The following is a 72,089-nucleotide window of genomic DNA, read 5'->3' as shown; positions in this document are numbered from 1 at the left end:
AGGGCTTTTTTCCCCCAACTATTTCATAAATTTCTTTACTACTACTTAGTTTTCAATACCCTCAGTGCAGACAGTATAGTATATGTACAACAAGACAGTTTCAGAGAAATTGCTTTAAGTTCTTTAAACTCTAGGAAAGAGCCAAGGTTGTGCTACTGCTTTTGCATCTTCCCAAAAGGGGATTTCTGTGTTGTATATGAAAATAAAAAGTTACTGAAAAATGTTGCTGTGCTGCAATATCCGATGTAATATCAAAAGAGAATAAGCAATGCTTATTCTTGATCACTAATGTAACAACTTACTAGCCATTGTACAATGCTGCTATCAAGTATTTACAGAGTTAATTGCTGGAGTAACTTTTTAGAAATAATGTAATGGGGATTTTGGAAGTCAAATGAAAATAAATGAAAGATCAAGCATATATTATTTCAATCAAGTGTACTGCCCAAAGAATGCTCCATATCAGATATGTCAATTTAAGCCCTGCAAACAACAGTGAAATAATGTCCTCTTGTAAAAAGCTGAAGTCAGTGAAATACGTTGCTTTTGCATTAATCTGAAATTGTAATGCAAAAGAACCCTGTTTTAGTTGTCTTGGTTTTTGTGGGTTTTTTTTCTATTTTCTTTGCTTTTATTTATTATTTTTTTTTAAACCAGAAATATGGGAAACAATAAACTAAAGCCATCTGGGGTTTCTTTGTGCGTATGCTTAAAAGTTAGGGGATGAAGTAGTTATTAGTTGAAATTGTATACATTCAGATTAATCACTAAAAATAAAATGAGAAAGAAATAATAGCATTTCATATACAGAAAATGAAGACTCTGAGACTTAGAAGTCTCTGTAATGAATCAATCAAAACTGAGTTATTACATAGAAGGATTAAAGGACTGTAATAAAACCATGCACAGCTGACCATATAAGGAAAGACTGGGGAAAGAAGAAATACTATATAATAGATAAGAAAACTATGTATGGATAATAACACTGTGATGATGGCTGATAAAACCTCCATAATATTAATTTGAAAACCTTTGAGACACTGTGGAAATAATAGCTGTTGCAAGTTACTGCTTCCTCAGTTGTATCAGGAGCAGCTTAAGCACAAATCTGGCTGTAGCAAAGCTAATGTAAATACCAACCTGAGTAAATAAGAATTAGTTGGTACACAAACATGTCCCTAATCTGGGAATTGAACCAATTACTACCAAAAAGATATATATGCTTTCAACATCTTTTGTTCTAAGAAGAAACTGATTGACATGGGGAAATGGATTGGATCAACCTTAGCACAGAGGATAAAACATTAAGGTAAAGGATGCTCATAAAATTACCCAAGGATACTGATCTTTTTATATCCACTTATACAGTTCCACAAACTGGGATGGGGTGGAGTCATTATGTTATAAATGGCTTTGTAGCACAATTGTTCTACAGTCAACTGTGATAAATTAAGTACAGTATTTGTTTGGGCTGTACTTCAGTGAAGACTTTCTGCTTGCTGATTCCCTTGACCATAGCTGCTCAGTAGCTTCTGCTGGCATCTCCTACTTTCACAAATAACGGTGTAAACTTCAGAGCACAGCTAATAAAGTCTATCTTAAAACTGGTGCGTGATTTTATGGATTTGGATGAGAATCTGAAGTGTGGCAAAGGGGTTCATAAGCTGGAGAAAAAATTGCTAACATTTCAGAAAAACAGAGATAGAAAGATTCCTGCCCATATGAAATGGAGGAAAATTGGAAGGAAAATGAGAAATAAATGAAAAGGTAGCAGAAGCAGGCAGCCTGGTCACAGGCTAGAAGACAGAAGACTTTGTCCTTATACTTTATTACAAAGCATTTCTAATGGAACCATTGCAGAGTAGAGGAGTCCTTGCTGGGTCCCTTGGATTTTGTTACTGGAGGAATTTGTGATTTTTTTTGGTGAAAAAAATTGAAGAAAAACAAGATAAACCATCTGATCAGAAGGCCAGAACACTTTTCCTAGTGTAAACAAACAGTACAGATCATATTTTCTAGTACTCTTCCCAAGACATCTGTTATTGAACACTGCTGGAGACAGAATATGAGATCTGGCCTGTTACAACAGGCTTATTATCTTATTGAAAAGCTTGCCATAAAATGTGTTGTCAGGAGACGGGACACGTCACGTTAACCCTGAATCTTAGGGCACAACAGGAAAACATTAAAACAGTAGCGATGAGTTTACAGAAAAATACTCGAAGCACTGTGTACCCAAGAATGTCATTAATATAAAACATTGTCAGCATCTCCCTAATACATTTTATTGTACAATTTTTTTGGTTATTTCTTTTTACTGCAGTAATTTACAGGTAGGCAGGTGGGTTTCTAGCAGCAATCTTTCTTCTTACTAGTCACAAAATAAGTAGTTTTGGGGGTTTTTTTTACCAAGTATGTTGGCTTTATTTCAGCTTTCTTTAAGAAGTACTTTACAAAAGCAAGTAGCCATTTTTCAGCTAGGAAAAAGTGAGTCATGAATTAATTCAGTGAACCACAGAATATTCCTTGCAGTAAGGTATGGATAAAATCAGGGACAGAACAGAGACCTCCTCAAGCTCAGCTCCCCTTCCTCTTGCCTACTTTGTATGATTACTTCACAGCTGACTCTGAACACAGCTTGTAACATTTTATTCCTATCTGGAATATAATGGAGACTTATTTGGGGTATTTAATGATGTGACATGACATGGAAGGGATGCTCTTTAAAAAAGATTCATGCCAGTGGCTTGCACCGTGCGAGTGCAGATGTTCAGCAGAGTGGCAGTGAGATGTTCACCATAGTTCTGAGTTCTGTCTAGCAGATCCCCTCCAAATGTGTAATCTCCTGCAGCTTGTCCATTATGTTCTTGTTTGGCAGAAAGGTGATTGCTGCTGTGCTGACATTCATCAATGAGCATTTTACTGTGGGTCTGCAGTTCTTATGCTGACGTGCTTAGCTGAAATCAGCATGGGGACCTATCAAACCTGGGGAGGGCTTTTTTTTTCCCCCCCAAAAGGCTTTTTCTTCTCCTGTAGTATTATATTCCCTTCTCTCCCTGAAACTAGGTAAGAAATAGGGATAATAGCAAAATACCACAAGTAAGGAAAAAGCTGCAAAGATGTATAGATGTATATATACATATAGGGTTTTGGTTTGGGTTTAGGTTTTTCTCCCACTCTCCCTATGTAATCAATTGAAATAGATTTCAGTATATCATACTGTAGGAGGTCTGGTCAGTCAAACATTTTATTTCAGTGATGTTTTTGTACATACCCACAGCAGAAGTCCTTTAATGTTGTAGGGGGTGTTTTGTTTTGGTTTTTTTGCGGGGGGTGTGGTAGATGTGGCATTTTTTTTCTGGAGGGGAGAGGTATTTGAGTATTATGAAAGTTTTGCATTATGATTTCTACATCATCAAGCGTGGCAGCAGATTAGAAAATGCTGGAAAATAGGATAGCTGGTTTTGTATGTATAACGTGGACACTGACAGCACCTCTGCTCATGAAAAGTGATTTTTGCATATCTCTAGGATCTTCATGCTTCCTTCAGTAGGAATGGCATTTGGAAAAAGACTGGATCAAATTTGCAGATATGCTTAATATCTAGTGTCTGTTAACTTCAAGTTATCTTGGGGCTGTTAACATTCAGCATTTTTTAGGACAGACAAAATGTAGGGTGTCTCTTTTTAGTAGCAGCTGAGATAAGCTGTCTTTTTAAAAAACTATTTTAATAAACTAACTGCATGTACTAGTACTGTGTTTTGCTGCTTAAACATTTTTAATCCTTTTTTTTTTTTTTTTTTTAATTTCCGTTACTGAGCTATTGTCAGGTGACCAGTTCATTCTTAAACGAGTTCAACTCATGGTACAAGTGAAATACTTTGTAACTTCAGAAAGCATAGTAGCATCCATACTTCAAACATCTCTAAGCTATTGTAACTAATACCCTATAATATCTATAGTATTAGGTGCAAAGACTGTAGATGTACTTTACATATGCACAGTAAACAGAAAATCCATACAAAAGGAAATATGCAGGGCCTCTTCTATTCTGCATTTCATGCTCCCTAAATTTAATGCAGAATTATTCTCGTTTGAATCAAGCCATAGCATCTAACTTACCATTTGACAAAAAACACCCTGAAATTTCTAGCAATGAACAACTGGCAGTGTTAACTTGTCATACAAAATGAAGTGATAACTGATGTATTGTCCAAGTCCGCAATAGTTGTCTGAGTTGAAAGCGCGGCTCTGCAAGAGGTGTGAAGTATGCTTTTTATCAGCATATTCTGTCTTTAGTCAAAGATAAGGATATTTTTGATAATACTGATAAATTTAATAAATTTGAAAATACTAAGGGTAAATGTCTGAGTGTGTGTACTATTTTTTGGTTCTGATCAGACATCCATTGCTCTTTCAAATCTGTTTTCAGGAACAATTACAGGAATTGCTATTTTATTCTTCATGTGTTGACATAAATCTTAATAATATTAACGTAAATCAGATAAGAGTTGGAGTTTAATGTGACAGACTTCCTTCTTCCTGTTTTATGAAAGTTTGGATATTCAATTAGGAAGAAGAAACAACATTGCTTTTGATTGTGTATCATAAACAATATACTAAATATTGCACTAAATACTTAAGGTAGAAGAATTTGAAAACAGCATACATTAAAATATATTGGGACAAAATATTAATTTAGCAATCTGGAATTCTGTTGAATAACCTTTTTAAAGAGTTGTCAGGTATAAGCCGTTTGCCTCAATTTATCTGTAGTCAGTACCTGTGAGTCACCTTGTTCTTTTATTTCCTCATGTTGAAATTCAAGTAACCACACCTAAATCTCTGCAGATGTTTGTCTTTTCCATAACCATTCAGTATTATTGGTTTCTGTATCACTGAAAAATAATCACCCTTTATATATCAGCCAATAAGACATGAAAGGGAGGTGGTAAAATTTTAAGGCAAAAATGTATTCTCCAGACACTGATGTGTCTTGTAGCTAAAAATATTTAAATTTACATAGTAACTGTTGCAGGCTTTTTTGGAGAAACACCTATTGCAGAAGATGAAGCCTACTTTCTTCTCTTACTAGCTGAGCATTTGGGTTTTTTTTGGTTTTGTTTTTTTTTTTTTTATTATTATTTACAACCTTAAAAATAGTATCTGCATGTCTAAACATGTCCAGGTAGTTGTTACAGGATTTCTGTGACTCCTTTTGTACAGGCAACTGTTGGATTCAGATAGTTGCTATGAGTAATGTTATCCAGAAATTACTTTGAAATTAGAATTTAAAATAGCTGTGGAATTACAGGAGAGGATATACCATTCCTGTGTCGATCAGTTTAATAAAAATCAAAACCCCATATTTATTAGAAATGATTTGACAATAAATAGTGTACCAGAGCCTCGAAACATTTTGCTACAGATACTGGACCTGTTCGTATTAACTTCTGCCAGTTCAAATTCCCATCTTTCTTTTGGATATATATATTGCATTCTGAGACAAGAATTTTATGATTGAAGTCCTATATTTCTTTGATAAAAAAAAAACCAGAAAAGAACACAAAGCAGAAAGGTAGCTGGAGAAAACAAGAGCATCAACAAACCATTAGACAAATAATTAGTCTATCTAAAATTACATACTTAAATACCTATTTAGACACCCATGAAAAAGATCTCCACCTTATGCCTGAGATGAAATATTATATAGACAGAAATGTCTTCTATGAAGAACAGGATGCATAGTCAGAGCATTTTGGTTTATGATGTTTGCTTAAAAATGAAATAAAAACTCTTGGTAACAATCAGCCTGTCTCTCCCATTGATAACGGTGCTGTGTTGAAGGCTGTGTTGTGTTCCAGCGCAACTAGAGTGTCCTTCGTTCATGGGTATTGCAGTCAGCGGGCAAAGGGGGTTCTGATGAATGTCATAATATTTTGTTATTGATGTATCAATTTAAGAGACAGTGAGAAGTTTAGGTGAGGAAAATCAAGTTAGTGATAAAACATTTATATATTATCTAAGACTGAAATATTTTGTGGGAAGAAGAAAGAGGCAATGAAAAACGTGGCCAAAAATGGTAACCGAAGTTACTAAGGTCCTGGGTTTATGTCTAGATAGGATGTAATAAAAAGGAAAAAGTGATAGTTCAGTAAGAAAATGAGCGAGAAGATACATGGCAGAGATTTCTGTGAACTCATGGTATGACTGATGATTAGGTACGCTGTGTGCTCATGTTTGCATTTTCTGATGTTTAAAGAATGTGCTTCAAAAATAAATACGTTTGTTTAAAACTTTATACTTTTTCTGCATGGTAGATAATGAGCTCATGAAACTTGCTGCCACCATGTATAATTAAATTGAAGAACTTAATGGGTTCGAGTTTTCGTTTGTTTGTCTATAGTTTTGTTTTAAAAAAACTTTGTTAATGTGGATTTTCACCTTGGGGGCACGGGGCGGGTGGGGTGGGTGGGTATATTCTGATCAATTTGAAAATAAACTGCTTTTCGGATCAACTGTGGAAGAATGTATTAACACTGGAAGGATTGTGCACTAGTGCGTTAACTATAGAAGGTTGAACCATAGACATGTTAATTATTCTTTTTTTTTTTTCCTCAACACCTGTAGTCACCCTTGGTTTTTTCCACATTAAGGAACTGGAAAAAGAAAGGACTCACATCAGCTTAGTGTCTGAGAGACACTAAACAGTCATGAGCTGGCATATGACCAGGACTCCCATTATTTCTGTGTTAACATCTATAACCCTTTTTCAGACTTCTCTGATGAGTTTTGCAGCTGCTGTGTTAGTGGCCCTAACAGCTCATTCCGTGTGGAGAGGGGCAGCACTGCTCAGCAGTGCAAGTGTCCACATAGCATCGTGGTGTCACCCTGGCTAGAAACCACCTGCCTAATGACATGGAGCATTTTGGTTTATTTCAAAAGCAGCATATATACTTTCGTGGAGTTAGGGGTGGGGTAGGGTTTTAGAAAAAAAGTGATGAGGGCTTGGTGAAACTGTGTAATCGAGTGGAAAATATTACATCTGCCTAGCACCATGGTGATCCTTGGGTAGGACAAAAGAAAACTTAGTATAAAAAATCTTGTGTATACAGTGGCTACATAGAATATAATGTTCTTGTTTGTGTTTATATGTGTGCATATATGTATATAATGTGTGCAGTCTAGCAGCGCCGGAGGTAATATGTAGCAAGTATGTAGAAAACAAGTGTTTTCATCTGTGCAGTTATAACTGGGTTCCTAGCACAGGCAAGCAGAAGCATAGAGCTGGCCTTAGTGGGCAGCAGCTTCTGGGCTTTGGGAAATGGCTGCAGACCTTCAGCACTGTTACTCCACAGCTGTATAATAAGTGCCATTTAATCCCAGCCATTTTGGTGGCTGCGTTGTCAGAGTGGCTGTTAAAGGCAGTGGGTGACTGTGTTGATGTGACCGCTATAGATTCAAGAAAGTGCTTAAACTGTTTTAAAGTACTTAAACCCTTTCGGCTCATGTCATGTTTGTGTGCTTCCTGTTGAAGGGAGCGGGGGATGAGCGATGTGATTTTTCCTATATAGTAGTATATTTACAAGTCAAAAAAAAACCCCTTGGGATTGGAGAAAGCAAGGTTGTTTATAGGTTTTGGACTAAGAGAAAACAGCTTGAATTGGACTATATAGGTTTTATGCCACTATAAATATTTTGGAATATTCAACTTGTTTGCACTCTGTAAGATTTTAAGTAGGTTAGGTACTCAACTAAATATAGGCATGTGTAAGAAATTCTTTACACATAACTTTCTAAATGATGTTAAAAAAAATTATCAAGGAGAGAATCATTGACATATGGAATTGTTCATTACAGTCCTGTTTATATTTATTAAAGATTATGAGAAACACAAGTATATTCACTGAATAGTGGAATCATTTACAGTGGTCTTTATTTGGGAGCTAAATATCACAAACTTTATATTACTAGTACTGAGCATTAATTTGTGCTGCATCAATTGTATTTTCAGTGATTTGGACATAGCAGTAAACTCCCCCCATGCAGGACAAGGGAGCAGAAAATTCTAACTACTTCATGTGAATAACTGATGTGGTGTATATGATTAAAAGTGTGAAATTATAGGCATACGTGTCAGACAGTGCTAGAGTAGAAATAGCTTCCTCTACCTTAGACCACCTTATGGCTACAGTGAAACCATGGTCGTGCATAATGAAGGAATATTAGAATAATTCTTAACCAGGATGTGAGGATGAAGGTTCCCATTTTGCCTTCTCTATTTCCTTAGAACTTGGCAAAGAAATATGAGGCTTCTGCCCTTGGGAGCAGTCTTTCCCTTCCTGGGGATGGACAGAAAAGCTAATTACTTCAAGCGTTTACTCAGACAAGACCTACTGAAAGCAAGTCAGAGTGACTGTCCAGGGCTCCAGGCAGGATTTGGCCCAACCTCTGTAGCCCATTGCTCCCTCTCTCTGTGCTAGAGCTGGGCTAATTAATGCTGCAGGGAGAGGTGGGTGTGAGGAAGGGCTGGAGGGGCTGCCTTCCCTTCCCACTCTGCTCCTCACCGCACCCACTTCTCCAATTACAGGAAGGAGACTCTCTGTCCCATTTCCATCCCTTCCTTTTCCGGGGCACCGTATTCCAGCCTTAGCCATAGTTCATTGTGCAGAGAAGCCTTGAGCCAGCTCTGTCCTGGAAGATTTATGATTGTGTTTTTAAACTGGAGAGCATCTCTTGGTCTGCTGCAGTCTTTAGCAGAGCTCAGGAATTTGGAGCAAGAGAAGGAACATCTGTGCTGTGTTCCTGCACAGCATCTAGAATCCTGTATTGTCAGTAGCGTGTCTGTCTTTACCAGTACAAGTGCTTTTCTTAGGAAGCAGAGAGACTTCATTGACAAGGGAGAGATTCAGTTTGTTTAGCTCTTGTTCTTGCGGACAGTAAATTGGTGTCTGGGTGCATGCTAATAATACATTGCTCTCATGGTGTCAGGAAATATGTAATATGTTTACTGCCAAATTCAGAGTTCATAAATACTCCATGGTCAGCTGTTCCCATCTTTTCTGTACACCATGGAGACAATGGTTTCCTGAGTTGGTCATTGAGGTTGAATGTCTTCCAGAGTCTGGTCAGTTTGTCCTGCTCAGGAAGGACAAGGAGCAGCAGAAACTACAGAGTATCAAGAGTTGAAACTGAATCAGCTCACTTCAATATCACAGAGACTAAAGGGAAAAGCAAATTGCCCAAGGGACCCTTGAACACACGGATTCAAATCTGGCTTGTTACTGCAAATGCATCTCAGATATATCAAAATAGGAACGGAGTTATTTTTCATTTTTGACATATCTGTCTCAACAATTATGAAGAGGATTTGTTCTGAAATAATTTGAACCTGGAAATCAGACCAGTTTCTTTGTACTGTAGTTGGATTTATCTTCCTTTTCCACATATAGTAAGTTGTACCAATGGAGTGAAGTAATGGAGATTCAGAACTAGTATTTTTAATAAAGAGGTGGACTGGCTTTTTTATAAGCATGAGCAGGGATCACTCTCACTCTGCTCGTACCTGTACACATGTTTTCTTGTCTCTTGTCTTTGCTTCCCTCTGTGAGTTCTCAGTCCCATCGATTTTAACTTTACTTCAGTTCCAGTCTCACCCTTCTGATTCCCCAGTAGTTCACACTATATCCCTGTTGGTACCCTGTTTGGGAGATTACTTCTTTATGCTGGCATTCAGGAGCATCTTCCTCTTCCTGATCCAAACTGTTACCACACACTTCTCCAGTGAAAAGAATAAGTGCATGCAGGAGCTCTCCCATAGGCAGAAATTGTTATGCATGTACTGTCCTTGTCTTTGAGTGCTACTCAGATATGTTCTTTCTCTTGAAACGTGACCCAGGAAATTGCTGTTGTTTTGTGGCAAAACTGAAGTTGTCCCCAGTGATAAAAGGGTTTAAAAGAAGATTTCCTTTTTTCTTTCTACTGCTATCATTACAGCTGTATTTGTCTTACAGTTTTTTGGTTCCTAATAGGATGACACAATGTGACCAATTTGCGTTTTTATGTCAGGCATTGATATGTGAACACTCTTTTTGGAGGAGAAAGCTGCTTTCCCAGCAGCTGATGAGCACCCAGTTCAAAGTTGAACAAGCATCTTTCTGCAGAGAGAGTGCTTGGTAGCCCAGACAGAAAGGAGGTTTTAATGATATATTTAGTGGAAGCCATGAGGGAATGTTTTAGCAGAGATTATCACTAACTAAATTAAAGACTGATAATTTAATTTTCCTTCCAAAGACAGATGATGAGAGTTGCATCCTTCCTCTCTGGCATTGGTTGGAAAGAATGATCTTAATATATTCTGGCACTGGAGAAGTGTGTCCCACAGTATTCCTCTCATTTCATTGATGAGAGAGCACCAGTGCACAGAAGCAACAGCTATACCATTAAAGCATGTTCATGACTAAGATAAGATAAATAGATCTTCATGTTAGCACTGCCTCTTCTGTAATTTCACATAAAGAGTACACTCAACAAAATGTTTTGTGTCTCTTAGCTGCACAATGTACGTCAGGAGGAGCCTCGTAACAGTATGATCAGGATTATGTTACTGCTGCCAGGTTACAAAGAAGAATTTTTAAAAGCAGGTGTCTATGCAATGTGTGCACCTGTAATGGTTTGCCATTGATGGTTGTGTGGCATTTATCACCTCAAAAACTAATCTGCTAGAGCAGTGAATGTCATTATACCCATTTCACAGATAATGAATCTGGACTTTGATATAGTACAGGTTCAGGTTCAGAAGTCAGTGGCTGAGCAGTCACAAGGCAGGTTTACGGAGAAGTTGGATGACACTGGATGCTCAAAGATAATTTTTTCTTCCAAAATGAGAGCTCTGTGAGCAGTGATTCTTAATATGTTATTGTTGTTAAGGTAGAACTTATTTCAGTGTGGCCAAAAGGACCGTTGAGGTGCCAAATGGCAGGTCACAAATGAAACTCAAAACTTTTTTTTCCACTCTTAGAAACAACATAGTGTCCTCCTGGATAGTGCAATAATAAGCAGCACGATGTCGAGGCAGGCAGACACAGCCTTTAGAGAGGGAATCACAGCATGATTTACTGTGACTTCTGTGTTTTTGGTAAAAAACAAAACGCAACTCCCTGAGATGTATGGGTATGAGAATTTAAAGGGGTTTGATTCATTTGCCAAGGTTTGTGTCTGTAGAGAAAAGCTGGAAAACCAGAACTGTGGGTGCTGCAAAACCAGAAAAGAAATTTAACCAGCATTTTGAAGAGAAACCTTGCAATTAGCTTTATGGCTTACTTATGTATTCAAGTACTTGAGGTTAGCAAGAGTTTTGAATCTTTCTTGGAAGAGAAATGGTACAGGGGACAGTTTCAGATATGGGCTGTATACCAAGGTAGTCACCTACTCGCATTCAGCAAATACATGCCTGACAAATCCCAGTGGGATGATGAACAGGGCAGTTGTGCCTTCTCCCATGTCGTATGTGACTTACAGCTTCATATACCAACCAAGCAAAGTCTTGCAGCGCATTTGCTGATCTGTAGGCAGTCACAGCAAATCACAGTGTGGATGTCATTGAAGAGCCTGGACAAAAGCCCTTGATCAGCTATACTCCTTGTTCTACACTAATTGCAGTGTCAGAGTGTTTTTCAGGGTATACACAAATACAGCACATTACTATAATCCACAGATAACACAGCCATTGTCATAGTATGAACAGTTAAACCCTGCATTTAAAATGTGTGCAAGTTATAAAGTTTGTAATTTTAGCCCTTTTTTAAAAGAAAAACAATCACTATTGCATTTGTAAATCTGGTTTCATCAAATTTAAGAATGAAAGCATACAGAACAGACTCAGAGATGCAGACTATCGATCATGGAAGTGCATGTGACCAACTAAAGAACATGTATTCAATAGCGGCTTTAAAATACATGTGAAGGGAATGTCAGTGTTATTGCATGTGTGCCTGGCTGCCCATGAGATGTACCTGAAAGTTATACTCAATGAAGACACAGCATAAAAGAGAACTGGGAGCAAATGAAGTCATATTGCTGGGGCAGGAGCCAGCGAAAGGAAAAAGGTTTGCTGTTCCTCCTCCTCCTCCCCAGACTGCTTGATAAAGGAGATGGTTTGTAATCATGAGGGATGGGCAGTCAGGGGGCTTTTGAGTGGTGTGGTTTTTCTTTTCCTTTTTTTTTTTTGTGATTAAAAGACAGAGTGGAAGTACAGAAAGTCATGTATTGTCAGTGAGTCAAAGTAGATTACAAAGGACAGTGAACACAGAAGAAAAAGGTAGCTATAAAGGTGTTGGTTGCTTTTTTTTTTTTTTTCCCCACTAAAAAGCTTAAGAGGGAGAGGAAAAGTTCCTTTATCTAAAAAGAAAAGAAATGAAAACATTTGCAGTTTCTGGGTCAGCAGAAAGGCTCAGCTGATAGTTGTACATTCTCCCTTGCAAGAGATCGAGTTTGGGAGTGACCTCAAGAATTTTCTTCTCTTGACCTTTCAGGCAGATATACTGCAATCTGGGAGGGGTTTTGCACTGTGCAATCCCACACCACTGGTATGGGAATCCCACAGGTTTCAAGAGGTGGAAACCCTTTAAGGACATTGTTTGCTTTGCCATTTGCAGATAACCCATTCATGGCTGCTAGTCTGATAGTGCTGCCTTTAAATACTGGGGAGACCAGCAATTTGGGTTCTTGAGTGAGAACAAAGTGAGAAACAGCTCACAGCCTCATTCCGCTGAATTTCTTGGGTTTTATGAGTAGTGTTGGTCATAATTGATTGACTAACATAGCAGAGATTGCTCTGCCAACAACAGCCTCCTCTGAGCATGCAGGCCTCCCCAGCAATCCTCATTGTAGCTGTAGAGCAGAGGAAAGATGTGATTTATCCTGCAGTGCAAGGAAGTTGTGACTTTCTGTTCTGCTATATCTAGCTTCAGTTGGTCAGCAGATTAAAAGGTTAAATTTGGGCTGTGTGAAGGTCAGGAAAACATGCTACCATGCTTGAGTTTAAAGTGGGTGCTGAGATACCGAAATACCTATTGAAAACAAAAGAATATGTACTGAGCAATAGAAAGCTCTACAAATATAGACACTTCTGGGAAACTTCATCTTCGTAGCTATTCTGCTGGCCTCCTCAGACCCTAATATTGCAGTAGTAGAGTGGAGTGAAATAATTATAACACCTGCTGGGGCTGGAAAACTAGTTTTAACAGACTGTTTCTTTTCGCTTGCTAGGTTTAAGATCGACTACATCTTTCACCAGATCAGACAGGCATACCAAGCTCTGTTTTATGGGGAGGTTTATGAAAATAAAACCTGAACAATTTCTACCACTTCAACAAATACTTGTATAAACCAGAAAGTGGCCCAAAAAAGTCAGCATGGAAATTATTTTTTTTTATATTGACTGCAAAGGCCAAACAGAGTCTAAGGTGGGTGGTTAATACCACTCACTGTGCTGAGCATCAACCATTTTGTTTCAATGTACAGCTTGCGTTCAATATCAGACTTTGAGTCCTTTTTCACACTTACCTTCTTGTCAGGATCCTAACTGAAGGGCATCACTTTGCTTAGCATTTGAAACTGATCTGTCCTGACTTGCTGAAATTTCTTATCCAGATTAAATGCCAGAACAAAATATTTTGATAACTCCTGAGTTTTGTTCTACTATATCAACAGGAAAATAAAACTTTCATGCTTTCTTTTGCTGTTTTGGGTACTATAGTTGAAAGCTAAATTCAACATAAATGTTCTTGAACTAGATTACATAGTGGATCTCCAGTTGCTTGTCTGGTAGGCTGGGATTTTTTTCCCCCTCCAGGTGCCAGAGTATAGTTGGCTGAGAAAGACTGTCTTTGCATGTTACTAGATACATACCAGTCAATGACAGCTACCAGTCAATGGCAAGGGGCGCTCCACTAGATTTACGCCTTAGGCATGGGCACCCACTGGGCAGCTATATTAAGTTCTAGAAAGTAGAAATGTCCTTCTAAAACAGTTGGGTTTTCTCCTGCAAAACAGAAATATTTATTACCATTACAGTTGCTGTCAGTGAAGTTTTTTCTGGTCTGGTTTCTGTCCAGACTCTTTAGAGTTCTCAGTAGTATAGGGTTAACATTGCAAGAATAATTGGACGTGGTTAGCCTAGGTTTTATGTTGACTCATATGGGAACATAAGGACCAGAATGTATAAGCAGAATAATGGTGAATGCTGGTACTGCTAGGAAAACATATGTTGTGTACATGTGCCTCACAGACTCATACAATAGGATACACATGGAGTACATCATCTTGAAGTATCCGAGCTATTGTAGGATAAGTAATTGCTTCATCTTAAGCTGCATCCAGATGCACAGCCCACAGTCTTGGCCAGGAGTTCAGTTTCTCACCGCAGCCTGGCGAGAAGAGTAAAATCTTTGCAGTGTAAATGTTGCCACATTTAGCCATGTTTTTCTCACTTGAAACAAGATGGCTTTAATCTGCTTGGCATGTGACTGCAGTCTGAGATCATTTAGAAGTGGAGACTAATACAGAATGTCACAACTCGCTATGTCATTCTGCAGTGAGATCTTATTACACTGGTGCTCAGGTTCTGCTGTGGTTGCCATAACTTTTTGAGTAAAGTTGTTGGTCTTTACCTCCCTGCGCTAAGCTGTTGCTGTTAGGAGTGGTAGATGTGTTAGCTTAAAAGTGCTGCCCATGAAAGGGCTGCACTTCTGCAATTCAGCTCCTTTCTCTGGAGAGGGAAAGGGGAAAAAGCCCTGAGACAGTTGTCATAAACATACTGACAGGCCTGTTTATTTCTGTTTGTTTCTCCTGGCGCCTGTGAGGTATGGAGTCCTTCTGTTTTGCACCACCCTAACAGTATGGTTGTTACCTATGTATGATCAGTGATGACAGTGGAATTCATTTGTACTACTTCCTAGTGAGTCATCTCTGCCTAGGGTGTGCTCTGTTGCTCTGCCTTAAGACGTGTCCTTTTCCCTTCTTTCCCCTATCTGTAGGAGTTCCAGGATGAGCTGCATTTAGCTAGCGTTTTTCCTGAAACTACAAAATCTGGCCAACTTTAACAAAAACACAGCTCTGTGGTTAAAAAATAAAATAAAAGGTAGGTTTTACAAAGAAGAAATAATACATAGCAGTGTGGGGGGGGATTATGAATGCTGCTTAGAAACACTGTAAAAAAGTGTGCATTTTTCTCCTCTTCCGAAATTTGAAACAAATGGCAGCCTGTCAGGGGACGCAGGTGGCAGATGTTGGCTGTGCTCAAAGGTGAAAGAAATCCTTCAGTCTAGTGTCTAAAGGATGGGTATATAGCCTCACAGAGGAAAAAATTACCTTCACAATACATTATAAGTACCACTCAACTGAGATTAAGCAGTTTTCTTGAAACCTTTATATTCTTACAAAAAAACCCAGTCCCTCAAACTTTTGATAGATGTAGACTTCCTATCTGTAGGAACACCAAGACAAGTAGAAATGTCTCTCCAGGTCTCCTGGGCACTGCAGAGATACACAGTAGGTGTTCTTCCAAAGCTCCATAAGGTTGACAGGAAAGGGGGTAGGAATCAAGGTTCAAGCCTGATTACTTTATGTGGTTTTTTTATCCACATGTTAGGTTGCATTTATCATCATCAGTTTTCATATTTTTTTGATCCTCGTGCCCGTAGATAATCTGTATATGCTCTATGCCTCTTCACATTTCTCTTCCTGCAGTTTAATTTGAACAGAAGTATATAAACAAGCACAAGATGCATGCCAACACTAGCTGTACAAAGAAATGGATAGTTTATCCTGATAAATGTATTTGTTTACTAGAGACTTGCTGCTTTATTGATATTTATTTTTCCATAATAGGGTCAATGCATCTTCTCCTCCTGATGGAGAATTAGATATTATTAATTGTCATTCACCTGAAACATAGTTTTGACATAAATTATATGTAATGCTAATTGAATTATAAAATTTTAGCTTATCATATTGAACATTTATGATCAGTGATACATATCCTGTTTATACAGAATTAAGGAGATGTTATGAAATGCTTGATCACTTTTGATGTGTTATTATCAATTATATCCTTAATTTTTATTATCGTCAAGATGGACTTTATGAGTAAGAGGTAGAGTTGAGAGGTTATGTTTCTGAGTTATTAATTTAAACATGCATATATTAAGTATTGTTTGGAAAATTGGTCTGTGATTGTGCATTTCTTCCAAAAGAATTTATCCAAACAGACTAAGGAGAGAAAAAGTGGTTAGTTTAATAATGAGAAATGGAGTTTTTAAAAAATCCCTTAATTGAGAATACATGCTTCCAGAGTATTTGCTATTAAAACAGTGAATATAAATGACATATCATGTGTACAGCTTTAGATATTTTCACATTTATGAATCTGAGGAGAACACAAAGAGTAGACTCAGATCAAAAGCAACAGGCAGGAGCCCAGGTTTTTGACTTCCATATTTTCAAAAGAGGTGCAGCTGGCAATGTTTGTGCATGCTGTCTGATCATTTATGCTAGTAAAGAAGAGACTGGCAAGATCAAAAGCTGAAGAGTAAAGTCCACCTAAGCTCTGTTAAGACCACCTGTCCGAAAGCCAGGGTTCACTGAGGACTGAAAGATAAGCAATTTCATCTTTCTGTCTTTATCTGAGGAAAGTCCTCAGGAACCTTAGATGATCCTTCAGTCTGGAATTGCTCCTATTAAAATTAAATTCTTACTGAAATTTAACCATAATGAAATTAAGAGATGGCTCCTGTCCACTGCCTTATACTGGTCTACCTGGAGAAAACAGGGAGATGATTTAATTAATTTTGCTGTGAGGGAAAACATGTGTGTTGGAATATTACACCCTGGTGAAGGCTTAGGAGGCAGGTGAGCTGCTGCATAGCTACTGACGCTTGTCAGTAGTACTTACTGTTCAAGGAGCTGGTGTTCAGACCAAGTCACTGTCTCTTGTGTGTCAGTGAAGCAACATCCTTCCCTGGGAGTATACATCCCTATGTTGTGGATTTGGCCCATTCTTTACACTGAGAAAATGTCTGCAGTTGTGGTTTGAAAGAAAAACTTCACTGAAATCGAGTGTAGAACACCTCTGATTCACAGAGCTGTTTTGTAGCTGTTGCAGAACGTTAGTTTTGAAGCCATTGCACAGTATTGTCAGTCCAGACAATTCATGCATATGAAGAATACTGACATTATTAAATGGTTCACTAAAACTCTTGACACTGTAAGGCAAGGCAACACTATTGTTTCAGCCTGTGCTTAATGATAATTGAATTATTAATCTTGAAATTGCCATACTGAACATTTAAAATCATCATGTTTCTCCAGAATTAAAGCAAGTGAAAGAGAGAGAAACTATTAAATGCTTGGTCACTTTCAATAAATAGTATTATCAATTATATTCAACAATTATTATTATCTGTCAAGATCAGCTTTAGGAATATGGAGCCTTCGTGGTGTTAATATGCATATGCATATTAAAATATATGAAAAGTTGCAGTGCATGACCAGTAGCTGATTTTCAATATTTACAATTCAAATATTTCCATAACCATGTGGCTCATATAAAGAGTTAACTCTTAGAAGGAAAGTAATGTTTTGGAACCAGTAGGCCTTAGAAAAAATCTACAGCTAATAGTGTTTTAAAATGGCCACATGGACTCCTGTAAGTATGTTCAAATTAAAACATTCAGTTCTTACTGAAACATAATTTCTTCTGCCAGATGACATTAGCAGAGTCCAACTAATACAGTGATGAAGATGATCCCTCTAAAACATCTAATGTGATCAGTTGCAGTGCAGCTACCCAGTCATTTCCAAAAGTGGTTTTGTTCACATTCTGTAGAATTCAGGTCACCTTGACCATGTGAAACCAAAATACTCCTTATCTGAAGAAACACAATGCAATTAAATTCATGAAATGGATGAGTGAATAGGGATTATATACAATGATTCTGCTACCTTTGTTTCCTCCTAACCTGAACCGTGTTTCACTTCTTTAACGCTATGTTCCAGACATGCCTTTTTGAAATAGTATTGGTAAACATTAAATCAATAAAAACATTATATAAGAACTTTCTCATGTGTAGTTAAGTTTTACTACATCCAATTCAAATGTTCTTTTGCAGCGGTCTCTTATGCAGGTACACATTATGCTTAATGAACTTTACCATTTTCCTCCAGTGCTCTTAGAACATACACATCTAAAGCAAATCATTGTGGCCTTCTCTTTAGTCCTATTAATTGTTTACTCATCAATAAATTTCTTTTATTTTAAGGAATTACTCCAAACAAAAATAAATTAAATATTATTTAGAAATAATTACCATGATTTTGTTCAAGGGCACTGAACACAAATCCCAAAGCTGAAATGTAGTTATCAGAGAATAGTAGTTTCCAAAGAAGGTCATGTCCCGTTTTTTAGGTCTAATTTTTCATTGCGCTGGAGATACTAAATTGAAACTTCAAGAGCACAACAGTTTGCTGACAAGGTTCCTGCTTTATATACACACTCTTCCAGGGAAGGACTAAAAAATTAGAGAGAGAGAGATATTATTTATGTTTTCCAGCCTACCCTTTCACTAAGTATGAAAGATTGCTTAGGTGATAGCCAAGAGAAAACAAACCTTCTTTTTCACTGGTACAGCCACTGGATGAGAGTTGTATAAAGAATTAAACTTCCCACTCAAAGGAAGTAAAAAAAAAAAAAAAAAAAAAGAAAAGAAAAACATACTTGCTGGCACTTTCTATATTTTGTGGGACATATCATTTAAAAAAAAAAATAAAACCAAAACTCGGGGTTTGTTTTGGCAAAAAAACCCCACCACCTGGTCGAGGAGAGTCCAACTTCCTTTGTCATACTGCATTATAAGGTGTTAATAAGCATAAGCTCTGTGTGTGTGTGCTCTTACTTTGGAAATGTTTTGTTTGTTTACATCGGTACAGGAGACCCAAGGTACCCCAGTGTGCTGTTAGAACTGAGTTTGTTCATGCCTGTGATGTACAGCATCAGTTAAAGTACTGCACTGCATTGGGAAAGTGCTTTTTAAGAATTTAGCAATCACTTTTGTCTAATTTGGTGATATGCTATCAGTGCTGCAGGAACTCATAGGAGCTAAATGGCACCTCTATAACAGCAAGATATGCAACCCATTTTTTTTCCTGTTTTGCTTATGAATCTGTGAACTGCTCTGGTTCTGAGTTTGCTTTTTATCTTCCCTTGTACATTAAGGCAATGAGTTCTTTCGCTGTATGATTGAATTGTCAGATAGCTCTAGTGTTTCAATAGTTTTCCATTTTTAAATTTACCTTTTCCTTTGTCTTCAACCATTGTTTTTTCTTATCATGGCTGTATCTCAGTTACAAAAGAAACTAAGGAAAGGCAAACCATTCTATTCTCTCCTTTTTACCCCACTGGTAACATTCTCCTTCAATAACGCCTGTACACTAAGGAAAAAACAAATTTTGTTAAACGTGTACTTTGCAGGCCACCTTTCACTTTACGAGCTGATCACCTGCTGGTTTTACAAGAGGAGCTCGTACTTCAGAAGTAACAGCCTCACAGGGATGCATTAAGTTCTTACATTCTGCCATACTCAAACTAGTCTAGCATTGGTAACTGCACTTTATGATTACCTCGTCTATCTCATGACATTTCATGTCAGATCTGAAAGTACAGCTATTGTAAGTTTCTTGCTCACTGGCATTAACCTCAGAACTGAAGACGACAGGCTGTGTAACCTCATGTATTTTTGAGCTCTTGTTACACCGGGTTTCTGCCCATGCACAGAAGTAGTTCAGTTTCCTTAGTGGCACAAGACACATCTTTAATATTCCTGAGTGATTACAGCTAGTGAGATAAGACACAAAAGACTGTTTTAAAGTGACGTTGTCAAATGCATTTTAGTACATTAAAAATATGTTCATAGCAGGACATGTACATAAAAGAATGAAAAGACAAAGTCAGAAGCAATCAATTACAAAGATTATGAAAAATCTCAAGCGCATGCTGTATTTCAAATAACCTATCAAGTATTTGAAAACTTAATTCATAGTCAACAATAATAGACCATGATGTGTAGAATACACAAAACCCTGTGTATTATACAGGTAAATAAATGAAGGGCTTTGACAGTTATGGTAAGGGAAGATAGTGGTTAATATTTCTTCTGAAGCTGCCTAGAAACAGTTCACTCCAATTGGAAACTGGAAGAGATAGACATTAAAAAAAAAAAAAAAATATATTAAAAAGGATTATGCCTTTCTGTAATCCTATTTAAATATTGCTTGAATAATCTGCACATTTACATATCATTTAGCATGAAAAGTGCTTTGAAATTCATTTAACCCCCCCGATCTATTTTAGAGCTTGGTACTCAGAACCCAAAAGCATTTGCTATTATTTTTGAGGAATTTGTGCTACTCATTAGAAAGAGGTCTTTTTTTCTGCCTAGAGTTTTGAATTTGTTTGTTACCCATTATAGTTTTAAAACAGTTTTGTGAACATCGAATGTTAGGCAATGTTTATTAAGTTTGCAGCAAGTAGATTATTGATTATTGTGCACTCTCATTCTACTTTTGAAGTGTTTGATAGGTCAACCAAGAACACACTGTGGTGGTTTCCATCTCTAGCAGTGTAAGAAGAGTACTTCAGAAAACTGGTTGGTTATGCTTGCCTGTCTTTTAACAAATACTTGTAAAGTTACAATGATTTATATAACTTCCTAGAAATAAATGTGCATATAAAAGCGGCCAGAATATAAAATAATGCTGAATTTTCAAGCTTATATATGAATTCTTTCAATTCAGTTATGTATTTTAAAAAGATTGTGTGCAGTCAGTAGAAAGACTCCAATGGACACTTGTACAAGGGTCTACTTGTCCAACTGCCTTATGTCAACCTTCATAAAAGCTTAATCCAAAGGCAGAAATTCAATAATATTTTAATATCTGATGAATACTGCTATTGATTAGTTTGGATTTTTCAGCACTCATTACTCTCCTTCAACTTGGATGGTACCAAGGAGGGGGTCTAACTATTTTAATCTAGAGGCAGAGGTTTAAAATCTCTGGTGGGTGTCTTGATTTAGTGTCAGTATCTTTTTCCACTGGTGAGGTGAAAAATCTTGTTTTAATGATCTTCCTTGCAATTTCTAAATGATTTAAACAGACTCAAGCAACATCCAGTTGCAAAATGTACTTTTATATGAAACAAAAATTAAATGGAGAAGCCAGTAAAGGTTTGTTCATTAGTCACTTTAGACAGAGGTGATCTCGATTTATTATAGCGCTCATTATAATAATCAGTATGGTTATATATCTCCTGAAGCCATGTAAGTGTAAAAAGAGCATTGAATTGCCATTCAGACAGAAATCCCCCATCTAAATGATATGCATCTATCTTGATTTTCTTTATTATTTATTTATCCCACTTCCCTTCACCCCCACCAACTGGCTCTTCAAAAGATCTTCCATCAATTTGCACACTCAGGCCAGGCTTAATCTAAGGACTAGAGAGCTTTAGATGTCAAAAATAAATAAATAAACCCCCTTTCTTTTGACATATAGGTGCCTTGCTCTTCTATTACAGTGCCAGCTACTGGTTATATTGGTTTGTTGGTTTTGGCTGTATAGAAACAAGAATATGAAAAAGTCACAGGTGATATATTTTTTTAAAAAACTAATTATCCTTCTTATGTAGTTAATCATCCTTGAGACCTCTTGTAAGCCTTCTGGCATTGTCTGTGCGTTGTGCTTGGTGCAGGGTCGTTTCTGATGGGTCAGTTCTATCCAAAAAGCAAACTTAGAAACCCCTCAGCTAAGCAGCACAATTGTAAAGCAACACAGTAATCAAATGTTGGCATGTGTGACTTCCAGGTAATTAACACTGCCATAAAATTCCTGCACTGAATATTAAAGGGAAATTTTAAATATTTTAAAGGTGACTAATGAAGCATGGCAAACTTATGTAGGATTGCCAGCTGCTATAAAAGTCTGGCAGGAGCTGTGAGGACTGCTATAATCCACTAACGTTTGATACTTCATCTCATCTGATTATACAAATTCTTGCAGCTGTATTTCAGTACAGTAAAATACGATGAATTTGCTTCCATTGCTATTCCAATCAATAATGTCATGGACTATAACATGTTCTCATCAGCTGTTCATCTGATTGTTACTCTTATGTTGCTCCTATTTTAGCTGATTCAATGGGAGAGTTAGCAACATCAACTATAAAGATGTGGCATCTCATTCTTGCAATGACAAAACATTATACTGCACAATGCAATGCTGCTCCAGAACGATGACAAGTGGGCCTTAATCATCAACCTCCTCCATGCTATTACAGAGAGGAAAGAAAAGGAGTTTGAGAGGGCTCTTCTGCCGAGCATACAAAGATGTAACAGTACTCTGTAGTAACTGATGAACCAAGCAAATTTCTGTTGAACAGCAACACGCATTTAATATTGCATGATGAAAGTGCCAAGATGTGATGGGCTGTCCATCACTGGCACCAAATTTGGATCTTTTCCTGCAAATGCTCTGGCTTGAACAGGGAGTCCTACAACTTGTGTTACGCATTTGAAATCTTTTTAATTTGACACAAGTTCACTGTGAGATTTGGGTTGTTGCTTCATTTTGCTAAATTTCTTACCTTTGAGTCATTTTCTTCTGGGGCGGCAAGGTCCATATTAACCTATACGGCAGTCAGTGACTATTTTCTAACCTTTAGTTTATAAGGTTTAGCTATTAGTTTTCCCTTCATTAACTACATTATTTATAATGTATTACATTCTCTGATGTTCCATCCTTTTCATCCAACAACTTCTCTTACTGCTGAGGCATAATATCTTCAATTTTATGGCTAATTCTAGCTACATGAAATTTGATGAGTGAAATGCCATTTAAGTAAAATTTTTCTCCTGTCTTGTCTCTAATGTAACAAAGTTCTACCCTCATGTTTGCCATAGTAGGCATTGTATAGGTGTCTCTGCCAATGCAGCTGTCAGCTGTGATCTGTAAAGCTCATGGTGATCTTGATACGTTTCAGAAGAACTAAATACTAATATTGAGTAGTTTGAAGTCTGCATTTTTGTATTTTTTGTTGATATATATATCAAAGTTGCAAGGGGACAATCTGATCAGTCTCTTGAATGAAGTACTGCTGTTTATTCACCAAGAGTTCTTCATAGTAGACACTTGCTAAGGAATTTGTGTAAAACAGTGCAGCAACAGCTAGGCTTCCAGACTCCGCTGTATTTGTGCTTATGCATTGAAATGCAGTTGAAATTTGGTAGCTACGAACTGAAAGAAATTGTCTATGGACTCAAAGTAACAAACCAGGTTTATTGCTTGGTCTTAAACTACTGTTGATGTGTTTGTTAGAGTGTACAGAGGTCATAATTTGTCTGTCTGCTGTGGATAGTCTAGAATGTGTGCTTTGTTAAGGGAGAAACTAGCTACGTAGAAAAGGTAATATGGACAACTATTTCATGAAAAGGTGTTTGGCCCTAAAATCAGTGCTGATTGGATAATGAACAAGTGAAATACATGATGCCACAAAGTTATTCTTCTAATGTAATATTTGATGGTGCAAATAAGTGGGATTCAAAGCTGATATCACCCTCTAAGATTTCCTAACACCCTTTTTTCTTCTTAAATTAGAAAAAAAAAAAAAAATCCTCCCCTCCCTTTTTTGTTTTCCCCCACTTGCCACCTCATGACTTGTAACAGTCTGAATACATTTTAAACACACTGTATATGAAAATAGAAATTGCTGGCCAGCTGAGACCGTGTAGACTGAATTTCAGCCTGAAGTGAATGTGACAGCTGAGTTATTGCAGACAGTGTTATAATAACAACATTACCACCCTGACTGGATACATACATGGAATATTCTTTACATGGGAACTTATCTGCAATTCAGAAAACTCAGCTTGAACTTTAAGCACCAGTGGAATGGATTACAGCTTCACAGTGACATGCTGGAGCAGGTTTTCAGTGGTTCAGGCAACCTCTTGCTTAACCTGCTTTAAGACTTAAAGGAGACTGTTTCTGGAGAGGTCACTCCTCTGTTTGATATTATAAAAATCACCCTTGCCTGTGATTATCTGAAAAGATGCTTTTTGCCTTCAGAATGTAGCTCACCGAACTAAATGGAGCAAATGCACTGACTCTCATAAGTTCCTGGAGAAGAAGCCCAAACTACCTTTTAAAAAGTCATCTTTCTCTCTCACGCATATACTTGCACAGCAGGCAACATACTTCCAATTACACATGTTGAAAGGAGTACTTTATTACAGTAAAAGAATACATTTCCAGAAAATGGACTGAATTTGATAGTCATGCTTCTAATACTGCCCTGTTGTCCCTTCCCTCCCAACCTTTCTACCACTGGTTGTGAAAGCATATTTCTGTGTGACTGAAAAACTATTATGTCCTTTTTGGTCCTTCACCTCACAGAATGAGGAATTTTAGGCAAAGAGAGTCATTCAACTGATGCAGGGAGCCTTTTGTAACATCCTTAATTGTAGCTAAACTGAGAGAGAGGTTCCTGAATTCAGATGACTTAAAATTGTTTTATGCTTCCCCTTCTCTAGAAATATAAGAGCCTTTATCATGTTGAAACATTGTTGGAGAGAATTACGCGGGATTTTCTCTCATTGCGTAGCAACATCTCTATTTCAAGACCAATGCATATTATTATAGTCATTTTATGCAAAGAGAACTGCATACTGCTTTGTCTTTTTGTTTTTTGGTGGTTTTTTTTGTTTTGTCGGTTTGGTTTTTGGTGGATTTTTTTTTAGCAGTCCTTATTGATTTACAGTATTCCATTCACAAAACTCAGCTCTTTCTATCATGTGGAAGTGTGAAGATGCAACCTCTTTGAACAGTCTGTATAATGTCTTATAATTCATTATTGTGGAATTTGTGTGAAACTCATGGTGAAACTTTGAATAGGCTGTTGGCATTAATGTGGATGTTACTTTTGGTGTCATAACTTTGACTGTTATACTTGCTGCATGGGTTACATAGGTCTTACACTCAAGTTGCATGAAAATACAAGCCGCTTCTCATTAGAGCAAATGTCACTCCTTCCAGAGAGGTTGGTAGTATTACATGTTCGAAAGAGAGAAAAGTGTTGGACCTTCATATATACAAAAAAAGGCTCTGTGTGGAAATGACCAAACTTTTTTATTTACCATAACCATATTCTTCCTTTTGGAAAATAGGAACAAATATCCAGGGGCTGGCATTTAAGTCAGAACTGCCTCCAGGCAGGTCTGACTCGCAAACTGAGCCTGTGCTACTGTCACAAACAGCGCATTGCAGGAAATCACTAACACTAATGCTGACCAAAACATTTGTGTCTTTCCAATATTTTCAGTACAATTGCTTGAAAGAACTCACGTGGTATTAAAAAAAGTTTCCAGTGTACAGTAATTCACTATGAAAAATCACTTTGTCCATACAATAGGGTTCTCTGTCTATTCACATGTTATTAGGAGCTCTTTGTGTAACTGTTTGGGTAGTAACATTGCCTGAACCAAGTAACAATAGTTTCCAGGAGAAAGTTCTCTGTGGTTAACTATAAAATACGGCAGACCAGTTGTTGGGAGAGATGAACACGAAACAAGCTAGAGGAAGCCAAAATCTCAGATCATTTTGAAATATTTTCTTCCTCTGTTGTCTGCAACAAATGACTTCTTACCTGAACCCAATTTCTAATGTTTTTTGAAAATCATGTGATATGACTATAGTATTATCATGTTATAACGACCTTCTTATCCTTTTTTCTTCTCGATGCTGAGAATGACAGTTATGGTTAGAGTTGAAGTCAACTCGTATTTTCATGTTAATATCCTGTTTGCTAATTAGCTTAGGATTCTCTCTGTGGATTTTCATGATAAATCTTTTAAAAATTATTTTAGCAAAAATAATTGTTTCTAAAAGAAGGAATTAAAGGAAAATGTTCTTATGTTCAAAAATCTGCAGCCTTTTCTGGAGGAGTCTATGCATTTCCATGCTTTTTAACACCACCTGGCAGAATGGTTCACAATACAAAACACATCTTTTGCTGCCCAACTGAAAGACCTTCTAAAGCTGATTGTGCTAAAAGCAAAAAACCCACAGTTTGAAAGTAGCTGAAGGAGCTGGAGGTAAATTCCTCAAAGACTTACTCTGGTATGGATCACACTGGTCAGTACCAGGCTTTGAGTGTGTGAAAACACTGCAGATTGTAGCAGCTGGGTCCTCACTTCTCAGCATCTGTTGAGGCACTAGGAACAGTCGCTTCAGGTGATGTAGGGATGACAGCAGATGATGAAGTTTCATTGGCTTGATAAGTTACCATTCATCAGACAAATGAATTCATTGTGTGTTTGTCCTCCTACCACTGCAAATGGAAGGTGACCAGTTATGAAAGTGAAAATCAGCTGAGGAGTTGTAATTTATGAAGGATTTTAATTTAATCACTTATACCCCCAATAGCTGACTGCCTTCCACGCTTTCCAGTTTCTTACTGATGGGAAGGAGATTAACTGGGTTGGATACAAAGAAGTGGTAAGACTTAAATAGGAAGGAGTGGAACAAAGGTAGTATGATATGATCAGTTGCTGAGTTTGAGCTGTATTTCATGATATTTTGAAGGAATGACATATACTCAGCTATAAATGATCTATGTGAGGAGTTCCAAATGGGTAGTATGAGATCCTGTGCTGCAGCCTCTGCAAAGCATTGTGTTTCACATCAGGCATCTAAAATAAATTCCTCTGTGCCTTGTTTTACTACCTATAAAATGGTAGTACTAACTCATTTCATCAAGACATTGAGGGAAGTGTAAAGAACTTAAAGTGGTGGAAAGAACTAAAATGTTGATGATAAAAGTAAATTAGTGACGTTTAGTTAACCCATAGTCCTAACATGGAACTATAACAATGAAAAAGAAAAAAAAAGTAAAATATCCCCTTTTCTAAATGAATATAAATTATGCTAAACCTGGGGTCAGGAATTCTTAGGAAAACAGTATGTGTTTAGATAATTAAAAGCAGGATTATAATGCTTATACACAAAATAGATGAATCCAAATTACTTCTGGTATCTCCTATTTTTGAATGCTTGATTTGCGAAACAATGTCTTGCTAACATACAGTGTTTGCCAATAGTGTACGAAGGGAAGAACAGTGTGTACTGAAACATGCAATATGGGCTTCCTCAAGATTTACAGGAGTGATGTTTTTTATACCACAGCAGTTTTTAATTTATTGTAAAAAGCACCCTGACTTAAAGGCTTTCTAAGTGACCTTGATGATACACTGCACCTTTTGAGCCACAAAGCTTAATTTAAAGATGTGCAGGTGTTAGGTCAAAAGATTATAATGTAATGTAATACTGTGCTTAATGGATGAGTCTTGGGGTAAGTTTTATACTAAAGCAACGTAGGTAGAAGAAACATTTTTTTAAAAAACAATGACATTAAATTTGTATCTAACTCATTCTAGTAGCAAGCCATTTGTCAGATGTGCTTTTGTTGTGAACATTACAAGAAACAACTGCAAAAAAAAAAACCATTATCTGGTGGTGGTCCGTTTTTATTTGGGTTTTTTGTTTGTTGTTTTGTGTTGGTTTTTTTTTTAATTTCAAATATTGGTTTACTGTAATCCAGTTCCCTCTGGAACTACCACAGAGGATCATCAACTTAAGCAATATAGCACCTATTTGTTTCTGAGGTAACACTAAATCATCATCTTATTCTATGCACGTATGTGCTGAACCCAATTTGTATCATTATTCTCCCCTTTTTTTCCCTGCCATGGAACAGCTCCCCAACAAAAGGCAGTGGTAAATACCAGCCAAAATGCAACTTCCCGTCATTAACAAAAAGGTGCATTTGGCAAGCTCTGAGCTCATTTCAAATTCACTTTAATTTATTGGAGTTACACTATGATCACTGCAGAGGTAATACACTTGGGAGCATTAGTACACAGACAAATTATAATCTCTTGTGCATGCTTTTACTCCAGTTACATGTGACTAGAATTAAATGGCAAATTTCACTACAAATCAATTACTACACAATTGTATTTTGTAAGTGGTCTTCAGTCAAAAAATATTGATTTTCTTTCTAAATTGTGCTTTTTTACTGATTCAGCCATGGAACTCCATTCAGAGAAAAATAAATGATAAAATTATACATATTGAAAGAAGCATTATTTTAAGACTGCTGAAAAGTGGATTAAAGTATTTATCTTGGGATTAGCAGTATAGTTTTCAGGACTCTCATGGGTTTAGTTAAATACTTGATATAACTGATCCATAAATTTAAATTCCCTACTGGTTCTAATAAATCATAACCATAAAAATACACTTTTGAAAATAGTAACCTACTTTGTATCAAAATTATCTCTATTCAAATTGAATGAGAAAAAGCAAACCTAAATACACTTGGGGGACTGTTATGGCTAGAAATATTTGCTAAGTCACAGGATTAGGAAGTATATTGTGATTTAAATGATCAGCCATAATTAATGAAAAAAAGTGTTTAGGAGACTCCGTATTCAGAATGTATCTAGCAGAACCTATCTTCTTCTCGGGTCCCTAAACAGTAGTTTCCCTTTTTTCTGTATATATTCACCATCAGTTTTGAGGGGTTCTGTGCATAAATAATTATTTTTTGGCTGGCTATATGTTCAGAACAAAGCAAAATAATTCTTCTTAAAGTTTTACGTAATATACTTGAGTAATTCTTTTCTACCTATAGATATTCTGCAGTCAGAATTGTTTGTTAGACAAATGATAGATTTCAAGCTTTTAGTAGAGATGCGCCAACTGAGCACATTCAAGTAAGGAGTGTTGCAAATGTAAATGCATGTGCTCAGTAATACAAAGGTTAAATAGTCCCACTGTTTTTTGTGGGAGTATTCACATACTCATGGTTGAGCACATGGGGCACTATCATAAGGACTATGACCAAATTTTTGTTCGGCAAGGAGACCAAGGTTCAGAATAAGTAATAACAAAATGCAGAAATCTGTGCTACAAGATGTTGCTCCCCATGTGGTAGGAGTTATGTAGGCACAGGATTCAGATCTTCATTCTTTGGTGCCATTTAAACTGGAAAGCAGGAACTTCTGTCTTTTTAACCATCGCAGAGTAAAACCACAGGAGGTGGGAAGGCAGAGAATTAAGAACTTCAAACCTAAGCCAAAAAAATTAGGCATTAAAAACTTTGTTGTGTCCCTGTCTTAATTAATTTTGTACAAAAATACATTTAAGAAATGAAGCATAAATACATCCTGTGCAAAAAGTCATTATTGGATAACATAACTGTAGTTATTCCCTATGGTGGGCTGACCTTGGCTGGGTATCAGGTGCCCATTGAAGCCGCTCTGTCTCTCCCCTACTTGACTGGACAGGGGTTGGTGGGGTGGGGTCGTGGGGTGGAGAAAATATAATGAAAGTTTCACGGGCTGAGATAAGGACAGGGAGAGATCACTCACCAATTACCACTGTGAGCAAAACAGACTCAGCTTGGGGAGAATTAATTTAATTTGTGATCAATCAAATCAGAGTAGGATAATGAGAAATAAAACCAAATCTCAGGAACACCTTTCCCCCACCCCTCCCTTCTTCCTAGGCTCAGCTCTGCTCCCAATTTTCTCTACCTCCTCCCCCACAGCAGCACAGGGGGACGTGGAATGGGGGTTGCAGGCGGTTCATTACTTGTCTCTGCCGCTTTATCCTCCGCAGTGGGAGGACTCCTCACACTCTTCCCTTGCTCCAGCATGGGCCTCTTCCTTGGGAGACAGTACACAAATATCTCCAACAAGGGTCCCTCCCATGGGGTGCAGTCCTTCAGGATCTGACTGCTCCAGCATGAGTTCCCCCATGGGGTCACAAGTCCTGCCAGCAAACCTGCTCCAGGCTAGGCTCCTCTGTCTCTACAGGTCCTGCCAGGAGCTCCTCCAGCACAGGCTGCCCGTGGGGTCACAGCCTCCTTCGGGCACCCCCTGTTCTGGTGTGGGGTCCCCCCTGGGCTACAAGTGGGGATCTACCGCACTGTGAACCTCCGAGGGGCACAGCCGGCCTCGCCAGGGGCTGCTGAGGAGTCTCTGCTCTGCACCTGGAGCCCCCTCTGCCCCTCCTGCCCTCACCCTGGTGTCTGCAGGGCTGGTGCTCTTGCAGAGCCTCACTCCTCTCTCTGGTTGCAGTTGCTGTCACACAGCAACTTTCCCCCTTCTTAAATATTGTAGCACAGAGGTGCTGTCACAGTCACTGATGGCCTCGGCCAGCAGTGGGTCCATCTCGAAGCCAGCTGGCATTGGCTCCATCAGACATGGGGGAAGCTTCTGGCAGCTTCTCACAGAACCCATCCCTGCAGCCCCCCCCCCCTCCCCCCCCCCAAACCATGCCATGCAAACCCACTACATTCCCACAGTGCACTTTCATATTGTGTCAAGATATGTAGATGTGACTCTTAAAGGGATAGATGCTTCTCTAAAAGTTTATGGTTGAATGATGTCAATTATCAGTGGGACTGTTAACTCCCATGAGACCAGACTGGTAGGCCTACAGAGAGAGCATAGTCTGCGGCACTGCTGCAGTAATTAGAAACAGCTGACAAGGTTGGACTACACAGGCAGTCTGTCATTGCTGTGCAAGCACCAACAGAATAGCTAACTAGGCTGGGGGACAAAGCATACCTGAAGGGTATTTAAGGGATTGCTAGAGGAGGAACAATTGCAACATCTATTTGCTTCTTGTCTGTTCGAAACAATACTGGAAAACAGCCTTTGAAGAAGACTGTAAACTTTTCCTGTTAGACCACTAGTCAATGCAAGCAGACACTTTAAAAGGTGGAGTTGGTAAAGATGATAATAGGGAAAAAAATATTGATCTTGAATGAAGCAATGAAAATCAGTCTGTTCTTAATGTAGCAGCAAAGAATATGAACTTACTGCAAAAACATAAAACACTTCCAGACCTTGCCTGGAATTCTTGACATTCATATTTATTTATGCAAACTACATTAATTTAAATTCTTTGCAGACAGGGCACATGAAAATTTTTGGAATTAAGTTTACTTTTGCAAGTGAATGAATTCACGGTTCAATATTAACATATAAATTTACTGGCCTTCACTGATGGCTAGGAGAGTGGGAATGTCATTATTATTGGGAGAGATACTCTAAGTACAGAGAACTTGTATGTGTTAAAGTTTTTCAGTAACTAAAGATGGTTACATGCTTTACTTTGCATAGGAGTAGGCTGTTGGTGTCTGGAACTACTATGGCATCTGTTAAATTTTCCATTCCTCCTTTTCTTTTTATAAGCAGGAATATAAAATATGCCACCTTTGACATGCTTTAAATTTAAATTAATCAGATAGAAGCATGTAGACATATGGTGAGTGTATCTGAATTCAGACAATGCTATACTCAGGTTTTGAGCATGGATTTATTTATTTATTTCCTTCTCCCAAATGCAGCTGGGAGATTAATTTCTTGTTTGCCCAAAATGTCAGAAAGCCTGCAAGAGGAATATCCTTTGCTTCAGCGCTCCCTCCTTTTGTTATAAGTCTGGTCCTCCCTGCTGGAAGTAACTGGAGGAGTCAAGGACCTTCCATCTCTGTCCTATCTTTAATTCAAATGGATTTGAGGACTTTAAAGGAAATAGGACTAAGGTATCAGGTGAAAAGAAGTTAGCTGAGGAGGGGCCTAGATAAATCTAAGGCAGATTTTCAGGATGAGAGACCAATCTTTTTCCTCTCTGGTTCTGCTAATTGTCGTCAGTGTTACATTGTTAGTTTCAGACTTCCTGAAGAAGTTACTGCCTTGGAAACTGATGAACTGTGTGGGAAGTAGGGGCATCATGGCATAACATTGTCAACAAATGGACTTCAGTAGAAGTTTCAGGATCTTGGTTGGCACATGAAGTATTTCTGTTCCCTCAGTCATGCAGTGCTGGGCTGGCCTTACACAGCTCTTCAGACACCCGTTTCTCTTCAGTGAGGTCAACACTTGAGGAGTGGTACAAGGATCTAAAGTATGTAACGCCATGGTCAGTGAAGCCTTTCACGATTGGCAAGATGGTGCTGAAAGAGGGAGAGATTAATGACTTCCTTGTCCAAGTTTCTGAAATAGGGTGGTCCTCCTTCCCCTACTCTGTGCAGCATCCCTCCCTGTCTCATAATAGGGAATCATCTCCCACTGCTCTCAATACCTCTGTCTGTGGGGAAAAAATGGTAAAGTCTTTGTACAAGAACTAGAAAACAAGTACCAGCATTTTCTTAGCAAGAGATATGATCATGCATGGGTTCCTAAAAAAATGCCAACATACAAAAAAGGACAGGCTAAGGGTGAATTTTCTTCCTTATTTTCTGTCTGTTGCTGTAAAAATGCTTTCAAGGTCCTCCGTGCTAAGTCTTACAGATAACAACATGTGTGTTCCCAGCTGTTTGCTGCTGCTCTGCTATAGTTTGACAAATGGGGAGAAGTGGTTTGTGTCATAGATATTGACAATATCAATCACAAGGTTGTCACAAAATTAAGAAGGGCTATCATGAGGAGAAAGATCCATGAGTGTTTATGTTCATTCTGCTTCTCCATATTTCATTGTCAAGTAGTGGTTGGCTGGAATTCTTATGCTGCTTGAAAAAAACACTGGAAATTCTCTCTTTTGCTTTGGGTATGACCAGAGAAAGTGACAGTAATGCTTTCTGCTACAGATATTGATCAGAGTGGACATTAGTGCTCATTAAAAGGAACTGTTCAGTATGAAAAACAGAGCTTGGAAAAAAAAATTGCTTAGGGGTAGCACTCTTAATGGACTAATTCCCACAGACTCACACCCACAGGCACTGCCTTTTTTGTAGTGCTCATCCCAGCTTTATTGCTGTGCAGAAAGCCCACAGCAAGGATGGGACAAGTCCTCTCTCGCCTGTAGCTTTGCTAAAAGAAAGGCGTCATTCGAGAGAGCTGTATGAGCTGAGTGAATCCTACAAATGAATATTGAGCATAGGTAGGCAATCGTGGGCTTTCAGCAATGACTGTTTAATGTAAAAATGGTGATCACTGGATTCAAGCCATGCATGTGTTGAATGTGACCTTACATATAATGATATTTTATGCATCAGTGCCTAGCCCCAGTGTAATTTGCAATTTGTGTGTACTTGAAAATCCCAGTGTGTGAGGCTGTGCATTGTATATAACCATGTACACATGCACAGTTACATCTGTGAATATGATGAAGAAAAAAGTCAAAATACAGTCCAGATAGCTAACAAAATTGATTTAACTTGTGTTCTGATAATTAAGCAGAGGCCTATTCAAATCTAGAAATTGGAATAGATTATTAAATTTGATCCATCTAAAGAAAAGAATTCATAAACCCTAGAAATTCCTGGGCTCCCTGTGTTCTCATCCCAAAATGCTTTTCTATCACAGGCTTCCAGAGAGATCCAAAGGTGTTTAGATGCATCTTTTTTCATTCTTCCTCTTTACAATTATTAGGATACCTAACAGAGAAACCAAAATGCTCCAGCTCAGTTAGTAAATGCAGACAAATCATAAAGTCAACATTGCTTTTTTCACATTTCTTGATGGTATCCATTGCCATAATATTTATGTCTCATGTATTACCATAGAAACCTCAAAACTTGTCTGCAGGAAAAGAGAATACACTTACCAAGGCTTCACAGAGAAGTAAAATTAATATATCCCTAAATATAATGCAGAATATCTATGCTAGGTTGGGAAAAAAAAGTCTGTCTCTTTTGAGAACTACCCTTCTGTCTTGTATAAAAATCTGGGTTTCCTTCCTGCAGTGTGTGAGTGTAAGTAAAGGAAGCTTGACACTGAAGGTGGATCAGACATAGTATTAAATCCTAATAACAGTTTTGATCCACCCCATCTGTGGTGTTTGAGTTTTGTGTGTGTGTGTGGTTTGTTATCATGACTCCGAACCATTACAATTCATTGCTGATAGACATACTTCTGTTTCTAATGAGCTTAATCACTGGGGTTTTGTTGTTCACTAACCTAATACTGGCTCTGTCCCTCTGTGGCCATGGACAGGATACGTCACTTTTTTCAAAGTCAGGTTTGTAGAGCTATTCTGACTTCTGTCACTTTTCACAACTCTAGAAGGACATAAAATATTTTAAAAGATGTAATTCCAGTGGTGGTATGGTACAGCACAAGTCTGTAAGATGGCTCTTGGAAACCAAGGCATTGTTACAGTATATCATTATCTGGACATTTGTCATAGGACAGGTTTTCATAATAAGCTTCAAAGAGGGTGGAAGCCCAGATCTAAGCTTCAGGTTTTTCAGAAGTACTTCTATAACAGGAGCTTTATATTCTCTGCACTTTGACCAGTAATCTCCACACGACCATTAAGGCTGAAATAAAGCTGGTTTCTCTATCTGACAATGTAAGTTGAGACTAAAAAGACTGAATTTTAAATCTTTTATTCTATTTTATGTCATTTGAATCCCTATTGCTTCCCTGAGTTTCCCTTAATCTATCTGTTACAATGTACTGAAATTAGAGGTGGGGCATAATTATCTGTGAAACACTGAATCCCTTTCAGTAGCTTTATTTAAGATAAAAGGATATCAAACCTGAAACAGGTTAAGGAGATCATGGAGAATGCTGGACCAGCAAACCACTTTTGTGGTTTGATTTCCAAATGAAATGTCATTAAAATAGCCTTGTCCGCAGCATTACAACGTGAACCAGGTTCGTGGCTGTTCCCAGAATGCAGGCTGAATGAAGAGTCTATTCATAATGTAGTTAACCCCTGGATTTCATGAGTTTACAAGTTTTTGAGATTCAGCCATCGTGCCTCTAGGAGCTTTAACTCCAACTCTTGAATTCCTTCTATTTCCAGGCAATCTGAGGAAATGACAGACAGTGCTTTTCACTTAATTATCTTACAGATGTGTATATAAATTGACACATTTTTAAAGCATTAAAAAGGCAAAAAGATGAGAATTTTTTATGTCTCATTCAATTTTTGTGGCTTAATTTTGTTAGAGGTAACTGGAAAGGTTTTTGCATGTTTTACATAAATTTCATAGCTATCTCTGCCATCATTTTTTTGTGTGTGTTTGTTAATGCAACTAGGGAGGCGACTAGAGTCTAAATTAGTATCTTTCTCATTTATTTATTTATTCTCCAGCCATTTTCTCATTTTTTTTTCAGGAAAGGATACCTTCCTCTAGTTATTGTATAAGTGCAGGGATGTGACTTCGGGGCACAGACAAGTCCTATTGCAGGTGCCATCACTCTCATTCTTTCTGTCTTTGGAGACTATATCCCTCAATTCTAAAAATCTTAAACAAAAGATATTGCAGAGGTGTAATTATATGACATTTTTACCATCTACTGTTAGATCTTTTATCTATCATGTTTGCTTGCAGTCTTGGGGTTTCACTTTTTTTTTCCTATAGGGTACTGTAAGTAGCTTTAGAAGTGCGCAACTACAGTGTCAGGTGGTCTTGCAACCAAGAGGTCAGACGAGTAAACCGACATAGCATTTTTAAGTGTGCTGCTTTGTCAAGACAGCTGACAGTTCTCCTGCTATGTACATAAAATCGCATATTGCTATGAATGCTAACTTGGTTGTCAGGAGCAGTTTCGCCATTCTTTTTAGCCTGTGTCATGTAAGATTCCTTTAAGCAACTAAAAAACCAGCTATAATCCATTTGATTTTCTGTCTTCCCATGAGGAAAACTTTTGACAGATGATAAATAGCAACTGCTGACAATCATCAATGTGAAGCTATCATGCTTTTACATTAAATACAAAAACAGAGTTGTAATGTCACTAGGGATAAGACTTTTGACACATAAGAGACAAATATATAATCCTCAGAACTAAATCACTATTGGGATCTAAGGAAGTGCAACAAAGCACAGCTGCTTTTAGAATCTCACAAAGTCAAACTGAAGCTAACTTTGATATCTGGAATTGTATGCATGTTCCAATCCAGAATATCTTGCTGTTGAGCCATAAGCTGCTGTTCTACATGCAAACATCAGTGGATGTATGTTCACAAAGTAGAAAGATACTTTACAGCGCTGTCTTGTTTAATTAGTGCCAAAAAAGGACCAACATCAGAATAAAGAATGGTGCTTTCTGAGCCAGTGCTAAAGTGCCAGCTCTTTTCACGGTAAACAGGCAGTCACACTTCTCATATTTAAGTATTTCATTCTATGCGACTTACTTCATGCAACTATTTTACCTATTTACTCATCAAAGAAGAATTGTTAAAAATGTATTGTTGAAGTACATTGTGCTGGCTGGAAGTTCTGTCAATAAAATTTGAATTAGGCTTTTGTCTGACTGAGTATTTCTAAAATTTTTCATCTTCCTAGATGGGAAAATACCATCAACGTAGTGGTACTTTTAGCCTAGTAATTTTCCTAATGAAAATAATAATGTGGTATTCTACAATAATTTTGAAAACAGAAGTAGTTAATATATAATGCTGTTCTTGTAATAGGCATTTGAGTCTGTGTTTGTTTCCAGTTTATGCTGTACAGTTTCTGTTCCATTTTCCATTCTTCTTTAATGTGGAAAGAGAAATAGGTTTAGAGAGAAAATGGGAAGTCCCATTTTAAAAAGAGTTACATTCTGAGTCCTGTAGTACCAGCATAAAGCCAGGAGTAGGTCAGTTGGGTCAAACCAAATTCACGTTGAAATACTGGTCTAATTGAAACACATAAACTAAGGAAGTACTGTGATAATCTGATATTTTTTTTAGGGGAAAAAATGCTAATGCTATGATTTTAATTATTCTGTTTCATTAACACAGCTTTTTATTGTGATTTGGCAACGCAGAAGGATTAGAAAGAGTACCGTGTTTATACGAAAGTACCTTTACATGACATGCTTTCCAATGGTCTTTTTGTAAAATGAAAGTCAATAGACAGCACTTTGATGCATACACGCTTTAATGCAATAATTTTCATCTTCCTCCTTTTTAGCATTCTCAGGCTGGGATCACCACAATTTTCTTGGGTCTTATTTAGCAGGCAAGCTGTGTGACTGAGCTGGGGATATCGTTGAGGCTGAGGTTGAGGTTGGAATGTTTTCACCAGTGTGAGATGCCTCAGAACTTCATAAGCCTCACTTGCCTAGAGGAGCACGTTTTTATAATAGCTGCAAGAGGAAATCTGTCTTTATTCGCATCCACAGGGTTCTAAGACATAACTGCTGTCCTATGCTGTGGCAAAACAAAATGTGTAATTTTTCACTTAGCCATCCTGACTAACACAAAGGAATCTTTGCTAGCTGATCTACATCTGTTTACCGAGAATCAGTGCTGTCCTGCATTATCAGTATAATGATTCCTGTTTCCCATCCAGTGACAGGAGTTGAGTGAGTTGCACAAACCCTAAATGCAAGATTTTCTGCATTAGATTCAGTGACCTATTTTATGTGGATATTAATATTGTGAGATTGCAATATCCTTTTTGCTTTTGGTATCTGGGAATGCAAACGGTCATTATATTCACTTCAGAAATGTATTTTGTATCTATGACTTCCTAGGTGTTTTAACTGGATATGTTTATGTTAAGCCAACGGGAAAGGAAGTTTAGGAAGATAGTAGTCAATACTATTTGTATCTGTTAGATAAAAATTGCTTGCATTAGTGTTCCATCACGTCCTAATGTGACAAGCTTCAAGTTAAGACAAGAAGGAATCTATGGAATGGATAATTTAAGCAGAAGTACCCAAGTGTAACAGACAGCAGAGAAACTGCATTTCCAGCTTGTGAAGTCTCAGAGGAGGAGTAGGTTTTTTTCATATGATAAACAGAACATCCACCATCAAATGTACTCTTTCATCCTTCTGGGAGACTGGCCATTCACTTTTAAAGAGGCCTTGGGATTCTTATAGCGTGTTCTTCAAGATATCCTTTTCCTCTCACGGTATCTTTCTTGCAGATTTTACAAAATCAAACTTTGAAATCTAGAATTTTGGAAGGAAGTGCATGGAGAATGATACATAGTGACAATTCATTCTGCCGTTTAGGAATTGCTCAGAATGGTTGAAACCATGGGGATTTGGAGCAATATAATGAATAGCTTTTAATGAACACATCAAACACAGATAACAAGTTTACAGCTGAAAGAGTCCTTCTTTGTGTTGTTATTTTTGGTGCATTTTTCTTCCAGGAGTGGACCAAGTAACAAAAACATTTTTTGGCTTCATAACTAGAAGGAAAGTACACTGAAGCAAAGTATGTGTTCTCCGTATTATTTCATCCTGTTTTAATGGAGACACTGAATATATTGTTACTCTGGTATAAATTTATGAGAGAAGATATTTAAATTCTTATCAGCTCTACTAGATTCATGAGCTCCAGGTCTAAATAGCTGTTTGTGGTTTTAAGTTTTACAGCCTGCCAAACATTTTCTTCCTTTCATCCTCCTAAGTAACTCTGAACCAGTGGAAAACCTCAATGGATCCGTTCTGATGAGGGACTCTGGTCCCTGATAAAGAGGTTTTCTTCCCTCCATAAAAACACTGTGACTCCATTTGGCTAGATGAGAACTTGGTTGTGATACTGTTCAGAAAATAGCTCTCCTTGTAAAGGAGAAATAAATCTTAGTGAAGGCAACTAAGATGGCGCAATATATATCAATAACAATAAAACAAATGTATTAATTACCTAGTTTTCTAGGAACAAATTAGCACAGTGTAATGCCTTGAAAGAATACCTGAAAAATATATGGGACATTTGTAGACATGTTAACAATTGATTTTCTCAGTATGCTATCACCACTTCCACTTCTTCCATCCAAGAGCTGGTATACATTGAAATTCACTATTATTTATTTATATCTAATGTGGTCTTTTAATCTGCATCTCTGTTTTCCGTGATTTCTCTCTTTTATGGCACACAGTTGCTAAACTACCTGGGAGCAGCTTAGCTGACGATGCATCCCCAAAATAACAGAAATCTGAGAACTACACAGGATCATAAAGGAGAACTGATTTGGGATTTATAGCTACGATAGTTTTTCGTTCTAAAATATTGCCTTACTGTATGCGGCAGTTCTGTATATTCATTTGCTTTTGTTGAAGTCTTTTAGCTAATAGCCAAAAGGAAAAGAGCATTCTAGGCTATGTGAATGTTCGGTAGTTAAAATGTTTTCTGGGATGTAGGTAATTGGGTGTGAGTTCTTAGAAACAGAACAGAGAAGTATCCAAGTTGCTGTGTTAATTTGCATCGGAGCTCTCCCTTGATTTTTCACAAAGAGCTTTGGGAAGTCTTTATGGTGGAAACCCCCCAAATCCTTGCTGCACTCTAATGAGAAGTACTTAAAGCTAATCTTTAAATTTCTAGGATTGTCTCTCAAAAAAGTCTTTTAAATACAGAAATTGTTTTCTGTAGCTTGGTTTCCTCGCTTTAGTGCTCATACACTATCCATTTGCTCATATGGATATGTATCCATATGCTAGTATGTATAGGACTTACAGAACTCAAAAGTCCAAACTGATAAGGAAGAACTGGGGAAAACCACTCTACTACCCACATTTTTAATGATTGTTAGAGCAGTCAGTAGAGAGTGCCTTTCTGAACAGTATAGAGGAGAAACAATTTCATTTATGAAAACAGGAACTTCAGAAAAGTGAGATAATGTTTTCCACACTTGCAAAACTGTCCCCTTGCTATCAAGAATTTTTCTTTCATTTTGTTTCCAGCATGTTTTACAACAGTACTGATAAGTCCTTCAGCAGACATATCACAGTCTTTTTGTGATGTTCAGGAGACAGTGAATGGGAGGCAAAGGAACGTAAGTGATTTTGAGTGTAGAGCTTTAAAGGCACATCTTGTCACGTAGGAGCTGATTTGTCAGGGACTCTGCACATCTGTAAATCCCTGCACTGGAAATTTTGGATGCAAGGCCTTTAGGTACATAAAGCAAAACAGCTTCATAGTTTGTCAGCAATTAACACTGAAATTCAGGCTTTTAATTTTTACATGTGAAGATAAAAAGTAAAAGTGAAAAAGGTTTTAACCCTGGTTTCCATCGCAGTCCAATCTTGCAGTTTCTGGAAAAATAAAAATAAGTGCAAAAACAATTCTTAGAGGGCAAACAGATCTCGAGGAGTGAGGAAAAGGAAAGAGAATGCTTGCTTTATTTTTTTTTTCATCTTTGTGCTTTATGGCTTTTGTGGGCACTGTGCTTTCTCATTACTCACTGCCTTCTTTTTCCACCTTTCTTCTACTTTTGTAACACTTTTGCGCAATTCTTTTTCTGGAGGCTTTCCCCAGGCTACCCTTCATCTCTCTAGAAGATTCTGTTCCCTTTCATTTGCATTGCTTTTATTTGATTCTCTGTTCCTTTATATGTTATATGTATATTTCAGTTTTAGTTCAGCTTCTCAGATATTTTTTGTTTGGGAATTGTTTGTTTCTGTTCCTTGATTTTAGGAGCTTTTGGAGTTTCATTTTCCCCTGCATCTTTATGTCATCTCTCGCTTTTACTGTTATAAAGAATTCCTGCTGGTTGACGTGCCAAATGTATCAGATAGTGCTAGTTTTTTAATCCAGGCTTTATTGACAGAAGATTTTGGTATGCCCTGACTGAGTAGAAACTAGTTAAAACCCTTCAAAATAGATTTATTCGTATCTATTGATTGCATATAACATCTCAACTATTAGTTTGTAAAAAGAAAAAAAAAAGCTGCTCTTTTTACACTTTTTGATTTATTAGCACTTTCAAATGCACTGCATGTCAGAAAAAACAGCTTTACATTTATCTGTGTATTTTTTGAAAGTTATCTTATGGGTGTTTATAAATAGGACATCCATTCAGTAATAGGACTGTGCAGTAATTGAACAGAAAAGCACATATGATGGTATCTTTAACTTGCTTGCTTTCTCTGAAAAAAAAAATCTGAAAATTTCTGGATTCCTAAAGACTGAAATTGAAGAGGAAGGTATGATGTAAGTCACTTCAGCAGTTCCTGAATGTAGTTACTTAGAATTAATATTAAAAGAATGGGTGTTTTATATAACTTCTTGTAAACCCACTTTTTTTTTATAAGCATGGCTTTTTTTTCTTGAAGTATTAAGTATTTAAGTACCCATTGCATTCCATGGTTGATCCATGCTAGGTGGTACTTTGAATATTTTGAATGCTTAAAAACCTCTCTTTAAAGACCTAGACAAGTTGTCACACAAATTTAGGCACATTTTCAACTTTAACATTGCAATTATTTGTATGCAAGAACATAAATGTATGTGTAGTCTGTCTTTTAGTATTTGGGCCTATACATGTTGTAGAATACATGAGAAGTTTGGAGATGGCATACTTAAACCTGCCAAATAGTTACAAATCTAGTATGCATTTATCTGGAGTTTACTGTATTGCTTAAGCACGTGCTTACCTTTAATTGAGTGAGTGGTTTCACTGGCCACTCTAAATCTACTATGTATCAAATTAAGCATGTACTTACATACTTAGAGTTACAGCCTCTTACACCACCATTTCTAATAATTTGTAAGGGAATTTTAGCTACACAGTTTCCCTTGTCAGCATGAACTGTATCTCTTTTTTCAACTCCTTACAAATCTAGTGGGTTATGAGTTCACTTCTAAGTATTTTTCATGCAAAAGTTTTGCTAAGTTAATAGGATGTTTGCTGTTAAAAGTTGCAGAAATAGACTAAAGTAATCCAGCCTGCTTTTGAGGACCTAAAATAAACAGAACTGCTGCAGTCTGCCTTGGCAAAGTGTTTTATTGTCTAGCTGAATTACTGTTTGTACTTTATAATATCTAATTTAACATTTTACTTGAATTCACTATCAGCCTGTCATCAGTCCATGCCCTTCCACTTAGAATAAGTTCTAGCACTATGATGATTTGTAAATAATTTCTGAACACCTGCAAATGCTGAAGCTGACTAATCATTCTTCTGAATTAACAATCCATCCTCCCAAATTGTAAGACATTTTGATGTCCATCTAGTGCTTTATTTCATCCCAGTGATGTCCTTTCTGCAGTGTAACGTGGTGATCAGAATTGCACACAATATCCCACATGTGGCCTCTGTATTCTTTCATGTGGTGCCAGAATGCCTTCCATTGATAAATTATAATTCCCCCTTTATTCTTTCCCCTCTACCTTATCCAGTTTCCTGCTCTGAACTTTTGTTTGCCTTTTTATTGCTGCCAAATATTGTGCATGATCATGGAAAACACTTTAAACTATCTTATTCCCACTTCCTTTTCCTGGTCTCTATTCTGTGTTGTGCTTTGATTTAGACTTCAGTCTCCGTGATTATGTTTGGTCCCTAGCCTCATTACCTTTTACTTCTTTACACAGAACTGCATAAACTACTTAGCATCCCATAAGCCTAATTCTATCCAAATCATTATGACTTTGTTTGCTCTGTTCCTCTGTATTTACTACTTCTCAGCTCTCTGTCATCAGCAGATTTAGCTACTTTTGAAAGGATGTCCTCCCACAAGGTCGTTTCTCTATTAGCCTAGTAAAAGTGACCCATGTGGGATCACTTGCTGCATTTTTCTTGTCTGTGGAGTCCTTTTCCAGGACAGCCAGTTGCCAGAGGGGTGGGTAGTAAGGTTGCCCTCTAAAATGTACCACATAGATATCCTGGTCCCAGGGATTCAGCTTATACATCCTTTGGTCAAGTGGCAGTGGAGTCTTGCAGTAGGATGGAGGAACAGAAGCAGAATTCTGCAGTTATGGGGACACCACTTGACTTGGCCGATAAGGCCAAATAGAGAGGGAGAATAAAAACTTTAATTTTAAAGGAAGAACTAACCATAAACACTCAGTTGTCTTAACAAGTAGGTGGGAAGAAAAACAGACTTTATGGAGAGATTGACTTAAAGGAAGGAATTAATCTGGAGGAGGAATAAAAAAGGGCCGTGACTGGAAACGCACCTTTGTGTTTGCAAAGGGGACCCAAGTTCCACACCTGAATTAGGCTCCGAAGAGCTTTAGTTTCCCGATACATTCGGTTGGACTGATTGTGTTTAATGTGTTGCAGACAAAAAAGGTGATGCGTAATGTGGATTCTGATTTACACTCAAACTTTCAAAATGTTAGATTCTAGAAATGAAGGAATAATGAACACAAAAATGTAAAGTAGAGCAATAAGGCATGCAGGCATGGTTTACAAATCTAAATCCTGAGTGAATGTACTTCTGATTTTAGGTTTGTTATTAGAACATTACAGTAGCCACTGACCTTAACTTGAACCTCTTTTATATGAAATTTGCAGTGTGCCATAAAGAAAAATAATTCTTTTTCACAACTATTTCAGCACCTACCTAGTATGTTATTTTTATCAACACTGTTTATACCTAGTATCTCTCATGATGATTTGATGTAGGTGACTTCATAGGAGCAAGGTGATGGAGGCTCTAGTCTAGATGTCTTAGAACTGTGTTCAGTTCACCTACAGAGCGACCCTTCTCGGCAGCTTAGACCAGAAGTTATCTTCTGGTACAGTTTAGAGCCATCACAGGGCTCCTCTAATTCAAGTAGCCTTGAAAAACTTGGGGCTGAATCAGAGGGAATTAAAACTAATATAACATTGCATGGCTAAAGTAATTCTGATGAGATCAGCATAATTACTTACACTGTGATTTACACCACTGGAAGTGAGATGGCAATCTGGCAAACAGAACATGCTAGTGAATTTACTATATATCTCAATATAGGTGTATACTCTTCACGTAAAACAGCCAGGCAAACAGACAGTATGGCTACAGAGGGAGAGCATAAGGTTCATTTAGCTGAGAGCAAAATGAATTCTTTGCCTAAGTATTCCCAAAAGAAGGGTAAGGCAGCATTCCAGAAACTGCAATACACTCTCCTTGGGGAAAAGAGAAATGTTAAAAGGTTTTACCATCATACTAGAGCAGATAATTAGGCAATTATGACTATTAACTTTGACAGAGCACCAGGCTTAAATGCATTAGATTCCAAGTTTGGATGTAGATAGCTAGGGAAATAGTAGGGTCTTTGGTGAGTCTTTCTGAAAGCTCACTTAGGACAAAGTTAGCAATGAAGAGCTAGAAAGTGTGAAAATAACTCCTATATATATGTAAGAAACAAAGAATGACTCTGGAAAAGACAGTCAGTAGTAAATTTATGTTCAGCAAGAATGTAGATATTAGAAACTAATAAGAATTGCCTCAAAATCTACTTAGCAGTACATAATTTTGGCAGTGCAGAATGAAGTTGGGTTCTTAAAACCATTCTTAGGTTAGTTAACTAATTGAATTTCCTCCTGTTACTGTGAGGTTTCAGGAACTATTTAATACAGTCAAATAAGATTAAAAAGTCTCTGAATCCTGAAGTCTCTCCTCAGTGATTGATTGCTGCATGGATGTGTATGGGATACATTTCTGCTTTTCCCCCAAGGCATACCAGATCTGGAGTATGGGTGACGTGAAAGATCAGTTTCAACCTACTTTCAAACTAGTTTCAAACTACTACTGTGATAGATAAGCAAGTGGTGACTAGGTGAAGGAGGGATATAAATTCCATTCAGCCTTTGTGCTAGTCACAGAACCGTATGTGTGAATGGAGATCATTCTCTGTCAGCAAATGCAGGTCTCTTCTGCTTCATGGCTCAATGCAGGTTTTTAAGAAAACCTGTGAGTGAAGAGATGCATCTGTTGTGCTGTCTCTGGTAAAAATTAAAACAAGACCTCCAAACTTTTGACTTTACAGCCAGAGTCAAAACTCATGTTCAGATAATTCACCTTCAGGTTCAGTTCTTTGAATATATGCATTGATTAGAGTAACTATAACATATAGTTCCTTACAGCTGTGTTTGACAAAATAATAGCAGGAAGTCTATTTAGGCAAACAATATACAAAGGCATGACAAATTCACGAGATGCAGAACCGAAGCAAAACTGTGTCACAATTCCAGAATTAGTTAACAATTTTTGGCATTTCAGATAGCTCCTTTCAGTAGTGAACTTCAAGAAACTGTGAGACTGTGTTCTAGATTTAGTGGCTTCACAGTAATTTGAATCAGCTGTGAATTAATCTTACCACTTCTTCCTGTTTCTTTCCTCTGTGCATACTCTTGAGTAAAAACTAGGTCTAATTCTACTCCTGGATGGCACCTATTTAAAATGAGCAAGAGTTATGCACAAATGCAAAATTTGGCTGTAGTTATTCAAATGAACAGTCTGACAGCTGAACAGAAATGTTTTCTCAGCTACAGAGGGAAATCCTATTTTCTTAGTTTCATGAAAAAGCACAACATTTTTCTTTTCACCTTGGGCTTACAAAGAAAACTCAAAGCAGTTTTCACAGGTGGAAAGGAGCTATTTTTACATCGAAATATTCGAGAGGTGAAAAATAGTAGCTCCATACGTGTATTCACGTTGCACTCTGCTTCCTACTGCGGCACGCATGATGCATGCTCGCTTTAGGTGAGCCCAACTTACATAACGAGTTTTCCAACCTAGGCTTGCACAAAAGTATCGTGAGTGCATCAGCAGAGCCTAGGACATAGAATTAGTGTGCTTATATAAGGTATGCTCACAACTTTCAGCTGTGTCATTGTACACTTACTTTTGAGTATTGGGTTTATAGATCTGAAAGATTAGAAAGCATGCAAAGCAAATGAAGAGAGACGTTGATGCGCTGAGACAGGACTGAAAGCATGTGTCTTTGTAATAGCACACTTGCAGGATCATCATATTTACTCTGTGAAAGCTTAACTAACTTGAATCTGTAGTTCTGGGCTACACTGATCCTGTAAAAGTGGTCACAGGATACACATGCTCTGAGAAGTGAAAGATCTGGATTTTATTCTAAGATTACCCACAGACTTGCTGTATTGTTTTAGCAGGTCACTCTACCTTTCTATAATTTTTTTGTCAATTATTACTGTATTTGTGGCAAATTAATTTTGTTTTTCCTTTGAAAATGTATTAAGATCCATGGATTAAAAAATGTCTTCTTTGCTGTTATATAGTAACTAAGGCAACTAAATCAGAAAATGCGAACGTATGACGCACAGAGACATATTAAGGGCTTTTAGTCCACAACAGACTGTATGACTATATACATTGCAGTCAATTTTAAAGATAAGCATGCTATTACAGAAAAAAAAAAGAAAATCAAACAACAACAAAAAAAAAAGCTTAACAACCAGTTTAACTTCACCATTAAAACAGTTAGAAGTTCTTGACTTCACTGACACCTGATCTGGTTTTGAGTTTTATTTTTACAGTGCAGCTTTACCTTTTGTGTAGGTATGTCTAGATGGACAAATGTAGATAAATGCAGGCTCCTGTGAGAGGTGACTTGGTCTCACTTGGTCAGGCCCTGGTCAGCCCCAATCCCAAACCTCCACAGCTGCTTTAGCGTGGCATTCCACAGGCCAACTGTACTGAGATTGTTACATGCCTTTTGAAACAGAAATTGTCCTACGTCACTTCATGCTTGTGAAGAATAGGCAGTGTTCTCTCTAGTGTGAAGAAATCTCCCTTGTCATCTTTCTTCTGGGGATATCGTTTTTAGTTCCTATAAAAAAAAGATCATTTGGAAGCAGAAAGAGATACATCAAGAGAAACCTTCATACAATTAATGCCAAAAACCTGATTGCTCTCACAGATTCCAAATAGTAGATCAGCACCTCTGTATGGATTCAAAGTCATTTCAGTCTGGATTCCAGTCCTGAGGGCTTCACATAGAAACCGTCGTGTGATCTTTGATTTGCATTCCTTCTTCTGGTAAATGTATTCATAACATGATCATTATTAATTGAGAATTATTTCTGAGATTGGCCCTGTGTTCATGCAATCAGAAATTCATTTGTACTTCTCTGGAACTGACCTTTGAATTCACTTACTGCTGGTGCTTATTTTCCTGCATTCCTTGCCCCATTTCTGGTTAAAATAAAGACAAAAACTCATAGAAGTTGTTCTGTTGCAATAAATCACCAGAAAAGTGGACTGAGCGTACAGTCAGGGATCTGTGAGCATGGAGTAGCATGCTGAGCTAAATCTTGGACTTGACATATGCCAGGCATTCCCATCTCCCCTCTTTACACTGTCTAGCCCCAAAATGAGGTGAGCAATACTACGAAGGCTATATCATCATGTTCCTGTTAATGCGCCAGTATGCCTAACAACAGATACAGGGAACTACTTCTCATTTTCAGTCGTTCTTGGAATACACTGAAGGATTGGGAGTGCAAGACGTACCTGTAAAGAAGAGCCTTCTGAACACTGCTTTACCTTCTTCAATGTCATGAGGATCTGTTGGCTCTCTCCTTTATCATATTCCTTTCTATTAGTTCAGTTACATCCTTTCCTTTTATTTCTTTGGGTCACTGTATAGGTACTTTATTTACAATTTTTTCAGGTAATCAACTGCCTCAATCATTTGTTTGGGAAAAAAATATTGTGTGGCACACTTATTTTCTTCTAGGCTTTTGATTTTTTGTTGGGTTTTGGGATGTTTTCACTTGAAATACTAGTACATGTAGTACTAGTTTAGTGGACGTGGTACTTCAAGTATGTGAAAATGAGATCATTGAGATTATTTCTTTTTAAGAGGAAGAATAGGCAAATATGAATTCCTTGCTATTATTAGAAATGTATACATACTGAAAGAAATGTGATTTCAGGGTTACTTAAGGTTTAGTTTTAGTCTTCAAAGAGGAAACAAGATGTCTTGGTTGAAATCACTGGCTGGCAATCACACTTTTAAATGTTTTACCTGAAATACTGTTCTGAAGACAGCTTCTGGGTCTCACTTATGAAGGGGTAAATGCATGCAGTGATGATGACAAGCAAAAATTACCAAAGGAGAAGTTGAAAAATGAGTATGCCTAGTTTACATTGTTTCTTCTATTGCAAAATCCTAGCAGAGAGACTGTTATTGGTTGTTGGATGAGATAAGGAGTGTTGAAAACTTCACATTATTGTGTCTGCCTCCAACATCAGTTGTCATTTTGACATTGCGTCTATAATAATAGATCTTTTAAAGGATGTGGTATGAGTCCTAGAAAACTGAAATATGTTGCTTAAAAAACACATTTTCATGTAATATTGTTATACTGCTCCTACATTAAAATATGTAAGTTGATTATGACTGTGTGGGTGTTGTAAAATATGCCTTTCTAAACCACCTACAGGTGGTAATATATCACCCATGTCTCCAAGTCTCTAGAGAATTTCACTAATTACTTTTCCAGAAATCTAGAGGAGGTCAGTTGTCTGCTACCTTTTATTACTACTTACTCAAGCAACAGCTTTGAATAGTTGTCTGGAAAAAAAAATTAAAAAGTGAGTAAAGAACTTTAAAACCTGGAGGGAAATATGCTTTTTAAGTATTTGATCTGCGGTTCAAAATGTAAGCCATAAATGCTGCAGGAAACAATATGGAAAATAAGGTAATTGAGAGAAAATGAGAAAAGACAGGCTGGGGGAGGAGGAAATTCAGTTTTACCTCCAGTCATGCTGCATGCTATATAATAACCTGTTTGTGTAGCAGATAGGCAAATCTAGCAATAAAACATTGCTGTTTGTGGTTTTATACACTACCAGTGACAAAAGATATGAAATTTCCATTGTTGCTTAACTTCTGTTTCAGACCACATTACTAATTTTTAGATTTACCTTTGCATTTCATCCAGAGCTGAAAGGCAGACCAAGGTACTGATACACCTTGGGTTTTGGTTTTTTGAAAATAATGTTGCAAAGCTAATTCACATATAGGAGTGGACTGCTGTGGGTGTTACAGAAGAAGGCTTTACCAAAGGTCTCTGCACAAAGGAAATCACTTCCCTCTTTTGACAAAGAGGGTCTGTAAGGAAAAAGTGCTTCAATTCTTTCTTGTTCCAGAAACCCATGTGATGTTGGTATAATGTTCTGACAAGTTGTTGATTCCACACTAAGGTTGCTAAGTAAATCCTATGAGGTGTTGAGTGTCCTGAAGAGCAACCAGAGGATTACTGCCCTTCCCAGGAAGTGCTCAGGGTTACACTATAACTTGCACCATTATGGCTTAGGGCATGCATTGCTGATTACTTCATGTGACTGTTTGTATAAGTAGGGGTTTACTAACTCATAATTTTAACTTTTCAGTTGTTTTCTATGAAAGTATCAGGAGCACAACGCTGACCTTAAATCTTTATGCAAGATATAACAAAATGTTCATTAAACAACAGCTTAAGCTCTGCATTGCACAAAGCATAAGTAGGGGAAGAATTCTGCAACCATTGTCAACCTGTAGATTGGATTAACCAACCTATGGATAGTTACCAGGGTAAATCCTATCCATATGAATGGGTCCCTAATGTAATAAACATAACATGCTGGAGCTTTGGCTAATGTAAATGAGATTGGTGGTTCTGCTGATTTACACCAGCTGAACGTTCACCCATATGTTCAGTAGTAAATATTTGTGAGATCAGCCCATAAATAATATATATTTGCAAGTGAACATGGACACGACCATCCAGACTCTAAACGAAGCTTAACACATGAATGCTGAAAAGGTTTCTACTCAGAGGCAAATATAAAGATGTATTTCTGAAAACAAGTTGGTGTTTCTGCCAACTTCCTTCCTCTGTCTTTTCCTTTCATGCTGATACATCAGTGTGTCTTCAGTATGGAAGGAAACTCCTGTAAATTTACTCTGGCACCTTTTCCTGTTTGACTTTTTTAGTAATCTAATGTTTGTGAGTATTAAACTCAGGATCACTTAAAGTGAACGTAGCCTCCAAAGAACTGATGTGGGATTGTGATGGGAGTGCTGACTTATCCGTGTCAAGTCAGATGTTACTGCTCTTGCCTCCCTCTCCTCCATAACTCATACAGTAGGATGTGAAAACAGTGAACAGATATATATCCACAACAGGCTTGTGAGGTGGGAAATATTCTCACCTACCTGCAAGCAGGGAAGTGAGCAGAGATTCACTGCACAGTTATACACTGATATTTGCTTGGGCCTCAGAAGGAGTACAAGCCTGGTAGTGTTCAGACTTCTCCCATCAAATTGGACCTATATCCTAAATAACTTCTGGATCTTGGCCTGTACAGTCAAGCCTCAGTGAATACGCTCTGAAATAGGTTATGGGCAGTAAGCTTCTCTGGGCCTTGGTCCAGGTAAATTCTAGGCACAAGAATCCTTCAAATACTTATCCAGTATCACACAAGGTCTGATCACGGAGAAATTAGCTGAAACTTGGGAAGTGTAAATCAAGCCTTAACTCTAGAATGTGAAATAATCAAGTTAGCAGCTACTGAAGATGGAAAACGGTGTGGTTACTTACTTTTACTAGCTTGTTATTTACTAAAACTTTTTCTAACCTTGCCGGTTGCAAAGGACACAATCCGATTGCAAACAGCTCAGCTCAGTGTTACAGACACTGCAGTGTCAGTCAGACCATAGTTCAGGGGTGAATGTTGGTGCTTATGATAGCTAAAAACACTGCAACAATAGTTTGAATATCAACTATTTAAATACACCTTTTCAACACAGTATTTTAGCTCTTATAAAATTCTAAATTAAGTAAAATTAAAATAAGTACTTAAAAAGAAAATAAAGAGCCAAGAAACCTGATAAAAGAGAGGAGAGTGCCAGACAAGATGGTTGCAGGCATGTAGGGGTATATCCTCAGGCAAGGCAGGGTAGAGGAGTTGAAACTTATCTCTCAACCTTCTTTTCCACAATTAAGTTCTTCAGAAATACAGTGTCCATTGTATCTATTGGGATTTAAATTGAGACAAGACACAAAATAGCAAGACGGCATATTGATCTTAACATCCCTTGTTCAGGAACTTTTGACTCTTGTACTCTGGCCTCAAATATTTCTCACTCTAAAATATGTATTTATTATTTACTACTTTTAAAAAAATGGAGGTTTCAAAGGTCTGCTTCATCACTCTTGTCCGTTGTGTAGGCTTTTGCATGTGTGAAAAAGAGGAGGAAAATAAGTAAGCATAAAGTATTTCTATTTGAATCTGACTGTATTGCAATTCTTTCTGTACAAATGTAAATTGACTCCATGGTTTGGAAGGTAATGCAGTTTTAGAGGACAGTGACCCAATTCTCATTTGAATTTGGGCTACTTTATATTACTTAGTGGTAAAGGGACTTTAAACAGGGTGCAAATAATTTCTTCTGTTCAACCTATATTGGCATAATCTACATTTAAAAAAACCACAGTGCATCTAGAGATATTAAAATACAAATAAAGTTCATCTTCAATATAATATCTTAGAATTAGAAGAATATATTTTTTTATAGTTTATTCCCTTTCTCCACAATATATCTTTTCTAAATTTCGTATTTGTAGTTATTGGTAGAAAAGGGAGTTTTTTCACTATACAGGACAATGACAGTCAATGGTAAACCACCTGTGAATAGATGTTTCCCATGTTGTTTTGTTACCAAGTAATTTTGTTACCAAGTAATTTTTTTTAATTATTTTTATTTTGTTGGTAATCTGTATGATATCATGCAGGCAGATGTCAACTGTTGTGTTGTTTTCTTATTTGGTCTGCAAGTAGGAAGTCTGCATTTTCCATCAGGATACAGTTACTAAGGGAACAATTTTAAAATATGTAGGGATGGATATGCAAATAAGGCAAAGTTGTGTTTGCATAGTCTAAACTACTAATAATTTGGAAAGCATGCAGGCATGCCTAATATGGAAAGTAAATACTTCCAGAAACCTTATTCCGATTAAGATGCATACTTTCATAGCTGATGAAAAGTGTTGTGGTTTTTCTACTAACTAATGTGGCTCCTGAGTACTACCTAAATGTTATAGACTGAAGCTGATTTCATTTCACATGAACCGCTGAGCAGCCATCAGATGATTATCTGTGCTGTAGTTAAAATTTGTAAGTGAACTATTTTCAAAGTGAAAATATCAAAGTGTTTTTCACAGCCTTCAGAGAGATCTAAACTTCAAGTATTATTTTGTTTTTGCTAGCCTTGAAGTGCATCCAGAACCTCAGTTGTTAACTTGAAACTGGTTTCTATAGTTCAGAAATGTTCGTGAAACTTTACATGGTAATAAAAATGTTTTACAACCTCAAATATTAAACAAAACACTTTATTTTTTAAAATTCTTGTTGGTCTAGACCAAATACAAACCCTTATGCCATATGTTGAAAATGGTTTCTTCAATTTGAAGTGTTATACTATGCTATTACTTGTAGCATTTAATTAAAATGGTTGCATTCATTAGAATTGAAGAGATTACAGATGGAAAAAATATTGTATCACTGAGCACATCTCCCTGTTAAAACTGTAGTACTGTATAAAAACAGGGTGGTCCATATTATTCTGTACTACCTCTGAGATTAAAAGAAAAAATATACTAAACCAGTTTGTATGTTAATTTGTGTTATTAAGATTGCTGTGATTTCCTTACCAACTCTGTGAAGCTTTGCTTATTGGTTGTTTTATTGTTGGGTTTTTTTTCTTTTTAACGAACTGCTAGGGTATAAAAATATAGTTCAGAAAAACACCCTAAATTTCATGTTGTACATTGTGCAAATGTTTGGTTCCAAATAGCATTTAAACAGATACCATCAGAGAACTCAGTTACATACCTCAAACATGGTACCAGGCTGCAGAATCAGTATCAAAAACCAGTCTCTTTTGAAGTATGTGGATTTTTAGATCTTTGGCTTTGGTTAATGTCTCAACTAAAAGTTAAAATGTTTAAGAAAAGATTGAAATACGTTTCATCAGATAACCTGCATATATATTACTTGACAAATATTAGAAGTCAGTATAACATTAAGGTGCAGCATAAGTAAAGCATTAACATTGTGATACACTTTGTGTTACCATAGATATTCCTAGAGGTATGCAACTCCCTTATGGCTGAATCCTTCTCTTTAGCATTATCACCACCAGAGAAACTTCTCTAACAGTTCAGTTACTTCAGGTTTGCACATGTGGAACTGGAAAGAGAACGGGGACCTTTTCACTTTGCATTACAACTCTGATTACATTTGTAACATACTCTTTTGCATTACGTAAATATTCTCCTGGAACTTACATTTCTTTATGAAGGCAAAGTATTTCCTACATTAAGCTAAAACAGGTCAGTGTGATCCAGAAAGCCTTGCAGTAAGAATCTGCTTCTGGGGACATGCTTTGCCTTAACATAAGCTGACTAAGGATTAGTCTAGTGTATGGAATATAAGAGTGTATCTCCTTTAACTGTACAGTTCCCTTGCCTGACTTGTCTCGTGCAAGCCCAGAGCCTAGTCTGTTCAACTACGGTCTCTTTCTCTAGCTGAAGTATCATTGAGGACAAGTGGTGATTTATACCTGCCCAGTGCTACATTGCTGTAAATCTGTACTGTACAGAGTACTTCTGGGTTCAGGGTAACTGTGCTTTCTACTCACATGAGCCACCAACTGGAAACATCTCCCAGCTGACAGCTGTAAAACTTGCCCAGTCCCCCTTAGAGGTCCAAAGTAGATGATGATGATGGCTATGTCAGGGGCTGGCTCTGCGCTAGGAGTCTGTTGAGGTCCCAGGGTGAACTGGCAGTGCTGAGCTCGGGGCTCCCTGGTTGTTGGCTTGTTTCTTGTGTCCTGGGGGTTGTGTTTCCCAGCAGCTCCTGTGTTCTACTGTTAGTTATGCAAGGTCTGACTGGGACCACGTGAACTGCCTGTAAATTGTGCACAGTTCAAGAGCCATGGGTTTACTAACCCTATTCTGCTGCTTAGACCGCGTGGAAATAATAATCTAATATTAAAATACCTCCAGATCTCTTATTTTAAGTATAAGCAAAATATCAGTTAACTTGAAAAAGTACACAAATTTATTTGTGTAGAGCTGTGGTGCTTGTTTTGTTAGGGGTCCAAAATAACCGTATAGGAGGGTTATTGTAATGTACAGTGAGGTGGTGTTTGAGCTCGCTTTGTTATTGTGAAATTTACCTATGTCACACCGGAGAGACTTGAGCAAGGGAGAGATTACAGGCAGTGTTTGAAGAAAAGAAAAGGCAATACATTTTGCAAATAACACCTCTCTATGGGGGGGTTTAAGTGCATCCTACGTATTGGTTAGATAATACAAACTAAAAGTAACTTATCTTTGTGGGCGAGGCAGAAGTGAACTGAGGAGACTGGAAAAAATATAAGAAGGGAATAAACATTTTCTATGAAATTAAACCCAATACAATTGAAGCTGCAGGGAAAATCACCAGTTAAAATATAATAAACAGTCTTGAAGTCTTTAAATTCCCACAGGAAGAAACTGTTCTGTTACAGGAATTCAGTATTATTAAGTGGAATTCACCCGACAGGGCAGGAAATCCCCTGTAGGACAAGCAGAAGTTTAAAGCTCAAGGCTGTGTATTGAACTTCCACTATGTACTTTTCTGTTAAAGAGAGATTATTAAAGGGAAAGATAAGGCAACAACACTTCTCTCGTTATCCAGGCATGCTATGCATCCCGCTTTTGCCCCTCATTAGTGGATTTATCGCATGGTTAGCTGCTCTGGAATTGGAAATATTTCCTTCTTATTGAACAAAATGAAAAAAGAGGAAAGAAAGTCCCTGCTGAGAAAATATTGCAGGATTGATTAAGAAATACGTTGAGATGAGTTTTTCTGTGAACACTGAGGTGCAAAACCACTGCTCATGCAACGCTCGAATGGGACAAAGGTGTACTTGTTGGGTTGCCTTGGCCCTACCCCAGCAGGGGTCGTAAGCCCTTGGTGCAATAACAGTGTCTGGGACACGTATCATCCATGCCTGTACATGTGTGCGACATATTTGTTAGCACATGTAATGGCATTAATATTGGCAGAAAAAGCTGTCGGAGACTTCGAAATGACAGGGTAAAAATGTCCCGGTGGAAGCAAGAGGCTCTGCGTCAGGAAGAAGCAAAAGCCAGAGAAAACATCTGTTACAAACAGTAATACAGGGGATGGAGAAAATAGTGTGGGAGGCAGAAGCACATATGCCTTGCTGCCAAGCATGCTGAAAAGAAGCTAACATGTTGGATTTCACCCCCTGCCCTTCGATAGGAGAGAAAAAACAATGCAATCTGCCACAGCTGTAGAAAGTATCAGTAGAAAGAAAACAGCTATAGGAATGGTGCTTCAAATAGCTGACGTACAAAGGCCTGAGACAGATACCTGCAGAGGAAGGAAGAGCAGAGTCAGTAAAACACAAATTAAGTCCATGTCTGTAGAAGGACTTGGGAAGGTTAAGGCAAATCAACTGAAATTGATTCCGCCATGTGGATTATCTCATTCTGGAGTAAAGCAGCTATAAAGCTGAGCTGCATTTCACACAAGGGTGAGAAAACTGTCTCTTCTGCATACTGACTTCAGACTTTCAGCCGAGCTGCCTTTCCTGAGAGTCCTGTAGGCAGAAATCACAACGTGAGTATAACTCGCACTTTCAAGTCACTCCTAGAGGAGGTGTCACAGGTAGCAATGTGACAGGCATAAAGGGTATGCAAATTGCCCAATTAGACTTAACCTGCTATTGAAGGAACAGTTGCAATAGAAACAAAATGCAGCACAAACCATCATGCAATGTAAGAATGCCAATTCCAAATCTGTCCTACAAATACAGATATAAGATACTTGAATTTTCTCTTTGTTTGTTGGGGCACTGGAATTCTTCAGGATCTCGTGAAATATACAGTTCTGAAACATAAAGTATCATCTCTAATAAGGTGTGATGGATAGGAATGTAAATAAGAAAAGTGTCTTTATTTCCTAGCCCCAGTCACATGGAGCATACAGGGATTGATTATAGATTTTCACCCTGAACTTCAGCTCAGGTCGGTGTCAGTTTAGTGGAGACTTATACCATGCATTGTCTTTTTCATCAGTGTGGTTTTGAAAGCAATATATAGCCATGGGAGTGTATTTTAAAATTAAAAGTCACTGGTCTCTAAATCACAAGTGTTAAGTGCATTAGATTACAAGCACTCTTGTCTCCCCCACATTTCCTTCCAATATCAGAGGGAATTGACAACACTGAGTGTATTTCTAAAGGTGTGGAGCATCACTCAGTTTCAGACCCAGTATCTATTTTATTCTGTCTAGCAAGTTGCAGCTAGATTTATTTCCTATGCTCTGGCCATTAGGAGGAGCGTGTGAATGTGTTCCTTCTCTGCCCTCTGAAAAATCTCACCCACTAGTGAGAGAAGTAAATTGTTCCTTCTCTTGGAAGCCTTGTATCTTATGCACTACTGTGGCGTCTGGCCACTTCCTGGAAGTGTATGGAGTGTTGCAGCTCAAACCTGGTGTGCAGGGGTCCCCTTTGCCCTTTTTCATTTTCACCTCTACCTCTTTAAGAAACAAGTATCTTCTCTGTCAGCACATGCTGGCTGGTATGTTGTCAGAGACAAGATTCATGGAGAAGGTGAATGGTCGTTTTAGTGTTCAGAAATCTCACTGATGCATCTTGCTGACATGCTGAGGGTTTGCATGGCTCCTGAATTTGGTATTGAGAAGTAATTCTCCCAGCAATCAGACTGCTCGGGGCAGATGTGGGAGGTTTTTTGTGCTTGCCTTGCTCAGCAGCAGGACATCAGGTACTTGTCCTAAAATTAGCCAGCAGATCCAGCAAGTAGATTCCTTCCTATCACAGGAATATAGGATACCTGTTCTCTGAATCTCCTTTTCTTCGGAGTATAATAATTAAACTTTATCCTTTTAAAAAAATATTATATTTGAAACTACAAATCTTAAATTAGTCATAAGTTGGGAAGAAGTTTGTGATGTGTGTATGTGGAGTACTTATTCTGTGGAATGCTTCCAGACCAAGCGGCTGTTATTATGTGATTGCCTGAGATTTTGGGGGACTATTTGATGATCTCTGTGACCTCTTCTAATCTTATTATAATCATTGTTGCTCTCTGCTTTTCCATGCTTTCTGATGGTTGCCATGGAGACATCATACTCTCCCTTCATTCTTAAGTGGGAGAGTGAGCCAAGGCAGTGTCTCCAATCTCCCTCTCTTTCTCACCTTTCTCCCTCTCTCACACTTTCTGGTTGTCACTGGGAATCACGTCAGCTCCTTTTCTTCATCTCCAAAAGAAGCATTGATGCCCTCTTAGCACCAGTATGTTCGTTCAGCATTTTTCACTGTTCCCTAGAGAGAAGTGTGGCAGCACAGACTGCATCCAGAGCGAGTGAGGCTCGGCTGAAGCCAGGCTTGCTCTGCTCAGACTTGCAGATTACCCAGAAGCTGTGTGGCACACCTTGAAGAGGCACAGTTTGAACACCAGTCCTCTGCTTTGGGTGTGCTCCCACGGAGTACCCCTTGCTGGCAGTTCAGTGGCATGAAGGCTGGACGCTGTATTTGTTTGCCATGCCAGTAATAAGGGACTCTTGAGTAGAATAATATTAGAATGTTTATGGTTAATTCAGAATGAGAAAATCAGATGCTTTTAAACACTGCAGATTAAGTGTGAGTTGTTTCCATGGAATGTGTATGGAGTGCATTTAAATTTCCTTTTTATTGTCTATTTCGTAAATTATATTTCTTTACAGGATAAATTGAGTGAATTAGGTATAGAATCATCTGTAATTAACTGGGTGCTAGCTACTTAGGAGGGCACATACAGCTTGTGTTATTAAACAGCATCATGTCAGATTTAATGGATGTCATTACAGAAGTACCTCAGGGATCTATCCTTAGACCATTGTTATTTATGATCTCTGTAAATGAACTGACGAGTCAGTGCACTGAGTGCAATGCTCATTTTTATTCTGATGACACAGTCGTGTCCTGAACTCCTAGTTGCTAACTGAACTTGAAATTGCCCCGTATTTTTGAGAGCTCAGCAATGGTTAATTCTCAATGAAGTTGTTTTAAGCAATGCCAAGGCAGACATTCTGACTAAAGTAATGCTGTGCTGGGTCAGGGTACTGTTAGTGTTAAGCTGATCTAAAAGTTCCACTTAACGGGGGAGGTGGGGTTGGGTGATGAGGAAGGAATTTACAAATCCCCTATTCTATCCAAAATTGACACATTTTGTTTTTCACATTATATTATTTTATTGTAAACACAGAAGATTTTCTAGGTTTTTAATTATATTTTATTGATTGTATAAAGCAGATATAACTACTAAATATGCATGTGTAGAAGGATTTGGAAATGCATTAATGCAAACATATTTCTAGTTGCATTGTGCTGATTTGTAACTTTCTGTTTATTTGGTGGGTTTTTTGCCCCATTTTTATCAGAAAGAAAACCAGTGTGCTCCCTTTTCAGATATCTTTGTGAATTTCTCCATGCTGGAAATCTGCTTCTGATAGTGCAAATTGCTTTTTATTCAATGATGGTGATATGACTTACATGGATCATCTGCTGATATATCAACTCTTGGGAGAAAAAGCCTGGAGGTTAGGCCCATATTCTGCCCTTGGGTCTAGATTAAGATTACCCTTGGGGGAAAGAGGCAAGTTCCAACAAGTCTTTATTTCGGCCTATAAATCGAACTACAAGGCACTGGAGACAAAATGAGGAAGCTGAGCTAATGCTGCTGCTCTGGAAAATTGTGTTAGTGGCTCTGATAAAATTGAGGGTCTGACATGGCAAATGGAATTTAGCGTACAATGAAAATGACTGAGGAGAACGGGTCAGAAGGTGATTCATTCAATAGAAAGTAATCATCAGAGTATCATCATAAGTTGCCTGTCCATAAGCAAATGAAAAATGACTGGCGTTTCTTTTATTGGCTCTGCTCTGCCTGATTGTCTGTTAGTGGGTCACCGTGCTGAGCTCAGAACTGGAGGAAAGGTAGAAAGGTAAAGAGCTGCCTTGTCCCCGAGACATCCCTCGTTGGTGTGCACTGGGCTTAGAACAGCTTCCACGCTGTGGGAAGGACAGGGGCTGTGGAGCAGAGGAGACAGCTGGCTATGCCTTTCCCCATGGGTCTTCTGTAAAACTCCTCTCCTCTACATACATGTGCCCATTCCTGAGCACCTCAAGAGAGGTGCAAAAGGTCTTTTATCTGAGCCCCACCTACCAGGGTAATCTTCTTGCCTTTAGCTTTTACCGGTCTCAGAAACATAACATTTCTGTTTGTTTCCATTCTCACTGGACTTCAGCACTTCAGCTGCCAAGTGAAAAATGAAACTGCTAAACTGGCTGGAAGTACCAGTCCTGTGACAAAGCAATGGTTTCCTCTTCAAATTTCTACCCAGAGAAGAATATTCTTACAATTTAGGTACAGTCTTGTCTAGCGCTCATTGAGACAAATCCATTCTGCATTTTAAGTTTCCCAGGCCCTAAATGATGTCACTGTTTAAAAGAGATATATTGTCCTGATTCACTTCCCTATGCCAGTTTAGTAACAGTGCAATTTGACTTTTTAAGTCACCAGTGCAGTCAAGAGGCCCAGTTCTCTGAAAGGGAGATGATTTACTGTTCTGTTAATGATATGCATCATGTTCTTTTGTTGCCTGTAACGCATCATTGTACCCTTTTGGAAAAATCAAAAAGGATGCATAAAAAGGATGTGGTTTAATTCTTTTCAAGCTATCAAAGGATTATTGAAGCTCCTTAGATGGTTCTGTTGGGCTTTTATCATGAACTGGCCTTCCAATACTTACAGGAAAGATAGAAACTGGAATTGATCTCTTCTGAGAGGATGGCAATAGACTTTTCCTTATGCTTAATCAGTAAATACTATAATATCTTCCAAACATGGCTCATATGGTTATTTAAAGCAGAACTATGGTTGTTTTAATATGGTTATTGTAGCCATACATTTTGGTTTTATGAGTTTTTATATAGCACTATTACTTATATGCTAATCTTAAGGATGTTTTTATAATTTGTTTTATGTGTTAAGTATTATAGAGGCAGTTGCCTGTATCACTATAGTTAAGGGTCTTATGAGCATCACATCTGACAAACAATTGCTTGCTGCCAGAAGCTGAAGGAAATGGTTATACCCAGGGATACAAATCACCTTTGCAGACAGTTTACGTACAATTTCTTCAAGCAGGAGAAACCATGTAAAATGCATTATGTAGAAAAATTTGCAGTTTTCTACATTCATTTGCTTGTGTGCTTGCAAAATTTGCAAGCTACTGGGCAAAAGGTACTTCCCTATCAGGGTTGTCATAGGCATATCCTTCACAGTTGCTTTGTCTTGCCTTTTGTCAAACATCTGTGTGATTTGATCCCTTTTTGTGCAAGTCCCATGGAAAGGACATAAAACTGTATGCATGCTATAGAGGTTCCTTGGTTTTCTTCTGTGTCATGCTTAGTGCTTTATTTTATTTGTCTTGTTCTAAAAGCAAAGTGATACATTTCCTTTGAGAGGGACACTCAGAGGCAGCAGTGACAACTTGCTTTTCCAGACAAACTCCTACAGGGGCATTAATGCCAGTAAGTCCTGTGACAGGAATACATTCCTTATCCTGGACATTAATGACATACGTGCTTCGTCAAGTGGTGTCACCAGGCTCACCAGGGACCCATAAGGCAATGACTTCTTAATTTTTGCTTATGTCTCTGAGAGTGACAAAGCAGATTTCTGCTTTCCCTTGCCACTTGGAGTTCTGTGAGGCAAACTTAAAGGATTTTCTGTTTCCACTGACTGGCTAGGATTTTGTTATTGTAAGGATTGTTGTTGCTGGGTATTTATTTGCAAAGATGTTAGATCTTGAATCCCTGTTCAGAAATGAAGGGCTTATTTATTGAAACACATTGCATTCAGGCAGCAGAACTTTGCAGATGAAAGGCCTGTTTCAAAGAGACCGTCTCACAAGCAGAACTGGGAGTACCTCACTGTCAGTATTCTAATGTTAAATTAGTAGATTTTTCTCTTGCTGAATAAATATTTAAGCCTATGCGTCACGGATGCAGTTTCAACACTAGAGGATGTCCACTAAGAATGGAGCATTCCTTAGGAGAAATGCTTGAAATTCCCATGGGCAAGTGGACATTAAATCATCTTGTCCTATGATAATATTGTATTCACTGAATTAATAGTTAAAAAAGCATGAACGGAAAGATGAACACTGCTGATTCCACCTGTGGTGTTATATTTTGAAGGCTATCTGAGCTACAAAACATTTAGTAGAACAGGACAGACAGCTGACAGAAAATTGTCCTGGCAGTTTTTACACGAGAGTGACAACCAGACAGGCTCAGTTGCCAGACCTGTTATCACTTTCATGTCTAATAAGTGTTTGTGATGCTTAATTTTTAAGAATTAAACACCAAAATTCAGGCTTTCCAGGCTGACTCTCCTAGTGGGGTGACGTTTGAGGATTACAATTTCATTCTAAGAAATTATCATCTACAGAAGACGGCAGCTTTATATTTCATTCTAAGAAATTATCATCTACAGAAGACGGCAGCTTTATATTTGTACCCTGCGTCATCTAGGACACAGTGCTAAATTTTTAGGCACTAGGCACTATACAGTGTGTGGTCCCTTCAGCTAATAGTTTCAGTGATATCAAAACATCTGTGTGTGAGTCACTGAAAGGAAATTAAATTGAATTATAATTATCACAGCCACTTATACCCTAAATTAGTTATCTAGCTATTGGCAGAGAGGTCAACAAGCCAATGGACTGAATAGTAACTGCCAGTAAGTGCCTTACCAGGGTAAATGGTAATTGCTGACAGTGTTGTGGTGCCTGCAGACAAGAGGATGGGGATACTACAGAGCTGGCATCGTTTTTATGCAGGAAAGGAGCCATGAGAATGGTGGTAGTAGGTGATCTATAACAGGAAAGTGGCAGAGTATAACAGACCCATTATAATGCATTTGGGGCTTGAGATAAAACACAGATTCCACTTTTTAAAGTTAAAAGCAAATAAATGGGGCAAGATTTTGTTAGAAATTTTGTTGATCTCTGAAATACTGTTTCACTGACCTAGACACAAAAGCAAGACAAAGTTTCTATATGAGTATATGTACCAAGGGAATGATTTCCCTAGTGATGATCCCCATATGTATTAAGCACCCAGCTCAAATTTATTATACAAGCTGGAGAAAGACTGCATGCTGAGGTACCTAGATTATTACTTTTGCATGGTTTGTAATATTTTTACATCTCTCTGATGAAAACACTTGACAAAAGACAGCTCTTCTTTGGAAGAACTATGCTATTGCTAAGTAGAATGCCTGTGCTTTGTAGCTTGGGAAAGCATGAATCTAAAATACTGATACTATGTAAAACAGCACTGTCACCCATATGACATGGATGACACTACATGTTCTCCACCAATGATTGATGTGACAAACTCCATATGTTAAAGGGAGGCTGAGTAAAATCTTTTTTTTCCCCAGATGGAAAAAATATGTAGCTGTGGTACACAAACACTCTTTGCAGAGTTTCTCTGTTTCCTCACCAGTAATAAAGTATCTAAAAATAAGACTTGGATCTGGAACAAGAAAAATATCATAGCCTACCACCGCCCTAGTTTTCAGCAGAAAATGAATGTACACATTTAAGAGCATCAAGGGAAAGTGGATTTTTATTTATAGTGACCATGCTTATTATTATTCAGTAGAATTATCTGGAGAGAGAACAAGGAAGAGTGCTTAAGGTGTTGCTTTCCAAGTAATTAACAAAAATATTTCAAACATACACAAAGACTGGCAGAACATTCATCAGTGCTTATTTGGGGAAACAGCTCTCAGTAATTTAGCCACATGGGTTTGTGACTGCACCTTAAGTCAGCCCCATAATTAAAAAAAAAGTAAAATAATTACAATTGTTAGCTATGAATATTTTATTATTACAGGAAGAAATAATAAAATACAAGATAGATAAGACATCATATAGTTAAAAGATAAACAATATCTTCCGTTAAAATGTCTTGTACAAAATTTTGGTTTGGGATTCTTTTTTCCCAAACTTTCAAAGGACCTCATGGGGTCACCATTTCTAGATGAAACCATATTGCTGCAAAGTAAAGATTTCCAGAACTTACATACAGGTTTTTATATGGACTTTCTAAAGCTTATACATGGGCAAAATGATGTCCCAATATATATGTTACCAGTCTATAAGACATCAGTTTATAATTGGGCAGAAATATATGAGAATTTAAAGCTGAAAAATATTCAACTCGGTGCAAGGAAAACATTTAAAGAACAATTTCAAGATATAGATATCAAGGTTTAACTGAAATACACAGTGCCTCAAGGCTCATTAATCTATCTATCTGTGTACTAAGGTGATCTGATCAAAGCTCATTTGTTTCCATTTGATTTATTGAATCCAGACATCTCACAATTCACACAATACAATTATTGTGCATCCAATATTTTTAACCAACATCATAAAGAAAACTTGTATTTTTTAAGGATTTAAGAGGCAGCAAAGGGTTTTTCTCTTCAAGGAAGAAAATGCTCTGGAAACATTTTTCAGTTACAAGCATTCTGCACTGTATTTGAGAATGTAGGGTATTTCTAATGAGTTTCAAGAATTCTTTGTTTTAAGCTTAGAACTAAAGACTTGTAAGAAGAGACACAGTACTGATTTAAAACCTTGATAACAAACTGATTGACAGCTACCCTTACTTTAAATTTTTACAGTGTTTTACATACTCATGTTTTCTTCTAAAGCATAAATGTTTTCTGTAGAATTTGTTTTCTGTAAATAGAGATCATGATCACAACAGCTGCTACCTTGTAAAAAGAGACAGTGTCTTGGTCTTTTAGAAGTTATTCTTGTTGGTAGTTTGCCTGCAGCCAAACTTTTCCTGTTTCACAATTCATAGTATGTTTATAGCTTGGAGTGAAAGACTACTGTCAAGTAGTCTGCAGAGTGCACGAGTCTCTGTAGCATACGTGCGTACATTCTCTCAAAAGGATTAATAAATTTTCAAGAACTGAGTAAGCCAGAAAGCGGTATGCTAGATTCTGTAAAATTACAGTTGGCAGTACTATGTTTGGGGTTTACAGCTATGATTATGTAATACTTTTTGTGTTAGTAATTTCTTAACGAACACTGGAACTCTCTGGGAATTTCTTAACCTTTGTTCCATTAAATAAGTAAGCAGTTACTGTAACCACGTAGAATCTACTGTCTTCAAAGGATCACAAGCATAAGGTATAGGTTACATTCTAATAACCTCAGATTGATGTAAAAGATATTCCTATTTTAATGTTGAGGCTACTTCTGTACAAAGAAAGAAATGACAAAATTGTCAAGTCAAAGGGAAAGATGTGTATATTAACATGCAGGCAAAACTGTACTCACAGAAAAGCATCCCTGAAAAATCAAATTTGCAGAACTAAGAAGGTATTATCTACATGAAGAGATCAGGTGACTTAGTGTAAAACTGTTTCTTAGATCCTAATCCTGACTAATCCATGTCTTCTCCTATTTCTTTTAAGAAATAGTACTACACTTTTGTTCCTTTGTTACTGTGTTCATTTGCATTGGTTTCAGTCTCTTTCCCTCCTTTCTTAACTTATTTTACAGCTTGTGCATTTCTCACAGCTGGGTAACAAGCAGGAATCCCATTGCACAACATACAGCCCATGCTGATGAACACTAATTCTATGCATGGATCATGCAGTGAAGCATACAAGAAGAAAATTTTCATAACATTCTAGTTTTGTAAGTAATCAACACACACAAATGAAACAGATTTTCAGGTGGATTCAGATCCTATTTTAGGACTCCCAAAGGGGACAAATGATTTTCAAAGTGGTCCAGTCCTAACACGTTTCCCTTATGAGTTATAACATTTATGCCTACATTTTAAAAACAGTTCCTGTTCCGATGAGCTCACAGAACTCCAGAATCATAATTTAAATCTGCTTTGCTCTATAAACAAAAATACATATAAATAATAAATCCTGCAGGTAGACTGATTTGTTTGAAATTTGAAACTCAAATTTCCTAGGTTTTAATACATTAAGTACAAACTACTGCAGAGCTAAATATTTGTGACATGAATTTTCACTTGTTACTTTACGTGCAACTAATATATGTTAAAAATCTGTTCATGTATATGAAAAGCTAGTGTCACATGGGAGTTGATGAATAAATCTGTGACTTATAAATGTCCCACTGGTCAACACACAGCAAGGTAACTGTGTGCCCTGCTACACCTTTGCAAGATGGCAAACCTGCCTGAGTTACAAGGAAGCCAGTACATTTGGGAATAAAGCAAAGGACAGAATAGGCTTTTAACTTCAGCCAGCAGGAAAATTATAACTGAAGCTGAAGGAAGGCCAGTACTGCCCTGGTGGTGTGTAATGAATATCACAGGTCTTCAGAAGAACTTTGCTAGAGTTCTTCTCCTGGGCTTTTCGAGCAGATAGTTCTCCCGTACTGTTTTGTTTGATTGTGTTGGGTTTCCTTTTAATTACTCTGGAAAGGCTGGGATTCAGGAGGCGCGGATGGAGTTGATTTCTCCATTGTTAGATTTCTGTGACCTAAGGAACATGGACCAGAGTCTGTTTGAATGTCTGAGAGCATTTTCCCTTCAGAACTAGCCCAGAGTGAGATTCCCCAGATTCGTGTTCATGCTTGTACCAGCACGCACATGGTACTGTGAGAGGCAGAGACTTGGCGCTCTCCTTTCTGAAAGGCTGAATTTTGGAAATACAGTTCTTTTAACATAGTTAAACATAGTTCTTAACATAGTTAACATACTTCTTCGAAATGTAGTTCTTTTATGGTTTGTGCAGTTCTTAGCTAAGTTGGGTTAGTGCTGAACCCAGTCTGATTGCCAATATACATCAGAATATACAGAGAAGAATCTGATTCCAGAATCTGACAGCTGAGGAAATCCTTGCAGTGTCAGAGGGGCTTAGTTTGCCGTTGTTCAACACTAGCACATCACAGCAGTATTTTTAGGATGTACACCTGAAATTGTTTTGCTCACTATGTTAAAAGTTCCTTAGCATGAGTATATATCCTTTTGGATGGACTCCTGTGCAAAACGATGTAAGGAGATACTCTCTTCCAAATGGATACAAAAATCCCTAAGAAAAGACCATAATTATTTGTGTCTTTTAGGAGCTTTTTTAATCCTTATAAAGATCTGTTTGATAAAATGAAATGCCTAAGAAAATCACTGCTTACTCTCGTTGCCAGATATATTATCATCAGTAGGTGCTTTGAGTTTAACCATGTCTAAATACATGATTTAGTCATCCAAATAGTTCAGATGAGAACATATGCCATTTAAATTAACCTGTTAGTTAAGCCAAAGTAGTCTTCCTAAATACAATTCACTAGCTAAGGGAATCACAGCATATTACATCGAGACCATATAACACCTGCAGTGATGGTGAAGTCTCATGCTAATGCCCCTAAAGGTCTAAAAGAGCAGTGAAGTGCAAATCAATTTCAATAATCTAAGAAGGAACTAAAGTCTTTCCTCAAAGCTTAGCTCACAAATGACCTGAAAAAAATACAGTGAAGATGTATAAGATAATCTGTAATGCTATGTATCTTGCCTTCACGTAAGAAGTACTTTAAAATCTTGATCTGGAAGAATTAAGACTAATTTTCAGACTGGAGAGGTTCATATCAGTATCATGTAAAACCCAGCACACTCAAACCAGATTTCAATGCTTTAAATAACCATGATAGTGGCAAAAATAGGCTGAAAACCTGGTCTCTCTGATTTCCACAAGGATTTGCATTTTCCATTTGATGCCCCAGCCTCCTTAATGGGAGTCTGGGAGCGGTTGCTAGCCTACAGTGAGAAGGTGGTTTCATTTTCTGTGACTACTAAAGGCAGAAAACACTTCAGACAGCTATTTGCCTAGGGCAGGACATGGTCAGGCTGGGTGGGAGCATCAGAAAAAAAGCTCCTGTTCTGTCAAGTCAAGGAAAGATACTGCTGTTGTGGGGAGGGCCAGGTGTGAGGTAGAGATTACTGGTGTCCTTGTTTCCCAGCAGTTCCCCAGTTGCTGCTCAGCAGCAGGAGTGGCAGCTCTGCCTCCAGGCTCCTCTTCCAGCTCCTAGGATTTACTTCACTGTGCCATGCTAATGGTCTTGGCTAAAGTGAAAATGATTAATTTTAGGTTTTGAGCTGACATGCACTTTTTTTCTTCCAGCCAAATAAAGCATAATTTACAGTTAGTCTGCTGTTGCACAAACATAGAACTAAAAGTAAAATAATTTAAGAATTGCACAGTAATTAGAAAAATTAGCTGTTCAGAGTTCCCTATGCTCTGTGTTCAAACCCATATTCAGGTTTGGTCTTCCAAGGACCTGGTACTGTAAGACAGCTTGGCAGGGAGACATAGGTCAGATAAAAACTTTTAATACTTTGTGGTGCTTCAGGAAGTCTTCTGTAGCACAGTATATGTGCAAATATAGATTTGCCTATCAAAACAAGTCAATCCCGTATGGACTGGGAACTCCTGTCCTAGGAGACTTAAAAAAGTTCTGTCAGAGAGGTAGGGAGCACATCTATTTAATTCTATTTGGTGGCAGCTGAGAGTAACAGCGCTGGGAGTTTTTCTGTTAGAGCCAATTATGAAGACTTGAGACAGTGAGAGGGTTGTACAAAGAAAGAATATTTCATGAAGAATGACTAAAAGGAGCTTAAACACTATTAAAATATTATTATCGATTGCAAGTTTGTAGAGACCTAATATAGAAAGACACAGTTTTTCTCAAGCCACCATCTCTAGTTTCAGAGTACAACAAAAGTTATTAACGTTACAAGGAAGAGAAGGACTGAGGCAGCCAGTGGCCGCTTAGTGAAGTGTCCTGTTTTGGTACTGGTAGGAAAAAGAAACAGGAGACCAAAGACAAGACCGTTCAATGGTTCAGATCGATTTGGTGTCACTCATTGCAGCTGGTTGTTTTGAAATTTGTCTATGGCTACACGTGTGTGATGAAAATCTGCTAATGATACAATTGTTCAAAATATTTATTGTTAGGAAACCCTAAAACTAAAACTCTGGCCTATCACGGTCATACAGTTACAGGGTTTTATCTGTTAAAAAAAAAAAAAAAAAAAAAAAGACACAGTTTTAAAGGCAACCCACAGCAAAAGAAACTCAACCTACAGTCTGACAGGGCTTTTTTCTGTCAGTTATGGCTGTTACACCTGAATTACCCAACTGTCTTAAAAAAATTAGACACGTATACTGACTTCTGCTAAAAACTTTCTTCAGGCATTAGGCCTCATGTCCTCAGTGCCAAGGAGGAGGCATGCTGGTATTGATCTGCCTATGTAGCCATGCCTAAATTCCACTTTAGAGTTGTGTTGGGGGAGGAGGGACCATATTTATTTGTGTGAATTCATTGTGTGAATATTAACATTAGTCCAGCTGCTGCAAGGGCAGTCCTTCAAAAACTTTAATGTTTAATTTTCTGAAAAATTAAAGAGGGTAGCAAAATCTAAATAGTCAGAGTTGTGATTCCCCTTATGAAATGACCATGGTTTATACTCAGATATCAGAATGCATTGCATTTAATAGGCAGCAGTGCTATTACTTTTATTAGCACTTGTGCTTAGGAACCTGTTAACTGACTATAACTGAGATAAATCAAGGCCTGAAGATAAAATGGAAAGGAGAGAGAACATATTGAACATAAAATACTCTGGGCAGCATTAGTGGCAGACTAGTCTATAATCTTTACTGGGAACAGAAATAATAAAAGATGCTACTATGATGCAAAAAAAGTGCTAAGAGGATCTCGATTGTATCTGATAAGCCACCTTGTGACATGAAATTCTTCTTCATTCTCTCACTAGAGACTGAGTGCACACAAGTGACCTAATGGTGAAACACTGGTTATTTCAGCTCAGTGAATGATTGGTCACAAATTCTGTTTCTGACAAAGTATGGTCTTCTTCTCTTGTACACAGTCAGCTATGACTATATTGCATCTTTGAATCTATAGAGTCTGCAAAAACATGAAACTTTGATTACCAACAGTTTTCTGCCTTCAGCGTTTATTCCTCATCTTATATTAATTAATTATGATTGGTCAGGAAAACTCCAAATTTTCTCTGTCTTCCTTGGCTGGCTGAGTGAGAATCATTTGTCTTGTGCAAAATATAAATGCACTTGCACACTTCAGTACATTTTAGAAGCCTCTTTCTGATCCTAATACCTCTGGCTACATCTTTGGAATTTACTTCAGTAAACATTCATGCCAGCAAAACCCAAATGAACAAGTTTTTTTCAGAAAGCAAATACACAAATTACATTAATGTGGCTTAAGTAAATTCATTTATAAATACAAGCAAATATTCATGGAAAATTTATCCCCATCAGCAGTCCCCAGAGCTTGTCAGTCTCAGATGGGGTCAAGGACAGGAGGATATAACAGTGTCAAAGAAAAACAGATGCAGGCAGATAACTGCTGTGTGATTCAGAGATAAAATTCACCTGAAGTAAGAAATGGGATCTGAAATGCAGCCTCACTCTCTTAAATAGAAGGCACTCAAGCTTGTTTTTGTAGCAGGTTGCAATTTTCTTAAATAGTCTGTTCTACGTGTTCTTTTCCAGCCAAAATATATTATATGTTTCTGTACTTTTTGAAGTGGGTACTGTAGAGTGGTGTGATTACAGCTTTTAGCAGCCTCTTTTTGGCTGTCTGGGTGTCCTTTGGTAATTGAAAACTTGTTTATTGGCATCATTTGTTGGACTTTATTTAATCACTGTTTCTCCTCCTGGACCTGCTTTATCCCTTCTGAGGGCTGACTCTTTGCATAGGCTTTGTCTGTTTCCTGGCATTGGGCAGGCTCCGTTTCGTGCAAGTGGATTTGTAATTTAAACACCACGAGTAGCCACCAGCTATCTTGTCATAGGGTGCAGTGGGGACCTGCTTGTTCGGGGCTCTGGGGTGCTGGCCTCACTGCTGGAGGCACTGATAAGTACCTGAGCAAGGAGAGATGTGTCTCCCTTGCACCATGCTGGATGGCTGCCAGCTGCTGCTGCTGCAGCCGTCGCCATGAAGGCCACCCTCGTTCCACTGAACACAGCAGCAGGCAGTCTGGACGCATTTTTAATTGGGAAGAGTTTGTTTAATGTTTCTCTGTTTATCAAAGTGGACCCTTGTTAACACTGATCACTTGGATTTCTGTGTAATCAAATTACATACAGTGTATACTAGGTTTTGCTCTAATTTAAATATTGCCTTTTCATCCTTGTCAGCAGAATACTTCAGCTTCATTTCTTATTAATCCTGACTGGAAAGAGGTTTTTATCTTAGACTACTCTTTCTTTACGGGGCCTGTCAAAGGGTGTTTCTTGCTGGCAGAGTGAGAGGGATGCTGCCATAAACAACGAAAGAGCTTCTTGGCTGATATGAAAGAGATTCAGGGACTGTGTTTGCCCCAATATAATCACACTACATTTCTTTTTTGACCCCTCAGGAAAAGCTGCAGGCATGATTCTTCTAACAGAATAGTTATAGGAAGGAGGAAGAGTCATCGAGGGTAGAGGCCCAAGTGGCTGTTGCAGCTGAATTTTCCACTCATCAGCTGGGAGAGAGGGTTGCAGATCCATACTGAATTGTTTCTTTCACTACATTTGTGGAAAGGATAGCTAAGAAGAGTTACTGAATTATTTGGTTTGGCTTATAGGTTTGTTTGATTAGTGCTTTGTGTGGAGGATTAATTGTGTTAGATTAGTGCTTTATATTCTTGTATTGACACCCATATATAAAAATCTATCTTCATATATGCATGGTGGGCCCGTATATTCTCTTTCTGCCGGTCAAGGTGGCATCTCAGAACATATGAAACACATTCATTGTGTTGGGGTAGCGTGGGCAGGGAGTGACTGGCAGCCAGGTGCACCTGAAAAAAGCAAATGGGAAAGAAGCGAGTGTGATGTATACAGTTTATATTTTTGTGAATAAAATACAGGCTGTACATTCCACTGCCCTTGTGTTGTTCAAAAATTGCCAAAAATTATTTGTTGGAAATGCTCAGGAGTAAATTTTAAATGGGCTTGTTTATTTGCACTAGAAAATGAAATACATGGAGACATACCCATACATATACATACGTGCCTATTTATAGATGTGTGACACAGGATAGACTTCACTTTTACTATTCAATGACAGATTCTTCAGTGCTCTGGCACAGACCCAGTTAAGCAAGCCAGACAAGAGCATAACTGCCTTCCTCTGAGTTTATAACAAACCCACCTACTCAGTTAGTTTGTGTTGGTGACAGAAAATTAGAATGCATGGATGGTTATTTATTTATTTTAATAAATTACGTTATTCCTAATGCAGCAGGAATATAAGGTTCTTAATGCTTCTTCCCCAAAAATCAGGCTTTCAGGGGACTGTGACCTGGGAAAGGGACCTGTTTGTATTGTCTAAAATTATACCCTGTGCAGTTGCTTTTCATCAGTTTATTCTAAGATGACTTTTAAAACTGATTCTGTCCTTAGTTACTCAATTTTAGTCTTAGTTTTGTAAAATGACAGAGACAGAATTTGGTGGTTTTTTTCCTCCACAGTAAGGTTTGTAATGATTTAAAAATCACCAATCCTGTTTACCAGTGAAACCTCCCTCAGGTTTGTCTCTCCCAGAGACTTAACGTCCTAGTTCCTTAAAAAAGGTTCAAAATTATAAAAATTAGACCAATGCTGTTAATGAAGTGGCATGACACTATTTAACTCTTATTCATTCAGAATTTTTCATGTTGAGTATTAATAGGTTTTAAGAAAACTCAGTCTTTAATAAAAATAATTATTCTCAAAATACTGAAAACAGAAAATTCATTGACAAAATATGAATGCACTTGTAAAAGCATGGTCTGCTGACAATCTGTGGAAGCAGGAAAAGATGCTACATTTTTTGAGTGTATTGCTGGTGACAGTTGTTTTATGGTGGGTGTGTGTCCCCTTCTGATATTAAAGGATTGTATTCGACGTTCATGGGTTTCTAGCAATTGTATTCTTAACTTCTGCTGTTATGCAACGTTGGCTTTTATCAGCAAGTTACTAGTTTTCGCTTGCATGATACCTAAACTCTCTCAGTTTGAAATAGATGTAATCATCTCTTTATTGGAAATAATATTTTTGCAGAGCTTATGAATGCTGGCAAAAGAAGAAAATTAGAGGGAGGCTACACTACTGA

At 37.7% G+C, this 72,089-nt stretch overlaps 1 long non-coding RNA gene across 5 annotated transcripts; it reads right to left on the bottom strand.

Moving 5' to 3' along the window:
• Nucleotides 1-31,030: 31,030 nt before the first annotated feature.
• Nucleotides 31,031-53,668, bottom strand: LOC130157186 (uncharacterized). 5 transcript variants are annotated; one of them, XR_008824723.1, is made up of 7 exons: nucleotides 53,452-53,668; nucleotides 52,644-52,739; nucleotides 50,637-50,783; nucleotides 46,903-46,955; nucleotides 46,309-46,590; nucleotides 34,080-34,180; nucleotides 31,031-32,134 (listed from the first exon to the last, which is right to left on the bottom strand). It is a non-coding gene; the product is annotated as an uncharacterized LOC130157186 (long non-coding RNA). The 5 variants fall into 5 exon arrangements; XR_008824722.1 differs by lacking the exons at nucleotides 31,031-32,134; nucleotides 34,080-34,180 and adding an exon at nucleotides 36,733-40,112; XR_008824725.1 differs by lacking the exons at nucleotides 31,031-32,134; nucleotides 34,080-34,180 and adding an exon at nucleotides 52,885-53,000 and having other exon boundaries at nucleotides 46,086-46,590.
• Between the last annotated feature and the right edge of the window lie 18,421 nt (nucleotides 53,669-72,089).

This window comes from Falco biarmicus, chromosome 11 (assembly GCF_023638135.1).
Source record: "Falco biarmicus isolate bFalBia1 chromosome 11, bFalBia1.pri, whole genome shotgun sequence".
Taxonomy (NCBI): Eukaryota; Metazoa; Chordata; class Aves; order Falconiformes; family Falconidae; genus Falco; species Falco biarmicus.
This window is presented reverse-complemented; position numbering and strand designations above follow the sequence as displayed.